This window comes from Carex rostrata, chromosome 17 (genome assembly GCF_964058835.1).
Source record: "Carex rostrata chromosome 17, lpCarRost1.2, whole genome shotgun sequence".
NCBI lineage: Eukaryota > Viridiplantae > Streptophyta > Magnoliopsida > Poales > Cyperaceae > Carex > Carex rostrata.
This window is the reverse complement of record NC_135934.1, coordinates 9,262,983-9,313,457: the sequence shown is the minus strand read 5'-3', so window position 1 is coordinate 9,313,457 and position 50,475 is coordinate 9,262,983. Positions and strand designations below refer to the sequence as shown.

The 50,475-nt window shown below is 36.9% G+C and overlaps 2 protein-coding genes and 1 long non-coding RNA gene across 4 annotated transcripts; 2 read left to right on the top strand and 1 right to left on the bottom strand.

The window, feature by feature from the left end:
- The first annotated feature begins 22,640 nt into the window (after positions 1–22,640).
- Positions 22,641–28,287, top strand: LOC144567979 (uncharacterized). Its single transcript, XM_078318187.1, has 3 exons — positions 22,641–24,418; positions 26,392–26,790; positions 26,908–28,287. The coding sequence occupies exons 1-3, from the start codon at positions 22,656–22,658 to the stop codon at positions 27,944–27,946; spliced, it is 3,201 nt and encodes a 1,066-aa protein (XP_078174313.1). The 5' UTR covers positions 22,641–22,655; the 3' UTR covers positions 27,947–28,287.
- A 156-nt stretch (positions 28,288–28,443) lies between these two features.
- EMB25 (DEAD/DEAH box helicase) lies at positions 28,444–37,896 on the bottom strand. 2 transcript variants are annotated; one of them, XM_078318185.1, is made up of 17 exons: positions 37,349–37,896; positions 36,667–36,842; positions 35,885–35,998; positions 35,579–35,687; positions 35,401–35,487; positions 35,116–35,234; positions 34,836–35,010; positions 34,066–34,312; positions 33,208–33,560; positions 32,601–32,879; positions 32,226–32,432; positions 31,695–32,018; positions 31,095–31,331; positions 30,617–30,837; positions 29,432–29,531; positions 29,187–29,333; positions 28,444–28,799 (listed from the first exon to the last, which is right to left on the bottom strand). In XM_078318185.1, the coding sequence occupies exons 1-17, from the start codon at positions 37,811–37,813 to the stop codon at positions 28,701–28,703; spliced, it is 3,459 nt and encodes a 1,152-aa protein (XP_078174311.1). In that variant the 5' UTR covers positions 37,814–37,896; the 3' UTR covers positions 28,444–28,700. The 2 variants fall into 2 exon arrangements, with proteins under 2 accessions (XP_078174311.1, XP_078174312.1); XM_078318186.1 differs by lacking the exon at positions 31,095–31,331.
- A 1,909-nt stretch (positions 37,897–39,805) lies between these two features.
- LOC144568606 (uncharacterized) lies at positions 39,806–41,392 on the top strand. The gene is made up of 2 exons (XR_013515690.1): positions 39,806–40,175; positions 40,712–41,392. It is a non-coding gene; the product is annotated as an uncharacterized LOC144568606 (long non-coding RNA).
- Positions 41,393–50,475: the final 9,083 nt, after the last annotated feature.

Below are 50,475 nucleotides of genomic sequence, written 5' to 3'. Positions count from 1 at the left end.
GTTTATTCAGTCCCCGAAAAGAGCAATTAATGACTTTTTCTAATATACTGGCATTGGAGCAATTAATGACCTAAGTTTAAAATTAGACATTTTAAATAGATAAAAAAATAAATATTAAATTCTCTTAGAATCAATCTCGATAGCAACTTCCTCACGTCAAGCCCTTAAATAATGGTTTTCTAATTACCAGATGATGTTTACAAAAAGAAAAAAAAAAAAAAATTTAGATGCTCTTGACGGACTCAATGTATCAACTATCAAGTCAACGCGCTTTTACATATGATACCAAAAATTTGTTTTCAGAGTAATTTTACCAACGAAAGGAACAAACACTGTTGTGTTAATCACTTGCTTTTAGGTATATAAGGTAACAAGAGAAGAAAGAATGTAAATAACTAAATAAGAAACAGAGCAGCCTCAGCCTGGTAATTAATCACTTGCTTTCCCTTTCCTTGTCTGACCAACATACTCAGACCTTAATTTGTTTCTTTCCCGGAATTCCACAAATTAAATTGATTAACGCAATTGAATACGTACATCAGTTGGACTTATTCCTTTGCTTTTGCTCTGAATAAAATAATGCATGCGCCCATTTACAACTTAACTATCAAACTAAAACTCCTGTTAATATATAGTCTATGTTATCTTTTATGTACATGTAGGTAGAATATTATTATACTTTCGTTTTATTTTAATTGACGTTAATTTAGAGCTTTTTTAAAATGTACGATATGCATAAGTGTTGATTTTCCGCATTATTTTTCTTGTCAAAACCAAATTGAAATATCACAATTCTTTATGTGTGTGTCATACAAAATACGTAGCATTTTAATTATTATATAACTTTTACAATTTTAATCAATGTTTTAAATAGCGATTATTGCATTATTACATAATGGTTAAATTTTTTTTATTACAAATAGTGTAGTTATAGTGAAAATTATTCTACACAGCGTTTAAATATATATATATATATATATATATATATATATATATATTTATAGAATATGCTACCATGCTATGCATAGCATAGAGCCCCTCCATGCAACGGCTCGGATTTCGAGTTTTCAAAATCCTAACGGTCGATCCGAACCGTTCATCTTGTTCTCTATATTAATGTGTTTGGAGACCAAATTTTACATTTTTTAGAATTTTTTTACTATTTCTTTAGATTTTTGAAAATCGCTGTTTTTTTATGGTCTAAAGTCTAATAGAGGAATAAGTAACACCAAATTGATTAAGAAATTATAATATTCATATTGAACTAGTGTAAAATTCAAATTTCTATTCAAAATATCTCTAGTAACATCATAAACTATTTATTTTTTTATTCAAAATAATCTAAACATCATTACATAATCTATTTTTTTCCTATTCAAAATAACTTAAGTATCATGTTATAAACTATCTATATTTTTCTATTTAGAAGCAAAAGTAATATGAACCTTAAAAAAGTTGGTCCTTAAAAGAGATTTTCAATTTGAATTTTGAAATAAAAGTTCATGTAACATAGCATGCGCTATTTGTGCTACACGATACGCGCTATAGCGGCCGTAGCTGATATAACATACTTTTATCTCATAACTTAGCAGTTAAGGTTCGAAAACGCTATAACAGTTCCTATTACCGCTATGACAGTCGTAGTTGAAATAACGTATTTTTATCCTATAACTTAGCGGTTAAGGTTTGAAGACGTTAAAGCGTGTTAATTAAAATACTAATTTTAAGGAATAAGGATTTAAAAATAACAGACATTTAATGATTTAAACCTTCCTTATCATGCTGCTTGGGGACGTTTTGTTTACTGTACATTTACATTTTTCTACTTGCAAACTTTGTGTTTGTAATTTGTAATACTTGACAATTGACATCTCTATTGTTTATTTAATTAATAAAATCTAGAGGCACGACCTCCATATTTTTTCTTATTAAAAAAAAAAACCTTCCTCATCGATTTATTTAGGATTTATTTGAATACCACAAAATTTTGCAGAATGTAGTCCTGCATAAACGAATTTTAGTGTGTAAAAAAAACGAAATTTCTTCGCAGGAATGCAATATACATAAACCCGCTTTAATAATAATCAATAGAATTATAATAAAAAACATAATTAATTTGAACTCATCTTAATACTCAATAGAGAGTCTGGCTACTATAACATCAATGTTATATTATTGTTTCAGCCGTGGTGACACCAACTCCAAAATCATCAAATAAGTTTCAAACTACGAATTCAAACTGTTCAAGTCAATCTACCTTACGTGTGATTGATAGATTTACATCCAATATTTTTAAAATTTGGAATTAATTTAGTATGAAGTCATGCAATAAAAAATGATGAAAATTGAATACATTAAAAATAACTCAAAAACTATTTTATTTTTTGGAGAGAAAATTTTCGGTGTACCCATCAAAACTTTCAAAATAGCTAATTTTTCCATAAAATATTCTTAATATCCAATTTACACATATAAATTTAGCATTATTTCCTCAATTCCATTTTAATAATTAAAATTCTTATTTAATTATTTTAAAAGCTAAATTCACAAATATACCCTTCCCCTTTCATTCATAGCTCCCATCTACTACATGGTGCCCTTTGATTTCGACGATTCTCTGATTTTCTTATATTTGTTCAGGTGCTCAAATGGAAAAGATGACGACCTCTTCGGGTAGTTTGAATATAATGCACGTGAATCATAAACCAAACTTTTATTGATGAGACTTATCTATACTATTAAAATTTCAATGAGAGAAATTTCGTTGATACCATGCCTAAATTTAATTAAGCTGCTGTCTTTCTATTTTGCGAATATATACTTTTGAATTTCTCTTAACACATAAAATATTAAAAGGATAATCAATCAGATAGCATCTTGGTGGTGAACTGAACCAAAGACCAGCTTCAATAGATTCTCTTCTATGGCCGAAGAGTAAGCAAAGAAACATAAAGAAGCGGGACCACTCGTTATATCCAAAGAGGTTTGTGCTCATGAGGTGCTTCATCAGATTAAAGTTAAAAAAAAATAAAAAGGAGTTCTTTTTAAGTTAGACTTTGAGAAAGCATTCGATCATGTTAACTGGGATTTTCTTTTTGAAATTTTAGAAACTAGGGGCTTTAGTCGAAAATTCATTACTTGGATTAAATTGATTTTAGAAGGCAGTAGAACTTGTGTGAATCTGAATGACAACTTAGGTCCTTATTTTTCTTGTAAAAGAGGAGTGCGACAAGGGGATCCCCTTTCCCCCTTTCCTTTTCATTCTTATTACTGATGCCTTAAATAATATTCTCACAAAGGCAATGAATGAAGGTCTTGTTGTAGTTTTAGGAAATTTTCCAAATTTGGGAAATATCCTTAATTTACATTTTGTTGATGATACTTTGTTATTTTTGAAAGCTGACCCTCAAGTCTTGCTACATATTAAGTGGCTGCTTGTTGGTTTCGAAAATCTGTCAGGTCTCAAAATTAATTTTGAGAAAAGTGAAATGTATCCCTTAAATATATTAGATGAGGAAAGTAATGCTTTGGCTTCAGTTTTAGGTTGTAAAGTTGTTTCTTTACCTCTTACTTAGGGGTACCAATTAATAATTCCAACTTATCTGCACTTGATTGGCAACTTCTCATTGATAAAATAGAAAAACGTTTACAAAGTTGGAATGGCTCCTTACTCTCTTTGGGAGGAAGAGTAACCCTTTTAAACTTTGTGCTCTCTGCTATACCCCTGTACTAGTTATCCATTTATAGGATGCCGACTAAAATTAGACATAAAATTGATAAGATTAGACGAAAATTCCTTTGGCATGGAGGCAACTCCACCAAAAGGAAATACTCCTTAGTGGCTTGGAAAATAGTGTGTAAAAGTAAAGATTAAGGTGGTTTGGGTATTCTTGATTTGAAATTGATGAACCAATTCTAGCTAAATGGTGGATTATATTTAATGATAATTCAGTTAAAGGTAGATGGAAGGATATTTTTTTAAGTAAATATGGAAGAAGGACTTCTCCTTCCATCTATTCACCTTTTTGGAAATCAATTATTAAAGATTATATGGTTATTAATTTGGGTCTGAATAAAGAGATAGGTAATGGACTTACTACTGCTTTTTGGTTAGACAGATAGCATTCAGAGCATGCGTTACAGCATCTCTTCCCGAATTTATTTTCTATTGTTTCAGACAGATTCATATATGTTGCTAAGGCTTTTGCCTCCTCTCATCTGTCTTTGTCTTTCAGGAGACAGTTGACCGGTATTTACTTGGAAGAATGGATAGCTTTGCAACATGTGTTCCAACACTTTACCCTTTCTTCTGACATAGAAGATAGGTTAATTTGGAGATGGTCTCAAAATGATTTGTTTACAGTTAATTCTTTTTACAAATAGTTAGAATTTGGAGGTTTTTCAAACTCTGAATATAAACATATATGGGCATCCCATATACCGCTGAAAATAAAGATTTTCTTATGGCTACTCAAAAGAGATAAACTTCTAACCAAAACTAATTTAAGGGAAAAGGGTTGGACCAGAGAGGTCTTTTGTGAATTCTGTTCTGCACCTAAAAGTGCAGACCATTTATTTGTAGAATGTCAATATGCTCAATGCATATGGAATTGGATTGCCTCTCATAATAATTTTACTTTTTATGGTCGAAGTTTAGTTGATCTTGTTGGGGTTTCACGGTGTTATAACCAAAACTCGTTTAGGCTTAAGTTGCGGAATGACCGTAGAACAAAAATTTCTACGGCCAACTTAAGCTCAGGATTAAACGGGGTATGTCAGGAAACTTTCCAAGGCGGTCCACCTTCAGTATTCCTTTGGCATCAAAATCCAATTTAATCCTTTTACAGATCTACTCCATGATTGATTTCTAAAACTTTAATCTACTTACCAATTAAATAGATTAATATAGCATATTTATACCTTGTTTCCAAATCACAGTTGGAATGCAGACCGAGCGAGTAGAGCCTCACCAGGGAAGGAATCGACTCGGAGTATCACACGTGTGATACCTCTATCGGTTATCCACCAGGACTAACCGGAGAGCGGTTTATTTCTTCTGCCAGAAATACCGTAAACCGCGGAATTATGCAAAAACACTATTCACGGGAAAAAGACGAAAACCCATAAACACAAATTTTCGGTTGCTCAGTTTCATCAATATGCAAAACTGACATACCGCGAAATTCGGTAAAACACTATTCATCGATCCCGTAAATATACCTCACAACAACTCGCAAGATTATACATCAACTACGTATAACTTTCTTTTCTCAACCGAAACACTATTTGGGAGAGAAACCGAGAAAGAGAAAAAATACCGATCCGTTTCGACACGAAACGGTATGAGTGAATTAGCAAATTTCTCTCTACCCCTCCACCCCTATTTATAGGGTTTAGGGTCGGTTGCCAAAAGACCAAAATGCCCTCCAAGTTCGGCCTATTTACAAGATATGCCATTGAATGGATAAGGATGACATGTCATGTGGATAAGATCGATGACGTGTCATCTGGATAGGATCGATGACATGTCATGCGGATAAGCACGAATCTGAAAAGACCCGAATGCCCTCAGCCCGAATACAAATAATATTTGTATAATTATTCTGAACAATTATATATATTTTTCTTGGGATTGTTGTTTCGGTAATTTATACAACGTGTCATGCACATTTATAAATTAACCGGTTAACTTTTATACAACGTGTCACACACGTTTATAAATTAACCAATGTTTTTGCTTGTTATTTTTACATAACATTTATAATTTAATTATAACACGTATAATTAATTATAACCATCTTACTATTGATCATAACCAATTTATAATCAATCACAATAAGATTCTCCGATTAACTCCTATATGGTGTGACCCAATAGGATCTGTGTTATGTTGGTAAATAGAGTTAAAACTGTTTTAACTTCTATAATCATGAGCGGCATCTGGCAACACATCATGACCATCCAATTACACAGATGATGCTGTACTGTACAATATCACGATCCAGTAAACAATTTACTTGTGTCTGTTCTTCTGTCTCATAGCTATCATATCAGTTTCAAGGTAGATGTGTGTCATCCTTGCTAACTGAATCTTTTCTTGATCTTGAGAAGATTATCAAATATAATTACTCTTGTAATTATACTGCTAGCAGATAATCTAACTCTACCAAGGGGCCCAGTGATGCTATAGCTCGTATAGAGATACGAGGGACAAATAGTATTCTTGGTAAACCATCACTACCTCAACTAAGCCATGTATACCGAAGAGCTACCGTTATAACTGCATTTTACCGACAGCGTTTGATAACAATCACACATATACATTTCTTAGTAGGAAAGATGAATACCTCATACTGTAGAACTTGACACTGAATGAAAACATAAATGACACGAACACAATTCTATTTAATGTTTCATTCGGGGTCTGTCAAATACCATGTTCCTAGAACATGTATCTATGTGATTAAAATGACATCTCGTGTCAGGTGGTTTGTAAAACTTAACCATCTTTTAATCCACATACTAACCTTATCGCGGTAATTAGTGTTCCTGCTAATTACCTTGGTCAGTGACCTTTTAAGAGTATATATTATCTATATTATGGAGTTTCACAATTTCAGTCATGAACTCGAAATGATCCATAAATTCAATAATACTCAAGGCAACAAAATGATATATAAATAAACATTTAATTCATGAACAAAGCTTTATGATAATTTATCGTATTATTGACTTCTAGATTATTACAAACTAATAGATATTTGGTTAATAGAGGCTTGTATACCTTTGAAAGATAGGAATACTGTAATTTTAATGCTTGCCTCTGTCCTTTGGACACTCTGGTTAGAGAGAAATAGAGTTTGTTTTACCAACTCTGAACCCTTGAATATTAAATCACTTTGTGCCAAAATTATTTCTTTAGCTCATTTATGGTGTACTTCTATACCTAAAAACTCTTTACTTAAATTAATTCTAATAATACCGTCTGATGTTAAGGACCTCCCAGATCAAGTTCAGGAGGAAGACACAGGCAGCCTGGACACTGCTTCCACAATGGACCTGTTGCTGTCCCTGGCAAGAGAGACCCCCACCAATTCACATCCGGATGGTGGCAATGGCAACCACCAAAGTCCAATGTCTGGAGACGAACAAAATGAAGATGATGGAGTGAATTGGGCAGCCTTAGAATAGTTTTTGTTTGGTTTAGTCGTTTCAGTTTAACTAGATTCATGTTTTTTGTTATGCTCTTTTGTTTTTGAATTAACAATGCTGGATCTGATGTATGACTCTTTTACTTCATGTTTTGGTATCCAATCTGGATATCATCATAAGAAGTATTTTGATTTCAATATGAAATCGGTGGCACACCCACTACTTTTCAAAAAAAATATTTAAATGAAAGAGAAGGATTTTCGATTCCCTTCTCTGTTTTTTCCCGTTACACTCGTCCTACACTGGTCTGGTTTTTGATCCTATCTCAAAATAGAATCCCAACGTGAATGTTGTGTAGTCAATGAGAGTTATTAATAAATAAGGAGTTCAGGTGGTTTACTCCTATGCCATTTGTGTTAGTTTGTAATAATCTAGAAGTCAATAATACGATAATTTATCATAAAGCTTTGTTCATGAATTGGATGATTAATATTATTTTGTTGCCTTGAGTATTATTGAATTTATGGATCATTTCGAGTTCATGACTGAAATTGTGAAACTCCATAATATAGATAATATATACTCTTAAAAGGTCACTGACCAAGGTAATTAGCAGGAACACTAATTACCGCGATAAGGTTAGTATGTGGATTAAAAGATGGTTAAGTTTTACAAACCACTTGACACGAGATGTCATTTTAATCACATAGATACATGTTCTAGAAACATGGTATTTGACAGACCCCGAATGAAACATTAAATAGAATTGTGTTCGTGTCATTTATGTTTTCATTCAGTGTCACGTTCTACAGTATGAGGTATTTATCGTTCCCACTGAGAAATATGTATGTGTGATTGTTATCCACCGCTGTCCGTAAAAAGCAGTCATAACGGTAGCTTTTCCATATGTATAGTTTAGCTGAGGAAGTGATAGTTTACCAAGAATACTATTTGTCCCTCGTATCTCTATACGAGCTATAGCATCACTGGGCCCCTTGATAGAGTAAGATTATCTGCTAGCGGTATAATTACAAGAGTAATTATATTTGATAATCTGCTCAAGATCAAGAAAAGATTAAGTTAGCAAGGATGACACACATCTACCTTGAAACTAATCTGATAGCTATGAGACAGAAGAACAGACACAAGTAAATTGTTTACTGGATCGTGATATTGTACAGTACAGCATCATCTGTGTAATTGGATGGTCATGATGTGTTGCCAGACGCCACCCATGATTATAGAAGTTAAAACAGTTTTAACTCTATTTACCAACATAACACAGATCCTATTGGGTCACACCATATAGGAGTTAATCGGAGAATCTTATTTTGATTGATTATAAATTGGTTATGATCAATGATAAGATGGTTATAATTAATTATACGTGTTATAATTAAATTATAAATGTTATGTAAAAATAACAAGCAAAAACATTGGTTAATTTATAAACGTGTATGACACGTTGTATAAAAGTTAACCGGTTAATTTATAAATGTGCAGGACACATTGTATAAATTATCGAAACAACAAATAACCGCAAGAAAAATATATATAATTATTCAGAATAATTATACGAATATTATTTGTGTTCGGGCCGAGGGCATTCGAGTCTTTTCAAATTCGTCCTTATCCGCATGACACGTCATCGATCCTATCCAGATGACACGTCATCGATACCGAAACAAATAACCGAAAGAAAAATATATATATAATTGTTCAGAATAATTATACGAATATTATTTGTGTTCGGGCCGAGGGCATTCGGGTCTTTTCAGATTCGTGCTTATCCGCATGACACGTCATTGATCCTATCCAGACGACATGTCATCAATCCTATCCACAAGGGCAAAATGGTCATTTCACACCTATGCCACCTTGCATGTGTAGAAGCATGGAGAAGAATGTGGAAGGGTGTGGAAGGGGTATTTTGGTCATTTCACATATAAAAGGATGAGGTGTCAATGGCATATCTTGTAAATAGGCCGAACTTGGAGGGCATTTTGGTCTTTTGCAACCGAATCTAAACACTATAAATAGGGGTGGAGGGGTAGAGAGAGAAAGATATATTCACATATATACATATGCACATTCATATGTATCTTTTCGTACAGAAACGAATCGGTATTTTCTCTCTTTCTCGGTTTCTCTCCCAAATAGTGTTTCGGTTGAGAAAAGAAAGTTATACGTAGTTGACGTATAATCTTGCGGGTTGTTGTGGAGAATATTTACGGGATCGATGAATAGTGTTTTACCGAATTTAGCGGTATGTCAGTTTTGCATATTGATGAAACTGAGCAACTGAAAATTCGTGTTTACGGGTTTTCATCTTTTTCCCCGTGAATAGTGTTTTTGCAGAATTCCGCGGTTTACGGTATTTCTGGCAGAAGAAACAAACCGCTCTCTGGTTAGTCCTGGTGGATAACCGATACAGGTATCACACGTGTGATACTCCGAGTCGATTCCTTCCCTGGTGAGGCTCTACTCGCTCGGTCTGCATTCCAACTGTGATTTGGAAACAAGGTATAAATATGTTATATTAATCTATTTAATTGGTAAGTAGATTAAAGTTTTAGAAATCAATCATGGAGTAGATCTGTAAAAGGATTAAATTGGGTTTTGATGCCGAAGGAATACTGAAGGTGGACCGCCTTGGAAAGTTTCCTGACATACCCCGTTTAATCCTGAGCTTAAGTTGGCTGTAGAAATTTTTGTTCTACGGTCATTCCGCAACTTAAGCCTAAACGGGTTTTTGGTTAGCACGCCGCAAAACCCAACAGTGGTATCAGAGCACAAGGCTCTCCCGCTGATTGATTTTCTAAAAGTTATAACTTATGCAAATTAGATGCATATACCGCATATCAGTTTAATTCTTACATTTGCAGCTTAAGTCCAAAACCGATTAGAAATGAGATTTTCTTGGATCGGTTCTACCGACTAAGAAAGTTAAATTAGATTTAAGCTTTCTTTATGCTTTCTTATGAAATGTAAACTTTTACATTTCTTGGATCGGTTTTCCGACCGAGAAAGATAAAATAGGATTTTATGCTTTCTTTATGTTTTCGTTTTCAAAACTTTTGATTGCGTTAAAGTTCATCTAAGAATGTGATGAAGCAATAAAGTACCTGAGTAAGAGCTGTTAATCTCCACCCGTAAAAGACAAGGTTAATGACAAGAAAAGTCTCGGCTTTTCGTCTAACCCTCTTTTACGTGTCCTGATAGCTGGCCCAAAGGGGACTTTGTCACGTTACCAAATTGCTTTAACGCTTTTGAAATGGTAAAATTTAGTGTAAGTTTTTCGCCTTTTCGAAAATCTTCGGATAAATAAAGTTCATCGAAGAATGTGATAAAGTACCTGAGTAAGAGCTGTCATTTCCACACAAGAAAGAGATGGTTCTGTCTAGGAAAGATTGAGTCTAAGCGGTCCTCGTGACCCCAATCTTTCCTGGGAGCCCCTTTCACGTGTCCTAATGACTGGCCCAAAAGGAACTTTGTCACGTTACCAAATTGCTTTATGGACCGAAAAGAATATCTGATTTTAAAACATATAAATTGTTTATGTGCTTTAAATGGTATAAATAAGAACCGAGCATAGCTGCAAAATAAAGAATTGGTAACTGATAGATTATATACCGACTTGGTCCCGTATATAAGTAAATTAGATTTACTGCTTTAAAATGAAAAATGAGTAAAATTAGATTTACCATCTTTCTAAGGAACCGTGAAAGAAAACTTTCTTTGAAGAAAAATATGAATGTGGGATCACATTTGACATTGTTTCTTTCTGACTTCCTTTCCACGACTGCTTGCTGAAGCATATGAAAGAGGTCTTTTAGGAAAATGTAAATGAGATCATATTCACTATTCTTTCTGTCTGACTTCCTTTCCACGACTGCTTACTGAAGCATATGAAAGAGGTCTTTGAGGAAGATAGGAAGTGGATCACAATCGGTATTTTTCTGACAAGCAACTTTCACGTGTCCGTAACGCTGACCAAGGTCAACATTACGAACTGAAAGAAATATACGTGACTCGATCACATATATAGGTAAATCAGATTTACTGCTATCATATAAAAACGTATAGATTAGATTTACCGTTTTTATAAGAAATCATATAAACTACCTCTACAAGATAGACGGTAGCTAAAGTCAGTTACAAGAACTGACTGCTTAACAAAGCTAAGCATATCAAAGAGGTACTGATAAGAACATAAACTAATGGAGATCACATTTCGTATTCAAGACTTCCTTTCCACGACTGCTTAATGAAGCATATGAAAGAGGTCGTTATAAAGATACGAATAGAATCACATTTAGTTATTCTTACATATGCTGAGAAAAGAAAGTAATGGGGATCACATTCGATATTCTAGACTTCCTTTCCACGACTGCTTAATGAAGCATATGAAAGAGGTCGCTATAAAGATACGAATAGAATCACATTAATCGTTCTTTCTAACATAAGATAAGAAAAGAAATGGAGATCACATTCAGTATTCAAGACTTCCTTTCCATAATTGCTTAATGAAGCATATGAAAGAAGTCGCTATAAAGATACGAATAGAATCACATTAGTCGTTCTTTCTCACATACCCCTTTGGATATTGCTAGCACTGTTAAGCATAAACACCAACCCATTAAATACTAAGTAGTATGCCCTTCCCACTCTATCCTCCTCAAACCATTGTTCATTGGTTGATGATTAAACTACTCAGTAGACATCGCCTTTTACCTTTGGTGGTCGAGGGTTATGTCCGACATATCAAACCAAATAGAGTGAGGTTACTTACCAATGATTTCCAAAACAGTTTTGGGCTTGGGGCAAAGTTTTCGTTAAATACACGTGATGTTTTAACGAAACCAAGAATCGCAAAGAGATGTGATTAGCAAGTTTGCTTACCTAAGATAACTGATAGCCAAGATATGCATACACTGCCTTGGTTGTTAGTGAAAATATGGATCTTGGTCCTACTGCAAACGGGAATAGAACAAATTTGCAGTGGGAGTTTTATTATTGGAATAAAACATTACATGAACAAAGCTAAAATATTTACATTAAACTTTGTAGAAATATGGCTAAATAAACGTCTTTCTCTTTACGCTCCTTACTCAAAAAGGTAGACATACATGAGAAAAGGGAATATATCCTAAATACACCGGTCCCTGCTTAAAAGTAGAGAGCAGCTCTGTCAGTACTCACACACTTCGTATGACAAGTGATGATGAGAAACTGGAGAAGCTTAACTGTCCGTTGAGCCACGAGTTGGCCACGGAAGTTATCCTGAACTTATTTCCTCCCAGCTATTCGGAGTTCATTGTGAACTCTCATAAAGCAAGGGTTGGATAAAAGCTTGCAGGAGCTCCAAGGGATGCTGAGGATCACTGATAAAGACATCGAGAATAGCTCTCATGTTCTCATGATCCAAGAAGGTGGGAGGAAGATCAAGAAAGCAAAAGGGAAAAATGGCTATAAAGTACAAAGGCAAAGGGAAGTTGGTTCCGGGAACGAACTCTCCCAAGATAAATGTTTCTGCTAACTCTGACTGCTATTTTAGCAATAGCAAAGGTCACTGGAAGAGAAACTGCCTGGAGTATCTTGGAGATATGAAGTTTGAGAATGTCTTAAAAGTCTCAGTCTCAAGTATTTATGTTATTGAAATTAATGTTGCAACCTCTCTTAATGATTGGGTACTGGATACCGGATCATGTGCTCATATTTGCACGAATATGCACGCACTAAGAGGAAGTTACGCAATAAGGAAGTACAACTCCGAGTTGGAAACGGAGCACAAGTTGCAGCCGTTACAGTCGGTATGATAGAATTGTACTTGCCTAGCGGGTTTATTCTGGAACTAGAAAATGTTTATTTTGTTCCTACCATTTCTAGAAATATCATATCAATCTCGTGTTTAGAGATGAATGGTTTCTCGTTTGTTATAAAGGACAATAGATGTTCTATTTATAAAAATGAGACATATTATGGATCATCTTACTTGTTAAATGATCTTTATATGCTAGAAATGGAAAACCACGTGTTTAACATCAATAACAAAAGACTCAAAACGTTTCATGAAAGTATTGACTTACATGAGACATAAGTCTGAATCCTTTGAAGAGTTCAAGGAATTTAAGACTAAAGTAGAAAATCAACTGAACAAAAGTATTAAGGCATTACGGTAGGACCGTGGAGGCGAATACTTGAGTTATGGTTTTCAAAACGTACTTAAAGGAATGTGAGATAGTCTCACAACTCACACCTCTAGGGACACCGCTATGTTACGGTGTTGCCAAGAAAATGAAACAAACCATGCTAGACATGATTCGTTCCATGATGAGTAACGCCACCCTTCCAAAATCATTTTGGGGACACGCACTAGATACTGCCGCACTAACAATAAATATGGTTCCATCCAAGTCAGTTGAAAAGACTCCATACGAGTTATGGTTTGGGAAATCCCAAATATGTCTTATCTTAAAAATAGGGTTGCTTAGTATTTGTCAAACGCCTGACGTCTGACAAACTTGGTCCCAAATCTGACAAGTGCTTTTTCGTAGAATATCCTAAGGAAACAAAAGGATATTACTTCTATTACCAGTCCGAGAACAAATTAGTTGTTGCTCGTCATGGTATACTTTTGAAGAACGAGTTTCTTGCAAAAGGAAGTAGTGGGAGTAATGTAATACTTGAAGAAATTCAAGATACATCACACAATACAATATCTGAACTAGATCAGATTAACCCACCTCTTGATTTTTTGGCTAATGAGCATCTGGAAGTACCAAGTCCACAAGTAGCTGTGGATGAGGTTCTAGTCTCGAGCTCAAGTGCTTCAACGCAAGTTGAAGAAGAACTAAATCCGCACACTGTTGTGGATCAAGTTTGACAGCCCGAAGAACAAGTGCTATGTAGGTCAACGAGAACAGTCCATGCACCCGAGAGGTACTTGGGACTGCACGAGGTCTCAGTTTTTGACACTGAAGATCCTCTGACCTATGCGGAAGCAATGGATAGGCCTGACTCTGATAAATGGCTGGAGGCCATGAGATCCGAAATACAGTCCATGTATGACAACACGGTCTGGAACCTAGTTGTACCACTTGATGGGGTGAAACCCGTAGCTAACAAGTGGGTTTTTCATAAAGAAAACAGACATGGATGATAATATGACTATTTACAAAGCACGGCTAGTAGCGAAGAGGTTTCAAACAAATTCTGGGAATTGATGAAACTTTTTCATCCGTGGCTATGTTTAAGTCAATTCGGATACTCCTAGCAATTGCCGCATTTCATGATGATGAAATATGGCAAATGGATGTCAAAACCACCTTCTTAAATGGAAATTTAAGAAGAGGATGTGTACATGACACAACCTACGTGTTTTGAAGATCCAGAGAATGCTGGGAAAGTATGCAAGCTTCTTGAATCCATTTATGGATTGAAGCATGCATCACGGAGTTGGAATCTTCGATTTGGCGAAGAAGTCAAAAAGCTTGACTTCGTCGGATGCGAAGAAGAATCTTATGTGTACATAAAAACTAGTGGGAGTGCCATCGCCCTTTCTTAATCTTATATGTAGATGACATACTCTTAATAGGAAACGATATTCCTCTATTGCAATTAGCCAAGTCTTCATGAAAGAAGAGTTTTCTCGATGAAGGACTTGGGCGAGGATGTCTATATACTAGGCATAAAGATCTACCGAGGTAGATCAAAGAGACTTATAGGATTAAGTCAAAGCACGTACATTGACAAAGTGCTGAATCGGTTCAGCATGCAGGATTCTAAGAGAGAATTCCTGCCAATGAATCATGGTGCACTGCTTAGCAAGACTCAGTGTCCTTCGACAACTGATGAGCAAAGCACTATGAGTAGAGTACCATACGCTTCGGCTATTGGCTCTATCATATGCGCCATGTTGTGCACTCGCCCAGATATCTCGTACGCTTTGAGTGTGACAAGTAGATATCAGGCTAATCCAGGCATAAAGCACTGGAATGCTGTAAAGAATATCCTTAAGTTCTTGAGGAGAACTAAGGATATGTTTCTCGTCTACAACGTTATCACCTAATACGAGAGATCGTAAACATCATAAGATGCTTATAATTAATTATAAAAGATATAATTAATATAAAGGTGATGTAAAGATAAGTAGAGTTGACACAGTCAGCAACACAGCTGATCCACTCACAAAATCTCTTCCTCAAGCCAAGCACGAGATGCTTAATGCTTCTATGGGTCTGGAACACATAGAAGATTGGCTGTGTGATTTTCTCAGGATCTACGAGATCTTAGAGAATAAAGAATTTTGTATATAAGTAGGGCCTACGATGATTGGCTCCTAGCTTAAGTGGGAGATTGTTAGTTTGTAATAATCTAGAAGTCAATAATACGATAATTTATCATAAAGCTTTGTTCATGAATTGGATGATTAATATTATTTTGTTGCCTTGAGTATTATTGAATTTATGGATCATTTCGAGTTCATGACTGAAATTGTGAAACTCCATAATATAGATAATATATACTCTTAAAAGGTCACTGACCAAGGTAATTAGCAGGAACACTAATTACCGCGATAAGGTTAGTATGTGGATTAAAAGATGGTTAAGTTTTACAAACCACCTGACACGAGATGTCATTTTAATCACATAGATACATGTTCTAGAAACATGGTATTTGACAGACCCCGAATGAAACATTAAATAGAATTGTGTTCGTGTCATTTATGTTTTCATTCAGTGTCACGTTCTACAGTATGAGGTATTTATCGTTCCCACTGAGAAATATGTATGTGTGATTGTTATCCACCGCTGTCCGTAAAAAGCAGTCATAACGGTAGCTTTTCCATATGTATAGTTTAGCTGAGGAAGTGATAGTTTACCAAGAATACTATTTGTCCCTCGTATCTCTATACGAGCTATAGCATCACTGGGCCCCTTGATAGAGTAAGATTATCTGCTAGCGGTATAATTACAAGAGTAATTATATTTGATAATCTGCTCAAGATCAAGAAAAGATTAAGTTAGCAAGGATGACACACATCTACCTTGAAACTAATCTGATAGCTATGAGACAGAAGAACAGACACAAGTAAATTGTTTACTGGATCGTGATATTGTACAGTACAGCATCATCTGTGTAATTGGATGGTCATGATGTGTTGCCAGACGCCACCCATGATTATAGAAGTTAAAACAGTTTTAACTCTATTTACCAACATAACACAGATCCTATTGGGTCACACCATATAGGAGTTAATCGGAGAATCTTATTTTGATTGATTATAAATTGGTTATGATCAATGATAAGATGGTTATAATTAATTATACGTGTTATAATTAAATTATAAATGTTATGTAAAAATAACAAGCAAAAACATTGGTTAATTTATAAACGTGTATGACACGTTGTATAAAAGTTAACCGGTTAATTTATAAATGTGCAGGACACATTGTATAAATTATCGAAACAACAAATAACCGCAAGAAAAATATATATAATTATTCAGAATAATTATACGAATATTATTTGTGTTCGGGCCGAGGGCATTCGAGTCTTTTCAGATTCGTCCTTATCCGCATGACACGTCATCGATCCTATCCAGATGACACGTCATCGATACCGAAACAAATAACCGAAAGAAAAATATATATATAATTGTTCAGAATAATTATACGAATATTATTTGTGTTCGGGCCGAGGGCATTCGGGTCTTTTCAGATTCGTGCTTATCCGCATGACACGTCATTGATCCTATCCAGACGACATGTCATCAATCCTATCCACAGGGGAAAAATGGTCATTTCACACCTATGCCACCTTGCATGTGTAGAAGCATGGAGAAGAATGTGGAAGGGTGTGGAAGGGGTATTTTGGTCATTTCACATATAAAAGGATGAGGTGTCAATGGCATATCTTGTAAATAGGCCGAACTTGGAGGGCATTTTGGTCTTTTGCAACCGAATCTAAACACTATAAATAGGGGTGGAGGGGTAGAGAGAGAAAGATATATTCACATATATACATATGCACATTCATATGTATCTTTTCGTACAGAAACGAATCGGTATTTTCTCTCTTTCTCGGTTTCTCTCCCAAATAGTGTTTCGGTTGAGAAAAGAAAGTTATACGTAGTTGACGTATAATCTTGCGGGTTGTTGTGGAGAATATTTACGGGATCGATGAATAGTGTTTTACCGAATTTAGCGGTATGTCAGTTTTGCATATTGATGAAACTGAGCAACCGAAAATTCGTGTTTACGGGTTTTCATCTTTTTCCCCATGAATAGTGTTTTTGCAGAATTCCGCGGTTTACGGTATTTCTGGCAGAAGAAACAAACCGCTCTCTGGTTAGTCCTGGTGGATAACCGATAGAGGTATCACACGTGTGATACTCCGAGTCGATTCCTTCCCTGGTGAGGCTCTACTCGCTCGGTCTGCATTCCAACTGTGATTTGGAAACAAGGTATAAATATGTTATATTAATCTATTTAATTGGTAAGTAGATTAAAGTTTTAGAAATCAATCATGGAGTAGATCTGTAAAAGGATTAAATTGGGTTTTGATGCCGAAGGAATACTGAAGGTGGACCGCCTTGGAAAGTTTCCTGACATACCCCGTTTAATCCTGAGCTTAAGTTGGCTGTAGAAATTTTTGTTCTACGGTCATTCCGCAACTTAAGCCTAAACGGGTTTTTGGTTAGCACGCCGCAAAACCCAACAATTTGATCCCATCTCAAGGCTGTTGTGTTGTACAATATGGAAGCATCGCGATGAACTTTGCTTTAATACTGGTAAGAAGAAAACAATCCGACAAATTATAGTACTTATTGTCTCTCTTGTGCATTACTAGACAGGTAAGGTGAAACAGATAGTGACTGACTCCACAGCCTTGTGGCTTCCAGTGGACATGAATGTCCTTCCACTTGCTAGCTGGCATCCATATGATGCAGCCGAAGAGCCCACTGATGTGGAAGAACTAGGGACTCAGATGGTGCAATATGAAGAAACAACAACTTAGAAGAAAGCTGATACCTTTCAAGGCCAATTTTGAAGTTATTACTACTACCCACAACCCCAATGAGAGGCTTAGTTTTTTACATAGTTGGACTTATATTTCTGTTATCTTGTTTCAGTTAGTAAGCATTTGGTTGCAATATTATGTTTGTCGCTGGTATGTTTCATAGTTTTCAGCCGAACTATGGCTGATGGTTTATGTGATATTCTGTCAAGGATTATTGCTATGCAAGTTTTAGGCCTTCTGAATTCTCGAGGTTGTAAGTTAATTGTATTCTTGAATGAAAATGGACTTCGGCCTTTTTATAAAAAATAAAAATTCAAATCTCTATGTTGATCTCGAATCCAAGACAAAGGATTTGTTGGTCCCAAAGACATCTAGAGGGGGGAAGAGGGGATAGGGTCTTTTTAAAATTTAATCTACATTAAATTATCTAACATGTCTAAATTAAATTTTAATCGAACATAACACTACTTATCATTGTTCAACTAAACAGTTTCTAAGCAACCATCCACACATATTACAAATCATTGTTCTTCATGAACAAAATACACAAATTCACAAATTCAGAGTTTATAACCAACCACCAAACATATTACTTACGAATCCTTTGATATTTATTTTGAGAATGAGACAAAGTCTAATCACTAGAATAAAACGTTCCCTCATTATAGCATCCTGTAAAAAATAAACAAAATTATGAATCGTAAAATAAATCAAGAATTTTGTAAATCTAATGCATGAATTTTGTAAACCTTAATCAAGAAATTATGTAAACATAATGCATGAATTCGATAAACCTAAGATGACCTCAAGAATTTAAAACCTAAAATAATAGGTCAAGAATTATGTAAACCTAAGTCACGAATTTAGTATATCTAATGCACGAATTCTGTAAACCTAAGATAAGGCAAAAGTAGTTGTAATATAAACACTAATATTTTCATCATAAAATCACCATTCAAATGAAACACACAATCATGAGATTTAATAGAGGCATGAATGGATAATGTGTAGTTCCACAACATATTCAATGAATAAAAATATATCATTGGGTTTTTTTTGGAAGGGGGATAGAGAGGATTAGCTTAAAAAATAAAGCATGAGTGAGGCCTAACTAAAGAAGTAATTGTTCGGGCATACCAGAACAATCTCATTTTTTTCTCGAAGAGTGCCAATTAGCAAAACAACACAAGTTGATGTGTACCATAAGTGTTTGTAAACTAACTGTCACGACTTGAAAAGTACTAGTCCCTCAAATATTTCGTAAATATTCTCCAAATGAACTGTCACGACTTGAAAAGTGTCTATAAACCTCTTTTCATAATTCTGTAAATTTCAATACTAAATTATGTAAACCAATTTGCCGAATTATGCAAAAACTGGTGACTTTTAATCTAGGTGTCTAATATATACCCATGCAATAGTTTAATCAAATTAGAACGACAACTTGGTGTGGCCTGATTTCCACTAGGAGATCATTATGGGGTTGCACAGTACCAGTATGCTTCTTTTGTGGTTTTGTTTGTGTTTGGTGCTGGTATAACCATGCATAAGAGTTAGTATGGTAATATATGAGCTGTGCATGAACAATACAAGATTTGGTCCAGTTCCAACTAAGTGCTAATACTTGAGGTAGTGTCATATATAAGGGGCTGATCTCAGGCATAGCCAAAGGTGATTAAGTCACACCTATGATTTTAAAATTTTAATTATACGTATAGGAATTTAATTGAATTTTATCTTTTTAAAACTTTTATAGTCTAGCCATCCTTAATAAATGACATATGTTTAGTGTTATGTATGTGGGCCTGATTCTAGGAGTATGTGGGGGGTGGCAGGGGGGCGGCAGCCCCCTGCGAGCGGTGTCTGAGGCTACGGAGAATTTTATTTTTAGAGAATTTTATTGCATGAAAATCCTTTAACTGACGGTCCAGATTAGTCAAATTACCCATTAAGATGTGCGGTCCAGATTAATCCGTTTTTCGCACCCTTTCAGTGGGTTTTGTATTTTATATATGCATTAAATTTCTCTGTAATTTGTTGTAACTAACTTTGAGAAATAGTGAATTTTGTTTGGCGAGCGGCCGTGAGTTTTCTTCCCCTAGAGGATTTCCCACGTAAAATCTGTGTGTTCTGTTTGTGATTTTTCTCAATTTTCTTTCTTTCTGTGTTGTATGATTGCTCTCTGGTACTCAAATTCTCAATATTTAGTTGTAGCATAGTTGTTAAAGCTTTATTTTATGGTTGAGAGGTCTTGAGTTCAAATCACACTCACTACAATTGTGCATTTTAATTTTTAGCCAACCCATATCAAAATTTTCTAGTTCCGCCCCTACATATATAGACGATAAATCTACTAAACTTAATTTACTTACGTGGAATTGATGAGAAGAAGATATGCTCATGAGAGGTCTGATTTGCAAGAAAAAAAAAGCAGCTTGGCCTAGATAACCTAAAAGCATGCAAGACATGACAAACTGTACAAATGTATGCTGCAATACAACACCAAAACTTATTAACACTTAAGTATATCAAATTATTTCTCATGACATTCCCCAATGAAAAAAAGATTAAAAAAAGAAGCTTTGTAAATCACTTGAATTGGTCTTACAGAGAAATGGCAAAGATTCACTGGAAAAAAACATTAATTAAAGCCTCACATTTGCTAATACATCATCTGATAGCTCAACCTGGAAATCAATTGATATGCTAAGACGCCCTATTTCATCTTTAGATTCAAAATCTAAACCAGTTGTACAAGAAATCATCTTCAGATTCAAAATTAGCTTTGTTCCAACCTCATTGCATCAGCACATGCTTCGGCCCTGATGTATTTGTTCAGGCGGGATGACAGGTCATAGATGAACTGTAATTTTGTAAAGAGCAGGATTTGATATAAGAGTCCGTAAATAGAGAAAGTTATTTTTGCAATGGATGCTAAGTAGAGATCATGCAATTTACTTATGCACTCTCCACCTCATCTCACTTCAGAACATCGGAGCTAATCGAAATATCCCTAGTTTTATGAAGCAGTTGGTATGTAGAGAGTTTTACACCTCCTCCATGGGTGGTAAGAGTACATATATATTAAAACCATTAATTACGACAAATTAGCAATATTAAATATCCAAGAGATGATATTTATCTTGTCTCTCGTTAGATATAGTTGAGTCTTCAAATCTGTCTTAGATGCTCTAGATGCTTCGTCTCATATTTGGATCTAATCGTTGGTGTTGTTCATGATTGAAGTCGTTGATTCGTTTACAACCGGTGCTGCTCTTGATTTGAATCCATGTCTTTTGTAATTTCTCGTCGCAAATTTCATCTTAATGGTAATAAGTTCGTTCTGATCTTGGAGTCCGACTCCCGTAAAAGATAGAATCATCCATTAGAAGAGATGAAAATCAGAGTTCATCAATTTTGAATAGGAGATCGTCAGATTTGGAAAGAATGGGGGAGAAAAATAGAAAACAACGGAAACTGAGAAACTTCGTTATATAAGAAAAGTGGAAGGAACAATTTGACCGTTAAAAACAGTTGAAGTGAAGCTTGAGAATAATTCGGGAATTGAAAGTAGTGGGATAATAACTTTTTCTCTATAATTAAAATAATTTAAAATATAAATCTAATAATTCAGAGATTAAAAAAATAATTTATAAAATATCTAATAAATAGTAAAAAAATTAAAAAAAAAGTGAAATTTAATCTTCAAATACATTTTAATATAGATATATGTTGAACAATTTTAGATGAACTGTTTAAATTTTAAAAATCACAAAACCGAATTCTTATTTAAAAGTCAACGTTATTTTTGTAGGCAGCAGCATTTTGCTGCGCACAGAACAAGTTGACCAAAACATGACCGAGTTCAGATCCAGCGCGGTACCTACCGGATAGAATAGGATGCGCATCAGCCGTTTTAATTATGCACGAATCTCAAAGCTGTTCCCTACAATCCAAATATGCACCGAAATTGATTAAGAGAAATAGCGAACGCATGCTAATATAGACTAGAAAATTTCTTACGAGAAGACAGAAATTTTCCATTTCCTACTCACGAGGTCCCAACACCCAAGTACCCAACGCGTAATATCCGAATAAATAAATAAATAAATAAACAAAAAAGTTACGAACACCAAACGCGACTGCGCTCCTTATAGTCGTTTACATGCGAGTATGCGACCGCGGACCCACTCATTTGGCCATTTCATTTTTTCATACTTTTTTCATTTCCTCTCAAGCGGGCAGCGACTCGACACATTGTAGCCACCTTCATCTCAAGTTTTATCAGAATGGACAATTCCAGTACATAATACCTCACTTGAAATATAGAGCTTGACGACTATAATCATCTTCGTAATGGAGAGGATAGATATTGTAAGGCAATATAATAGTTACAACTTAACTACTTTTATAATTAAAATAAAAAGGACGAAACAATTAACTAATATAAATTACCAAATTACAGTCGGAGACCAGGTATGAAATGGCAAATTGGCAATCCACCAAGACCTTCCTCGCTCTTTCTTTACTTTACTTCTTCTTCATTCTCTAATCTCAATTTTTACTTATCATTTCTCTCCTTTCTCACCTCCGACTCTGACCTCTTCTCTTCTTTAATTCTCTCTCTTTCTCTCCTCTTCTCCTCCGATTCATCCATGGTTCCCAAGCTCCAGTCAGTCCAGTTTCTTCTTCTTCTTTCTTGCATCTTCCTCTCTACCACCAGCGCACAACAAAACATCCTTACCCGCTTCCCTTCAATCCCCTCTCCTGCTTACGTCAACCCCCCGCCGCCTCCGCCACCGCCTCCTACCCCTCCATCGCCTCCACAACCCCCGTCAACTGATTCCACTTCCTCTTCGTCCCGCCACGATGTAATAGTCGCCGTTCTTTCCACGGCCTTCAGCAGCTTTGCCATCTCTGGTCTCTTGTTCTTCCTCTTCCTCCACTTATCCGCCAAGAAAAAGCAAATTCCAGCATCCGATTACACCACATCTGCAGAAACGAAGAACAATCGCTTGCAGCCGCTCCGAAAGGAGAAGATGAAGCACAACATAGTGGATGAATCGGGACTTGACGCCATCTATTGGAGGGAATTTGAAAAGGAAAATGGATACCGGCCACCATCTGAGAGAATGTCCAGGCAACCATCGGGCAGGAGCCAGGCCAGCTCTGGGCAGTCGCCGTCCCGGCCACCATCAGCTGAGGGGAGGTCAAATGCAAATGGACATGCAACTGGTGGTGGTGAAGAAGAAGCACAGAAGAAGCAAGGCTGGATCAGGCATAAGAAGAAGGATCATCGTGAGCCGTTGATCCCTCCCGGGTCGCTCGATTCGACCTCCTCAGTTTTCTATGACTCTGCGGACTCGTCTACTTCATTTGATACGTTTCCTCCGCAGACGGCTGCCTACGGATACGATATGTCGCCCTTGGGGCCACATTTCACGTCAGAAGAAGTGGTCAAGGATGTGCATACAGTGGGTACTTCGGGGGTAAGGCCGGGGAAAGGGCCATTGCGGCCACCACCGGGCAGGCATAGCCCCGCAGGCAAACCGCCTCTGCACCCGGCAGCAAGTTCTGGGTCCACAACTCATCTATTGCCTCCAAGCCTGTTACAACCGCAATTGCCGCTGCCTCCGAGCAGGACGAGTTCTGCATCTAAGCAGCCTCTGGAACCAGTTATACCTACAGAATCTGTTGAGTCGTCATCGAATCCGTTCTTACCACCGCCACCAGGGAGACAAACTAGCACAGCTACCCCTCAGCTGGAACCCTTAATTAGACTAGAATCAATCCCCGCACCCGATTCATCACCTCCACATGAGGGAGGGGAATCTCCTGGGCCATTGCCGGTCAAATTTACAACAGTGCCAGCACCACCAGCAGCACCTCAGCCACCTCGGGCAAGTAGTCCCTCGCCACCTCCACCGCCATCAAAAGGACCACCTCCTCCACCGCCACCAGGAGGTCGTGGTGGGCCGCCGCCTCCACCTCCTCCAGGAGGTCGTGGAGGACCGCCACCGCCTCCACCACCAGGTGGACGTGGTGGGCCTCCACCACCACCAGGTGGGCGTGGTGGACCACCGGGACCACCTTCAATGAGACCACCAGCATCACCGGGGCAGCCATCGGGGCCGACAGGGCCGAGAATGAAGCCCCTGCATTGGGATGTGCAGAGAAGGTTGGATAAAGGTCCGGGTCAATCAATGGTGTGGGACCGGTTCAAGGAAGGCGGCTCTTTCAGGTACTTATTCCCCTGGGCGTTATTCATGCTTTTGCGCTTAATGCACACATACTCCACAATTCATAACACATACATACTATCTCCTAAAATTAAATGCAATGCAAATATGAAATATGCAACTCATTAACAGATGTTATATTCCTATGTTATAATATACAGCATTAATGTAGAAACCATAGCAGCACTACCATGAAAAGGCAAATTCTCTCATTGTAGTTAGCACCTTGATATAGTAGACTCTTTCAAGTTTGGTCAATTCTCGTATGCAGATTAGTAGTAGGGTGTTACTAAGCTCATCATGGGATGTGGTTAGTGTGGGAAAAATGGCACTGAGAAGTCAGCTCCGTCACGAAACGGCACGGCTACAACACGGAACGGCTCGACATGTGTTACTGATCCGTGCCGTGACTCGTGTGTCGCGTGCTGTAACTACCTCTTAACATTTTGGTCACGGCACGACACGCGAAAGATCCGCTCACGGCACGGCACGTAATCACACGAGTCACGTGTAATTAGGACCGTTAGGTCTTAATCAAATAGTGAATATTAAAGAAAATAACTTAAATTATGAAAAAAAATAGTTAAACGTGAGAAACGTGACTCGTGTGCCGTGATCACCCCTTAACATTTTGGTCACGGCATGAGTTACTATTCACTTGATCACGGCACGACACGTTTTTTTCACTCTAGATGTGGTGAGCTTAATTTCAAAATATATATTTTTTTAAAATGAAAGCGCGTAGGCAATTTCAACATCAATTGAATTAACTTGAGACAAATCTGAACTGATAAAACTTACATGGGGCCCAATAGACAGTTGGCTCCCCACAATGCGCCTAAATTTCTCCTTCTCCCTTTGTTAGTTTTCTTGGAAGATCTGTTTTGATATTTTATAATGCAAAGCAACAGCTAAGGATTTCCAATTTCAGCTCCTACAACAAGTATCTTTTTCAACAGAGAAGCACATGTTTTGAATAAATAAATAAGTGTTTCTGTACGCTTCTTAGTTCCAACTCAAATACATCAGCAAAAGGAATTTCACAAAATGAGGTGGGTTCCAATGTCTCATGTCTTTCATACCTTATTATACCTCATATTTTATATCTTCGTTTCTAAAGTCTAAATTGTCAATCCGAACTGTTCAACATGATATCCATACTCAAATATAGTTGAAGATGAAATTTTATAATTTTTGAAATTTTTTATTTTATTTTTTAAGATGGGTTGAAAATCACTTTTTTTTTAACGGTCCAAAAACAACAATTTTGTATCTATCTTAAAAAATAATAAAAAATTTCCAAAATTTTTAAATTTCATCCTTAGACATATTTTAACATACATATCATGTTGAGCTGTTTGAATCAACAATTTAGACTTTAAAAATGAAGATATAACGAGACATGAAAAAACCCTCAATCACATGTCTGCTTAACATTAGCGGCAATCGTTGTCGGACCTGCTCTCATCTCATCAAATGAAAATGAAAAGGAAAAATCCTATACTTCGGTTTTTCTCTAAATGGGTAACTGCCTAACTGGTTCGTATGGTGAATTGAAAAACAACAAACCAGGCCAATTAAATAAGAGAATGATTTATTGACGAACCAATGTCAAGAAAACTATATATTCTATTTTATTCCTTAGATAAAATAAGTATAACATTTGGTACAATTTCAATATCCTTCACAGCCAATCAAAAACCAATAAGTTCAACGTTAATTTTATAATACCTCAAAAAAATTATAAATGAATTTCAAGTTGTTCAAAATTTGATACATGAATCTATCTGAGAGATGGGAAACCAGTATTTCGTTGAGGCTGTCAATGTAACCTACAACACCATCCAATACATTTTTACTCTCTGTTTTATCCCTATGTAACGAAGTAATGTAGATTTGTTTTAAGTGATGGAAGCAATATTTGCAAAACCAGTGATTCGTTATTAAGCTGCATACTTCTATGTTAATGTCTCAGAATCGATGAGGAATCAATGGAGGCCCTTTTTGGTGCTACAGCAGCACCTAGCCGGTTGAAACCTACTGAAACAACAGACTCAAATACCTCCGCTACACCTGCTGCACTGCCACAGATTATCCTCCTCGATCCACGAAAATCACAAAACCTTGCTATTGTGCTGCGGTCACTATCATCCACCAGGCAAGACATCCTTGATGCTCTGCTTGAGGGCCTCGGTGAGCTAAACATCGACACCCTTGAGAAGCTAAGTAAACTAGGCCTTGCGAAAGAAGAGCAAGAACTTATACGTGGTTTTGATGGTGACCCGTCAAGGCTGGCTGATGCTGAGTCGTTCCTCTTTGACCTTCTTCGCTCCGTGCCCAATGCATTTGAACGTGTAGAGGCCATGCTATTCAGGTTCTTTTTAAACTATACTCTTTGTTCGATCAATCTAATCCACAAATGTTTAATTATTGAAATTGACCAAATGATTAGATAGTTCTAGCTGTTAAGTAATTCAAATTCTATATACAGGTCAACTTATAGCCATGAGGTGGCAAATGTGCAGCAATCATTGCAAATACTAGAGCATGCTTGCAAAGAGCTACGTAATAGTGCTCTATTCTTCAAGCTACTAGAAGCGGTGCTGAAGGCCGGGAACCGAATGAATGCCGGGACAGCACGTGGCAATGCACAAGCATTCAACCTGGCATCGTTAAACAAACTATCTGATGTGAAGAGCACAGATGGCAGCACCACATTGCTCCACTTCATAGTAGAGACAGTAATACGTGCCGAAGGCAAGCGATGTGCAATCAATAGCAGTTTTGGCCTTCGACGAACACCCAGTATCGCCAGCAATGCTAGCAACAGGAGTGGAGAGGACAGCAGTACTGCTGCAGCTGCACGGGAAGAGAGGCACCTGGAGTATATGCAACTGGGTCTGCCAGTTGTTGGTAGGATCTCATCTGAGATGGCAAGTGTTAAAAGGGTAGCAGGGATAGATTATGATGCATTGGTTGCAGTATGCCCTTTACTAGAGGGCCGGCTTACTAAAATCAAGAGATTTTTGAATAGCACTGTAGGAGATGCTTTTGCAAGGGAGATGCAAGGATTTGTTGATGTGGCAGAACAGGAGATATCATCTGTCAAAGTAGAGCAAGACCGAGTGCTAGAGCTTGTGAAGAGAACCACAGAATACTACCATCCTGGTGCCTCCAAGAACAGGAGTGCTGCCCCATTACAGCTATTTGGTATAGTGAAGGATTGCTTGGCTATGGTAGATAAGGCATGTATGGATATTACAAAAAGGCAACAGCAGCAGCAGCACCAACTACAGAAGAAGCTAGCAGCCGTTGTGGGAACATCAGCAGAGGGTGGAGGCGGCGGGAGCAGGAGTGGTAGAAAGGACAGTTTAGATAGCAGTGTTAAAAAGGATGACGCAGAGAGGAGTGGAAGACGGGGAGATGGAACTGATGGAGACGGAAGAAGGATTATGCCGAGATTTCCCAACCTTCCACCAAATTTTATGTCAGAGAATCGTGAATCTGATTCTAGTAGTGATGAAGATTAACCAACAGGTATGGTGCATGAGGCACAAGTAAAAGAAAAAAGTCTGATTTGCACATAGACAGATCTCCAATTTGGATCTAAGATTGAGACATGCTAAACTTGGGAGTTTCTTGGGTGAGCTGAACAGTGGAGCAGTTGCTCTAAAACTGGGCAGAAATTGAACTCGGAAGGTTATGGGAGTGGCTATTGTTTGATTATTTTTTTCTTAAGTTGTGAAGTAGGTATAGGAAGTGTACATACCATGAATTTGATTTGTTTTCCTCGAGTGGGTTGGAATTTCTTTTTAATGCACTGATGAAGATGCACTGGCATGAGAATTTTATAGTGTTGGTGTACACTGTATAGAACCTGCCTTACAGGTCGAAATCAAAAGATGTAGTTACAGATACATCAGCTACATGTGCGCATTAAGTTTCAAGCTTCCATTTCTTTCAAAAAAAAAGTTTCAAGCTTCCCTACTAAAGTTCTCTGTTCTAAACATTTCAAAGGAACTCAAACTTATTAAAAATACAATTGTTTATTTCTCTTTCAGTCTTATAATAAATACTTTTAAAGAGTCCATTATTTGTCACAAACGAAAGCCATCTTACTATTTACTTCGCATTCCTCGGTTAATTTTCAGATTTACTAAACAAAGTTAATAGTTTTTCTCCATGTAAATTGATCAATTTATAAACAGATGATGAGATAACATATCAAGATATCCTAGCTAAAGCAAAAATGGGATACCCAACTTTCATATTTAATTGATAGATTCAGCCAACTAGCTCACTTATAGGGGAGCGGTCCATGACATTGGATGCAAGTTGTGCATTTTGTTGGAGTGTTGAGTCAATATCTGGCAATTTTGGTATCTGAAAAATATTGTTTAAAAACAGCGATCAGTTCCTGAATTCCAATTATAAAGGTCTAGAGCCTAACTTGTGTGGCATTATCAGATCGGACCTGTATGGCACTGGAACCAGTATGATAATTTTTGGTCTATAAAAAAGAGCCCTTTTCTGGATTAATGAATTAATCTATATAAATAAGTGACAATATTTATTGAGCTTAAATACTAAATAAAGACTGTCAAAAAAAGTTAACTTTTACTTCATTGTTAATAGCAATTTGCCACTCAACAAGTGCCTACCCCCTTATTGGGTCTGCCCCTGGCTATGATGCAGAACAACTAGGGTCCAGTACACTTAGAAAATGGTTGATACTAATACAAAACAAGGATCCTTGGTTTAGAAATGTACCTGAGCCAACAAGTCAATTGTGCGCCTTAAGAGTCGCGCTAAATCTCCGTCATCCATAGCACAATCCATCATTATTTCCCTCCAAGTCAAACCTGCAGCCCAGGCTTCAACCATTCCTGAAAACTGGCCATCAAGCGCACAAGGTATCTACATAGAAACAAACATAACAGAGAGATTAGTACTTCCAGCATTAATTACAAATTGACCATGAGGGGTTTAGCGGAGCAAACCAAGCATTGACTTACCTCAACCCCATATTTCTCTTGAATTTGAATGAGTGAATTTCTATGCTCATCAAGATAGTTTATAACTTCAAGCACGGTGGACGATGGTTCATACACATAGCTGCAAGTATGAAATATACATGTTACATAATTATTTTCAGAAAGGTGATGTGCAAGTATCATACCTCATAGATGGGTACAGCCAACTAATGAAGACATTTGCAAGCAAAACAAAACATATACTTCTCTACCTTTCTCACACTGCCCGGATGACAGTGCCAACACAGTTTTTTATGTGACAACTACGGTATAGACATCAGCGCACCGCATCAAATCAAGTTAATTAATTTAAAAACAAAAAAAGTAACACGTTTGGATGCGCAAGATCCGGCCCAGAAAAATAAAAAGGGGAAAATATCATTAGTTGCGACATCATCATATTTTACAAATTTTCAGTATCAACTGTTATGCAGTCAAAAGTTTAGCAGGTCCAAAAGGTTTAATGATGAAATTAAAAGCCAACACAGATGGATGCACAGACTTCATGACCGACAGCCCATCAAGCATGAGAAAAGGCTGAGAACGTGCACGAATTCCCTTTTTTTTTTGGTTTTCATCATGTCATAAACCCGGACCACACTTTAATTCTATGAACCGAGTAACTGTATGTGGCCTTATCGCTCCGTACTATGGATCCATATCTCTATTTTGAAGTTCAAACAGTCAATCCGAACCACTCAACATGATCTCCATATAAAAATGGACTCGCATGCCAAAATTTACATTTTTCAGAATTTTTTTACCATTTTTTTAGAAAGGTAGAAAATCACTTGACATAAAGATTCTAGACCATCTGAAAGTAGTGATTTTCTACCTATCTAAAAAAATGGTAAAGATATAGATCCATAATATGGAACAATGTGCGCTATGCATAACTCGTACTTCCATATAACACCAATGATATGTTACAATGATGGAATTTGGTGAATTTTGACAGATTTTCTCCTAGCCTCTAATGAGCCTTTTTCCTCAGACCAGACTCAACTAATCTCTTAGATACATTTGAGGGATGAGGTCTTTAATTACACTTCAACTTGTCTTAACTCTTAAGGCCCCCAACCTTTTGTTAACAACAGAATGTTGTTTATGAATGACACCAAAATAATTGTTTTTTTTAAGCAAACCCTTTTCACAAAATATTGGTACCTTTCACTTTTCGTAGGCCTAAGCTTGATCCCTTCCGAGACGAGACTTCCACAAACAGCTGCAAGTTGTGATGGCTTTAGGTTCCTCAGAACCTTATTCCTGAGCACCATTGCAACCCAGAGTTCGTTTTCTCCCCTTATGGCCGCCGCTGTTTTTCCCAGTGGATAGATCAGCTGCTTGCTTATGTCCATTGCCCTGGTTTCTTGTATTACTCTGCTGATCTGCGAAATCAATAAAAAGGATTATATGCTAGATATGCTAAATTGCTAATTGATAAGCAGCATAACAAATTGTAACAATAAAAACAAAAGAATGCCTACAAGCTAGAAACAAAAAGATAGAAAAATCAAACTAAAATACGTAATTGAAAACTGTAACAAATACTCCAGTGAAATTGAGGACAGCATTTGAATACTTAACTATACATATCCCCAACTACACAAGACGCCAAAGGCATATGTAAGATGGAAGTGTATACCTGGAGAAATTCTTTCCAACCAGTTGGCTCAATTTGACTAATACGTCTAGCTAGCCTACGTGACCTGGTCTCCAAGCGGCCAATCTTGTCGATAGTAAACTTTCTTGCATCAACTATTTGTTTGAATACTAGAAAACCCTTGGTGCCTTTTACCATTTTTTTCTGATTTGAGACCTTGCGCCTCTGCTCCCTGTAATTCTCTACAGCATCTAGGTATTCTTGGGATAAAATTTGTACCTAAAAATGTCCAATTTAAGCACTGTTTTTATGAATTGATCATAGTCATTTATTTTCTCAAGTACAGACGGAATTGGAATTGTATGGAATATTGCAGGCATGAAAATTGAAGATGTATGATACATATATATTTTTAAGATATGATACGGATCATGCCCCTAACTTAGAAAATTGAACATGCATATTATTAACCAAATCTCACATATTTGTATGCAGTTTAAAACTAAAAAATTGACAATTAAATTCTCAGGCTATACTCTTCAAACATGTAAAATAAGTACTATATAAATAAAATAACATCAAAATATCAAAAGAATTCTATAGTACTTCCAATAAAATTCATCTATAGGGCCAGAGATGTACCTCATCATCTACTGATAGGCTGCTCAAGACTGGTACATTTAAGCTCCACGACCATGTATCTAACGACCCTTCCATGCAAAACAGAGGCCCAAATTCAGAATCAGCAAGCTTGTCCCATTGCATCTCTTCCTTCAATAGGAATTGCTTGAGAGTTGCTCTCGCCAATGGGCCCCCCTCAACAGGAGAAGCACCTGAAAGGCCAGTCTTATACACCATCTTTATCCACTTTTCTGTGAATATGTACCATGTATTGTCTGAACTTAAAGCCACGTAGTAACTCGGTTCTATTTCTCCAATATTTGATGCTTGTTTTTCTCTGTTGACCTGAAAAGGTTCAGTTTAAAAGATAAACCTTCTGTTTTCCTTAAAAGGATATAGGGAGCACAAGCTGTAAATATATTTCAGTAAGTATTTACTATAAAAAGCTGACTATCAGTAAATGTAATATTATTGCTTAGAGTTATGCCTAAAGAGAAAACTAACCAGCATTTTCACCCAAAAAAAAAAATCTCAACAATCTTTGATACTTACCATGTCCATGATACCTGGAGAAGAAAGCGAGGCAAGCTTTCCAATAAAAACAGCAGGAACTACGTGCTCAACCAAATCATTATCTTTATACTGTAAACACATGAAAGGAAGGTCATCGTCTTGACATTCTTCCAACAATTGCTTCCACGCCGTCATTCGCTTAAGTTCCATTTGCTTCCTGAGCTCCCTTTTCACCTTCTTCTCTTGCTGATGAAATTCGGACAGATGATAATTCAGACATAAACTAGGTGTATTTATAGACATGATCCCCAGAGATTCAAAGGTTATGAATTAGGGAAATAATTGTGAAAAGGTGCACCGAACACAGATTTTTACATTCTCTATTGTTGCATTTTAGAATTGAAAAAAGAATACCCTCAGTTGCTCTTGAAGAACAGATATTTCGGCATATTCTTCCTCTGTCAACTGCTCCTGACATTTCCGATCAATCGCCTCATCTGTGATCTCCGAAGAGAGCTGCTCAATGTCTTGCTTTATCTTCTTGAGCTCCTCTTCAGCCGCAACAACCACATTGCTACCAACATAGTTTCCAAAACTCTGCTCCACCAATTTTCGAGCTTCTTCCAGTGTCCTTCCCGGATGTGATGTCTCTGTTCCTTCTAATTCTTTCCCTTTATTTGTGAGTTTTGACCCCTGAAAAATGAACATAGATAAATGTAAGAACAGAAAACCTTTTAATGTGAACTTAACCAAATATCACATACCACATTTTGACTAACATCCAAACTTTCTTACACTTGCAATAATAACAGCCAACCATTGTATTAGTATAAATGGAACTGATATGTGCCCCTTTTTAGAGTAAGCCCAAGGGGCAAACTAGACATATTTTGCTCGACTCAATTTTGGTTCGATGCAGTAAAACAACCAAATAGATGTTAAATCTTAATAGGAAATGTGAGATATGTATGCAAAAGTCCTCATTTAACAGCGGCTTTGAATATAAAAGAAAAGTACTCACAGCAAGGAGGTTCAAAACCATTCCATAGGACGCAGTAAACTGTGAGACAAGGGGCACAATCCCGGCAAACAAAACATCACAACATTCCTCAGGTCCTTCGTATGGCGTTTGAAGGAGCACCACATGGCCAGCCTTGTCAATGCCTCTGCGACCTGCACGACCTGCCATCTGTAAGAGTTCATTCGGGGTCAACATCGTCCGTCCAGCACCCGTCCTTTTTATCAGGGATGAAATAACAGTTGTACGTGCCGGCATGTTTATCCCAGCTGCTAGAGTTTCCGTTGCAAATACCACTTTTACCAGCCCGCGTTGGAATAATTCTTCGATGAATGATTTCCACAAGGGGAGGCAACCTGTAATATCAAGCAGCATTACACTTTTTAAGTTGGGAATGATAAACGAGTAGAACTAGGGTATTCTTAAGTTCTCCAAGGCCTTTGTTAGCTTAACTCTAAAACCTATCGGACCGACTTCAAACCACAAATCCAAACTGTTGAAACCGATCTACTTTACATGTGATGTGTATACCTGAAAAATTTATAAATTTTCAAATTAATTTAGTATAAAGTCGAGCAGTCAAAAAATGATGAAAAATGAATGCATTAAAATTAACTTATAAACAATCTATTTTTGACCGCTTGATTTTATACTAAATTAAGTCGAAAATTTATAAATTTGGCATATAACACATCACTTATGAAGTAGATCGGTTTCAACAGTTTTGATTTGTTGTTTGAAGTCATTTAAATAGGATTTGAAATTAAGCTCACCAATGGACTTGATGAGCTTAAGAACACCCTAGTTCTACTCATGATAAATTGTCAGGTCAATTTAGTACCAGATTTTGTTGAAACATACCTGCGTGATGAGCTGCAACTCCACGTAAGAGGCCTTTCATCGCAACTTCTCTAACAGCATCTGGATACTGTGATTTGAACCGTTGAAGTTCGAGTTCCACCTCGCTAGCTTCGCACTCATTTAACAGCATGCATTGTTCAACATACTGTACAGCCGCATCACAGCCTCTGCGGCTGAAAACAAACCAGATAGCAGGAAGCATGTCCTTTCTCTGTAGCTGTGACAAGGTGTCTCTTATCTGAGGAACCTGAAATCAGTTATATTTTATATTCAAGAACAGTTACAATTTAGAAATTTCGGAAGGCGGATAATTGCACTAAGATTGTGTTAAGTAATTGAACTGGTATATACCATAGCAAATGCCAAAATAACCCCAATCAGGCAACTAACCTATGGTCAACTAATTCAATACCCCTTTTGGGTTTCAAAATAAATAACTTATGATGGCTCAATCCGAGCAGCACCCTTCCTACTTTCCTGCTTCGATTTGAATATTTCAGTTTTCTGATTTACTTAGTTGTGTCAATTATACAAACATTTTTGCAATGAAATTTTGAACTCAGCCTAGCTTATTGTCGGGTTTAATTGACTAAAACGGAAGCCTACAAAAAAAAGAGAAAAAAGGACTGAAAGGCTGTTTGAACAATAATATTCCGACTGATATTTCTCTGTCCATGTCAGTACTGGGTATGACCAATCCAGTATGGAAATCTGAAATAGTAGTCTTCGATTAAAAGCATATAAAAAGAGGAAAATAAATAGGATCTGACCTGTGAGCGTCGCAAATTGTTGATGTCGTTCTTTGTTACTGGCGCCTGCTGTGTTATTCTTCCAGTGCCATTATTCCGCTGGCCAGACCTACCAGATCTATATTGTCTTTTTCCTCTCTCATCATATGAGTCTTTTCTTGAAGAGCTTAGTAGCAAATATTCACGTGATAATTTCCTGTTATTAGAAATACAATGACAATAAACAAAGTTAAGATAAGCAACAGATAGAGAGAGAGAGAGAGAGAAAAAAAAATTTAAACACAAGGATGGTTACTTAGACCTGTTCATTTTTTTCCCATTTTCATCTAAAAGCCGTAATAGGCCATCTTTCCTAGAGAAATGCCAAGTAAGTGGGACCGGCCGTTTGCTTGACGTTATCAGCTCTGTTGTGCCATGGATCTGGAATAGGTTCAAATAATGCATACAGAAAAGCATGAGAAAATTCATCATTGGCTACCACTGTAATTTATGTATATATCTCTAAAAATGTAAAGATGGGGCAAGCTCTTCACGTATTAAGCCATCGCTAAAAGAAAACTTATAAAAATGAGGGGCATGATATTACCTGTCCTATCCAACCTGCCAGCTCATCGGAATTTGCGACAGTTGCTGACAGACAAATAAGCTGTACTTCTTTTGGACAATATATTACCTGAACAATTAATTGTACAACAAATAGAATTGAGACAGGTTACAGTCAACTATTCATGAAACCTAAGCATATAAAAAGTAGTAGAACATACAATTTCTTCCCAAACAGTACCACGGGATATGTCGCTGAGATAATGGACTTCATCCAGGACTATTGCATCCACATGAAATAGTCTCCCATCAGAAGAAGTCACTCCAACACTGCATTTAAATAAAATAAATTAACAGCTTATTCAAAATTACATGGAGTCACAGTCTACTAATCAAAAGTAACCACGGGGGACAATATGTACCAGTATCAATATTCTGGTACTGGTAACTATAGTTACAGTCACATAATGTACATAGATTACCATTTATAAATCAAACATTGAAGTGAAATTATCTTTCAAATCTACCTCTGGTAAAGCATGTTGCGCAAGATCTCAGTTGTCATTATTAAAATTGGAGCCTCTATATTGATGGCACAATCTCCAGTCACAAGCCCAACATTATGATCGCCGAATGTCCTCCTAAAATATATGTATCCGAGGGAACATAGAGTCAATACCTAATTATTCATAATACAAAATTTTCCGGGGACAAACTTACATATAGATATTTTTTTTGGATAAATTTTTGCATGAAGTGACTCAACCTTAACCACTGTCTGTTTCTGTCATTGAACTTTGATTAATCTGATTTGTCTCTTAACTTTATATTCATCCAAATTGAGTCAATCACCATCTCAAATTCAAATTGCACAAGGATAGTAAACTTTTATTTTATTTCAAATAATTAGCTTCTTAACTGAACATTAGTAATAGTAAAAAAAAACCATCCAAAACCGTGGTTTTCTACTTATCTAAAAAATAGTAAAAAAAATCTAAAAAATGTAAAATTTGGTCTGCAAGTACATTTTCATATGGATATCATGTTTAACGGTTTGGATCAACTGTTTGAACTTTGAAAATAGAGATATGGATTCATAGCACGGGTCAATCCGTAATATGCATATTACCATAGCCTCACTCTGGTTGAAGTTCTAGTTCCATGACTAAACTACATAAACCAAAGTTTAATCATAACCAGATTAAGGGTAAAGTGATTTCATGTAAAAATTTACCCACTTCTTTTTTAAGGAAAGAACAAAAAGAAAAAGAAAAAAATGAAGAATGGAACTGGTATGGTATACAATCACCGAAAATCACGAAGTTTCTGATTTGACAAAGCCTTCAATGGCGTAGTGTAGAAAAGACGTCTGCCTCTCGCAAGTGTTGCTAGTGCCGAGGCTTCTGCTATCAGTGTTTTACCACTGCTTGTGGGTGCTGATACTATAACTGACGACCCTCTTAAAAAGGCCTGTATTGCTAGCCTCTACATCAAATAAATAAATAGATAAAATTTTAGGGAAAAATGTCAAACTCTAAGAAACACATGATTTGGAGAATAACTATATATAGTTCATGACTTGAAATATTATTGCAATTTGTAAGGTCTTATTAGCCCTGATTACATCTTCAAAAATCCAATAAACAAACGTAATAGTAATACTTGGGAATAATTATAGATAAATTGGCCAGTCAGTATTAATGAGTAGCCTAATAGTAATACTTGGGAATTATTATAGATAAATTGGCCAGTCAGTATTAATGCTCTACTCTTACTGTACCAGATCAGATCAGACTACAATATCACAGTCCAGTATGGCTAGTTAGCAATCCATTGCAGACATTATGCGGAGTAACGTACTAGTTCATACTACATATTAAATTTTAAGCACATTATTCATATCCAATTGAATTTAAATATGTTTGAAAAGATATGAGATGTATAAATAAAAGAAATATTCCACTAAATTATAGGGATTGAAGAAAATAAACCTGGAATCTATCAATTGGAAAATCGTAAATTGCTGCAACCTCCTGATAATCAATAATCTCTGCTCCAAACTCCCTCACTTGTTCAAGCAGTTTATTTACCCTATCCGCCTTATCCTCTTCAGACTGACGAAAGGAGGCCACGGTGTCAGAATCACTCCATCCCTCTTCGTCCCCTTCCTCCTCTTCAGAGGCATCAGAATCTATGCTGTACTCGTCAGCGGCGATGTCATCGTCTTCGTACTCGTCAAACTCATCGTCTTCTTCATCTTCTTCGTCTTCACCTCCGGATTCAAGTTCGAATTCGTTGTGGGGAAGGGAGAGCTGCTCTTTGGAGGATTTACGAGAGCGTATTGGGGTTATTCGAAGAGGCACTTTGGGATTGAACTGGAGGAACCCGAGAGATCGAAAATGGAGAGACGAAAAAGGGAAGATAGGGGTAAGAGAAGAAGAGCAGAGAGAGTGCATGGCGGGAGGGAGGAACCGAGGAAGGATAGAGCAGTGAGCACTGGTGAGTAGTGAGGTTTGATTCCGGAAAGAAAAAAGAAAAAAACAAATAGGCGGCGCTTCTGACGGATATTTATGCGTTCAAGTCCCTCGAATATTCTTGGAATTTATATCACCTCTGTTTAGATCAGAATCTGCCAGCGGATTAAGCCGGATTCTGATCGAACAGCCCGGATTTAAATTAAAATATTCTGTTACCTCAGATGATATGGACCCCTGAGTTTAGGGGTGTAAACGATCGGATACAGATCGGATAGTGGTCTTACCGTATCTGCTATAATTTTTCGGATACGGATATAGATACAGATATGGATAGTCTCGGATACGGATATGAATCGGATATTAAATGTTCCGGATACGGTTCGGATATCGGACATATACAGATATTTTTCATAATTAGTTTATTAGTTACAAAACATCTATCGTATTATTAAAATATTAGTCACTAATTATGTCATAGTGTTATATTGTTCATCAAAATATATATCCATATGCAATTTAATAAATTATTAGTACAATATGCAATTTAATAAATTAATTTAAGAACATATAGCGCGTTTGTTATGGTTTAAAAGTGTAAACGGTCGGATACGGATAGTTAAAAGTCTTACCGTTCCTTATAATTTTTCGGATATGGATACAGATACGGATCGGATAATTTAAGTAATTTTTTGAATTCGGATCCGGATAAAATCGGATAATACATCCGCCGATCCGTTTACACCCCCCTGACTATATGTAAATATTAAGTGCATTGGCGGCATGATTTTTTTTTTTTTTACATAAGCCTGTCACACAATCTAACTTCTACTATCCAGGATCGAATCTAGAAACTCTCACATAGAGACATATGCTTCAGCCACTGTGCTATATATAGTGCTTGACCATTGGTGACATAATTATAAACATCAGTCCTGAAAGTATAAACATCCAGTTCTAAGCTGTATGTTATTGTTATCATTTTAGTCTATATAATATTAATTATAAAATTATTAAAACTGTTGAAACCGATCTACTTTATTAGTTATGTATTTACATATAAAATTTATAATTTTTCGAATTTATTCAGTATCAAGTCAAGTGGGATAAATGTGAGAGTTCTAAAGTTAATTTTAATGTATTTATTTTTCAATATTTTTTACCTTGATTTGGTACTAAAATAACTCCAAAAAAATATAAATTTTATGTATAAACGCATCACTCGTCCAATAAATCAGTTTGAACGATATAAATTCGTCGTTTAAAATCTATCCAAATAATTTTAAAATTGATGTCATATGACATTGATATTATACTAACCGAACTCTATTTAAATATCCAAACAAAATATAAACATTTAACGATACATGTAATGTAATTACATTATGACATGACATAAATACATAACAATCAAGGTGTACAATTAAGTATAGATAAATATGTTAGACACAATAGACCGAAATTTTTATTAATAGGAAATATATTAATTAAATATCGAAATTAAAGAACGCTTTTGCGTTTTATCGAGAAATAGGAAAAACGTGATAGTTAATCACGTCCTCTGGCCGTTGTAAACTATCACGACCAGGATTAGCGTAAATCTCCGCACTTACACTATTAATTAACTAAAAAAAAATCCTGATCGTTATAGACTATCACAGCCAGGAATTTTTTTTTAATGAAATTACTGGCCGTGATAGTCTATAATGGCCAGGAATTTTTTTTTAGTTAATTAATAAGTGTAAGTGCGGAGATTTACGTTAATCCTGGTCGTGAAAGTCTATAACGGTCAGAGGACGTGATTAACTATCACGTTTTTCCTATTTCTTGATAAAACGCAAAAGCGTTCTCTAATCTCGATATTTAATTAATATATTTTCTATTAATAAAAATTTCGGCACAATAGATGCAGATTGAGATCATGTTCGGCGAAATACTGTTTATGTGGAAAAAGAAAAAGTGTTAGAACGTGTTCGGATGACAAAAATTTGATGGGAATCGATGGGATCGGGACAATATTTCAACAATATTTCCCAGCAGCGTTCGGAGGTCCCATTTTCTTCCCATTCGTTCTCACGGTTTCTCCCCAAGTCGTTCCCACCGTAGTGTAAAATGATGGGAAAATGAAAATGAAGTCGGAGTAAATTTTTTTTTTCCCGCGGCGTGTGCGTCGTTCTCTCTTCTCCTCTTCTCTTCTCTCAGTTCTTTGCCTCTACTTCTTCTTCGGCGATAAAAAAAATGGTAGCGCGAGAAGCTTTAGCAGAAAATGAACCCCTTCTTAGCCAAGGAAAAGACGAAAAGATTTTGCAAACGCAAAAGAAGACGAAGAACTTCTCCAGCGAAGGTAAACACAAGAAATTGATTTCACTATCCAGTTGAGCCACCTTGCACGCCTTATGGCATTTTATTGAACAAATTTCTCAATCTCCCAATTTCATTCAAAATTAGATGCTAATTTTACTCTTTTGCTTTGTGGCATTTCATCGAATATCTTGAATGCCTACCTAGTTGGCATTTTATCATTTATTTGTGTATAGGATAACATTGTGGCTTTTATTGTAATTTGTAAATAAAAAATTTCATGTCACCTCTGAAAAATATGAAAGTACCACAAACGGCTCTCAAAATGAGAAATAACATCATACATACCAGCACTAGATATATTACAAGGAAGGTATATTCTTTATGAGGTATTTAGTTATTTACATTTTAGATAGGCATAGGTGATTTTTTTTGTAGTGGAATGATATTTCCTTTTGTTGCTGGACAAATACTTGATATTATTGTTATCACGGTCAATGTCTCCAGTGAAGAGTAAAAACATGAATTGTTTATAGTAAAGAAAACTGGAGTGCTGATGAATCTGAATTAATAAGTCAGGGACCAACAAATGAAATTGCACAGATTGAGTAAATATTGGTACATTGCCTTCAGGAAGAGATCAACGGAGAGTTTCATAATCCTGAAGGAGAAGAAGAGATGTTGGTAAGGATTAGTATATAGAGATCTTCATACTAGTTCCATTCATGCTTTTAATGATGCCACTCTACTACGAATGATGCTCACGAACCTTTCAGGACGTAACCAAGACACCGACCAATCTCTTAGATGAGGTACTGGCACAACTGCAGCTCCTAAAGAAGGCCTGAACTGAACCAAGAAGACTATAGTTACGCGAACTGACAGAAGGTACAGGGCAAACCAGGGAAGGATCTGTGCCAAGACAATTTAATTGGTACCGTCTGAAATGTGGTACCAGAAAGAATTGTTTTCGTGTGTGTGAAAATGATAATATGTTATATTTTAACTTGTATTGGAGTAAAATGATACAATTATGTTATATTTCACCATTGTGTTTTATTGTATTGGAGTAAAAGGTCAATTTGTTGATTACTAGTTCATCTTTTATTCAAGAAAGTGTACGAATACAGTACCAGCACACTTCGAGCTTCTGGTGCTGGTACTCTCTACCCCTACCCTCAAAAACTACTTTAGAATTCATTTGCATATTTTTAAAATAATTAAATCAACATGTGGTATATTAATATTTTTAATTCCTCATCTACTCTGTAATTTTACAAAATAAACATTTGTAGGTACTTAGATGCATATTCCCTTTTTGTCAGAGCCTCATTTTTGTCAGAGGATCATCTAATCCTTTGAATGTTGTATTTTTATTTTTGAACTGCTGACTTTGAATGCTGTAATTATTATTGTTAATTAGATTTACTATTGAAAAATGTTAAATAAGATGAAGAGTTGAAGAATTAATTGATTGAGAAATGTAGAAACACTCTTATCAAAAAATTTAAATGCATACATTTCACATATTTATTGTTTATAATTATTTTCTGTAATTATTGTTTATAAATAACTAAACTAAGCTAAAACAAATAAATATACATATTTTAAAATAAATAAAGATTTCCCACAATTAATCATGTGATACAAACGAACACTCATTTTCTCATATTCCCGTAATTAATCCCGTGCATTCCTATCCGTGGGTTCCTACTTTTTCAAAAGTGAATTCCTATTCCTATTCTCATTCCCATTCCGTAATCCCGTGACATCCGAACACGCCCTTATTAAATTTTTTTTTCCCACGTAAACAGTAAAATACAGTTAAAAAAGCAAGTTAAACCATTCCTATTCCTACCGATACACCGAACAAGCCCCGAGTGTTTGGACCCCACGTGAGGCGTGGGAGCTCACATTTAATTTCCATTTTTGTAGTCCTCGTTATACAACTACTGTAAATTACGTAATTGTGATTTGTGAGACGTATAAACAATTAAACACTTCATATTATAAATATTTGTATTCTTATGTGTGTAGATTTTTTTTCATCTATTAATGATTCTGATTAAAAAATAAATTTTTGAATTGAATATTAGTTTTTTGATCAAATATTCGAATCATATGTACTTTTTTTATGTGTTTTTACATGTAGAAGTTTAAATTTATTTAGACACGTACTCAATACATGCAAATTGTGTCATTTTTCTAATTGGTCATGATTCATTTTTATTTTAAAATGTCATTTAAGAAACTTTTGAATTGATTGATACTTAATCGGTCATGTCTTCCTTTCTTTCTATTTATTTAATATCATTTAAAGAATGTTATTTATTATTTAATATATCATTTTGTATGAGATTTTTTTTATGAAATATGTCAAAAATATTAAAAAATGTGTCATTAAATATGTCATTTAAAAATGTTATTTGTCATTTAGTTTAATTTTTTTATGAAAATATGTAATTTTGTATGACATTTATTTTTTCTCTTCTAATATATCTCTGTTATAACACACGGGCATGATACTAGTAATATTCTTAACGGTAAATACTCAAGTAAGCGCTTCACACTAGAAGCTGAGCATCGGTGTAAATTGAACATGTGAACTCTCACGCACATTGGCAGATCCACGTAGGGATTGGAGTAGGCAAGTGCCTACTTCTGGATTTGATTTTTTTTACTAATTGTTCAATGTGTCTACTCCTGGTCCGATGTAATGCCTATCCCTTGTCTGAGTTAGTCTGATTCTTGTATCGATTCCTTCTGAGCTTGGGTCGATTCTGCGTATTTTTTTTTCGAATATGCGATACTCTATTTTGCAAATAGAATGAAGGAGAACAAGAGAACAAGAAAGTTTTGACGGTGGGATCTATCATTACAATTCTAAGGAAATGGTCCAGCCGAACTTTTTGGGCCTTTTATTCAATACTTATAATTCGTTTAAATTTTATGCAAATTTTGACTTCAATTTGTTATTGGCTAAGAACAATTCCACTTTGAACTGTGCCAAACAAATTTTTAATTAGCTTAGGAAAAATATTTAAATTTTGTGTCAATCAATTTTTATAAGTATGATATTTTTTATAATAAAAATAATTATAAAGACTGAGTTGTACTTGTGTATCCGATAAATTAATGAATAATCATTTATGTACCCGCACAGTACCCGCGCTACAGTACCCATGCTACAGTACCCGCATTTAGAGGAATAATGTATTATGGTCCCCACTAATTATTATTCTTAAAAGATATTATATAGTCTCAACTAATTATTATTCTAAAATTCCAGATTCCAGCAGCACCCTTTCAAAGTCTCGGCACTAATTTCACGTCAATATTTCTCTAACAAAAATAGTTGACCTCATAAAAATAAATACTTCAGTGCATAGATATAAATACTTTCAATACTTAGATATTAATATTTTCAGTGTCATATATAAAAAGAGGAGGGATCTAATTACAACATTATGGAAGTTTAGGTCCTCACAGGCAGTTATGTAAAAATTACAACATTGTTTACTATATAGATATAAATACTTATGTTCTTTGAACTATATACTTCAAGATTTGACTATTAATATTAAAAAAAATGTTATAGATCTAGAACGATTGCGGTCCCCACAAGCAATTATGGCAGTTTAGGTGCGGGTACGACGTCAGAAATTTCAAAAAAAGGTGCGGGTACGATTATTTAAAAATAATTAATTTATCATTTACATTGTTTATTATATAGATATAAATACTTGTGTTCTTTGAACTATATACTTCAAGATTTGACTATTAATAATTTAAAATAAAGTTACGGATCTGGAACAGTTGCAGTCCCCATAAGTAATTATGGCAGTTTAGGTGCGGGTACGATTATCTAAAAATAATTAATTTATCATTTACATTTTTACTATATAGATATAAATAATTGTGTTTTTTGGACTACATACTTCAAGATTTAACTATTAATATTAAAAAAAAAGTTACAGATCTGAAGTGCAGTTATGGCAGTTTGGTCCCCACAAACAGTTATGGTAGTTTAGGTGCGGGTACTGTAGCGCGGAAAAAAATCGAATGATTAAATTAAATTAGCATGATTTTTAATTAATCCTCGAATGATAAAACAATAATAAAAGGTTAAAAAAAAAAATCGAATGTTACTTTCTTGAGCTCCTACCAGGTAAATAATAGGATGAAATAAAAATGTAGGAGAAAGAAGTTGCAATTTTTTATATTGTCTTATTTGATTTGTATATTTATCCTGGTCACATGTCAATTTGGAAACTAACAAATATGAGTTTTAAGGAAAGTCGACGACATCTGGATTTCACGAAGCTTCGAAGTTGAGACGCCATGGATGGAGAATGGCAGCTAGTAACCCGCCACAAAACTAAAACCCAAACTGTCCCTGGAAAACCCTACTTAAACATCTACACCCCATTCCACAACAAACCTCTCTTCTCCAACATTCTAAAATCCAAACCAAATCAAACTCATCCTACTACACGCCCCTCCCAGCTGCCAACAGCACCTCCTTCCATGGCTACACCATCATCTCCTACATCCCCTCCATCTTCACCCCCACCAAACCAAGCAACCTACTACTTCTCACCTCATAGCCCCACCCAATTAAGGTTCCCTCCCTCTTCCCACTTCACCGAATGGCGTGGCCGTTGCTTCCGTTGCTGCCGGACGGGTCACACTTCAGCTGCCTGCCGTAACCCGATGAGATGCGGGAAATGTTGGGGTGAGGGCCACATGGGCGCACGCTGCACGGCTAAGGTTCTGAACCCGGCGGCCATGCCTTATTGGTCGCAGAAAGCCAACCACCACCATGCTCCTGCCCCAAAAGCCTCCCCTTTTGAAGAGTTGCTCAAGTCATGCCCTCAAGCTACACCAGCTCTCCCAGCAAATCGCCCAAAATGCCTTGAATACCACTGCATCAGAGACCCCTCAACCTTGGCTGAACTTGAAAAGTTGAAGTCAGGAGTGGTGTTCAACACACATGGGAATGATCTTGGGTTCAGCCTTGAAGATGTCCTGGGGTTTGCAACTCGCACGAAGAAAGTTCAAGCCCAAGAAGTGGCGATTGCTAGGCTTAGCAAGGAGAAATTTCTCATCATTCTACCACACGGGCTTGCCCCGGAAACTTTCATAAATGCTACGGGACCTGAGCTGTGGGATGCCGGGTTCTCTTTCCAGCCTTGGTCTCCTCTCGATGGTGCTCACATGGTTTTGCCAGAATATAAGGCCCTCCTAGATCTTCATGACATTCCTCCACATCTATTCAAAGAGTCTGAAATTCAAAAGGCAGTAGCTACCTTTGGAACCTTCGTGGGCTCTATTCCTACGCAGGACCCGGCTGATCTATCAAAGTGGTCTCTGGTGGTGGCTGTGAGTAGCCTAGAAAAGATACCAGATGAGTTATCCATGCACGACCTTGGTTCTGAACACATTGTCCCTATCAAGGTGAAGAATTGGCTGCGCAGCCCTTTGTACAAGGCGGCTGACCTACCCCGCATTCTGCCAAAGTTCTCAAAACCACCTCGCCAACCGGCATCATCGGAGCCAGACCATATACATGTCTCCAGGAAAGCTTTGTTTCAAATCTGCAAAGGGCTTGACCCTAGGGAGCTACCCCCGGAGGTGCTGGCCATACTGTCGTCTTCGGCGAACCCCCCCGTTCTCACCATCTCTCAAACAGAACGGCTTGTTTCAGGCCCAAAACTAACCCAGGATATTAACCATGTAGCGGGTCAGGAAACCTCAAACCAAGACCCGTTATACTCTACCGCACCACCTGTGCCGCAACAACAGACGCCAACATTGGTTAACACGGTGGTTCCTCCTGAAGCGGGTCATGAACAAACCCTCAACCCGGTACCCAACGCACAAAGTTACACACGGCCTGCCCCTCAAAATCCTAAGCCAAATTTTCAAATTTTGAGGCGTAATGATCACCCTTCTGCAATTTCTCCCAGGCCAAGGACCTGCAACTCAGAGGGAGAAGGTTCCATTCTGAATTCCTGCGCTGATGTCAGTGGACAAAAGAGAGGTAGAGACAAATCACTGAAATCAAGGGTGTGGACACGTGTTGAGGCAGAAGCTCGCAAGGAAAAAGAGGCACGTGTTGGTACAGCTCAAATCCAAAAGGATAAGGGGAAAAAAATCACCCAATCCATTGTTGGGCCTACTCAGAAGCCCAAAAAAGGCAATCCAATTCTAATACCGCCGAAGCCTCTTCTTTTCAAGAAAGTGGCACAGCAGCAGTTTACAGGCCGATCCAAGCCCAAGAAACAAGTCCAAAAATTGGCTGAAGTGAACCTGGGTCCAGAAGGATTCTATGAAGTCTCAGTCCAGTATGGTCATAAGGAGGATTTAGCACAAGGTTGTGGACTGCAGACTAGCATGGTCAATGACGCATTAATTGAAGACAATCTCCACCGTCGGACTCATCAGCCACCTGGGCCTTCTGAAAAGAACATGGAAGTGGACTCTGAGGGGTTAGATTTGAGCTTCGACTCGGATGAGGAACTAGGGTCTGATGATGACCTCCAGGGATGAATGGTTCTGGTTGTTTGCAGTGTGTTTTAAATTGTTTTTTAATGTTACAAAAAAAATTTAGTTTGCTTTCTTGGAATGTAAGAGGGTTAGGAAATGATGAGAAATGCCTTATAGTGAGAAATGTTATTAAAAACTCAAGATGTGATATTTGTGCTTTTCAAGAAACTAAAGGCAATAGAGTGGATTTCTCTTATGTTTCCCGCTTTTTACCTTCCTTTTTTAATTATGAGGTGGCGTTTAATTTGGCGGCTAACTCGGCTGGAGGCACTATAATCGCTTGGAGGCGTTCATTCTCACTCCTATCGGCATGGTCTACCAAGCATACCATAACTGTGCTTCTACAACACCAATCCTCTCAATGTCAGGTGCTGGTTACTAATGCATATGGGCCAACGGATGACCTGCTCAAACCTTCATTCATTCAAGAGCTCACATACCTAGCAACTCTAGCACCAGCAAATTGGCTTCTAGCCGGGGATTTCAATTTAGCAAGATGGCTAACCGATAGGTCAGGGAATCAGCGAAGCTTTCGGCTAATGGAACTCTACAATGATTTTGTTAGAATGGCGGGTATTATTGATGTACCATTACAGAATCGGGTCTATACATGGTGCAGCAATAGACCCCAACCGGTCTTCTCAAAAATAGATAGAGTATTCATGACAACAGATTGGTCTGGCCACTATCCGGTAATCACTTTGCAAGCACTTGAGGTCATTGTTTCTGACCACGTACCCCTGCTTCTTAGCTGTAAAGGTCTACCTCAGTCAAAGAGGCGATTTCAACTTGAACTCTACTGGTTTAAGTATCTTAGACCTAGATTAATGGTGCAGAACCTTTGGCAGCAAGAACCAGGTTCGGTTGAGGATCCAATCTACTCCTTCCATTATAAAACTAAGGTTCTACATAGAGCTTTAAAAATATGGCATAAGGAGGAATTCGGGGTTATGGAGAAACAACTCGAAAATTGCAAAAATTCAATTCTTCAATTGGATAAATTGCATGAAACAAGACAGCTAACCATGGATGAGTTCACAAGGCGCCAAGGGCTAAAAGAAAAGGCTTTTGAACTAGCTTCCAACATAGAAGCTAAATGGAAACAAAGAGCGAGGTGTATTTGGCTCTCTCAGGGCGATCGAAACACTAGGTATTTTCATGCTATTGCTTCATCAAGGATGAGAAGGAATTTGGTTTTATCTATACAGGATAATGAGCAGACAGTCACTGACCCAAATAGGATAAGAGAAATTTTCTTTACCTCCATGAAGGGCTTGTTGGGCACTTCTACTATGGTTCAATCATTTAATGCAGCCACTTTATATCAATCCCAACCTGAGGTGGATTTGGATTCCTTGCAACACCAATTCACCTTGGCCGAAATTCAAATGGCAGTAAAGCAATTGGCAAACGGCAAGGCTTCGGGCCCGGACGGTTTGCCGAACGAATTCCTTAAAATCTATTGGCCGGAGTTACAACATCAGATCTTGTCGATTTTCGACAAATTTTATCACAACAACCTTGATTTAATCCCCTTCAATGAGGCAAAGATTGTCATGATTCCAAAATCAGACTCACCTACCTCGGTCAATGAATTCCGCCCTATCAGTGTGATTAATCTAATCCCAAAATTGATTTCAAAAGTTCTTGCAAATAGGCTTAGAACAGTATTGCCTGACCTAATTTCGGGTAAACAAACGGCTTTTATTCATGGGAGACAGATTTCAGAGAATTTCGTGGCGACTAGGGAACTTCTTCATCATATTTCAATGGGTGGTAAACCGGCGATCTTTGCTAAAATCGACTTCAAAAAAGCCTTCGATACTGTCGAATGGGCCTTTTTAACCAATGTGTTGGCGGCAAGAAGGTTCCCTAACAGATGGATTGAGTGGCTGTCTTCTTTATGGCACTCCTCTTCTTCAAGAATCTACATGAATGGAGAGTTCTCAGAGTCATTCCCTCATAAGAGGGGCCTTCGACAAGGAGACCCCCTCTCGCCGCTATTGTTCAACATCGCAGCAGATGTGTTTCAACAGATGATTCAAGTTGCAAACTCACTTCTAGACGTGCCTATGTCTAACAGAGTCCATGACTCTCTGCTAGCACTTCAATACGCGGATGATACTGCCATCTTAGCAAGTGCTGATATCTCCTCGTTGATCTCCTTCAAATTGATTGTTAGGCTGTTTTCATCTATTTCAGGCCTACAAGTCAACTACACCAAGAGTTGCTTCATCCCCATAAATGTTGCCTTTACCGACTTACCGTGGATAAGGTCGGTTATGGGATGCCCACAAACTGATTTTCCATTGGTTTATCTTGGTATGCCTCTGACCATTAGGAAGCCGAACAAAGAACAATTTTTACCTTTGATTGAAAGGGTTGAGCAAAGACTGCAAAGTTGGCAGTCAAGGCTGTTGAGTAGAGGTGGTAGACTATTGCTGGTTCAAACGGTTCTATCAGCAATTCCCACCTATCACATGATTTGTTTCATCCTCCCAAAGTGGGTCATAAGTCGGATTGATAAGGCAAGAAGGGCATTTCTATGGGGCAAGCCTGTGACAAGAAATAGGCACATCTCACTTTGCAATTGGAATCTGGTTTGCATTCCTAAAGAATGGGGAGGGTTGGGCCTTCCAGATCTAAATCTTAGAAATATTTCGCTCATTCTTCGCTGGTGGTGGAAATGTTATGATGAACCGGATTCCCTGTGGTCTGCAACAATGGCTAGGATCAGAACACAACAGATTCACACAATTGGGCCTATTATTTGGTCAAAGCGGGGTTCTTTCTTTTGGATACAACTGGTTGGTCTTAGGAATTTGTTTGATAGGGTGACCGAATGGAAGGTGGGGAATGGAGTCAGGATTTCCTTCTGGTATGATAGCTGGGCCTCCTCTCCTCTGGTTGAATTGGGTTCGAGGCAAACCAACCACTCAATTTCAATTAGGGAAGCAATTCATGAATACTCAATCCAGGACCTTCCCCAATCGCACCACCTTCCAGCTCTAACTGATGGAGTTGATGAGCTCAAATGGAGATTATCTGCAAATGGTATGTACAGCGCAAAATCTATGTACCAGGTTATGGCTACCTCGGGACTAATTGGCTGGCGCTTCATATCCATCTGGTCCTATGCGATTCCACCTTCTGTTAAAGTATTCCTCTTTCTTCTTCTTTGGGATAAGCTTCTGACAAGGGAGGTAATGGCTAAGAGGCAATTCAATTGTCAACTTGATTGCCCTTTATGTGATACTGGTAAGTTAGAATCAGCTATGCATCTGTTTTTTGAGTGCGATTTCGCCAAACTAATTTGGGAAGGGGTATGCAATTATCTGGGGTGCCCCGGTATTCAACCCGCTCAATCGGTACAGCAGCTTTGGTACAAAGAAGGCTACCGGTACAGGGGAAATGAGAGGGCAAAGAAGAGATGGCAGGTATATCTCTCAGCTAGTTGCTGGGCTATTTGGAGGCGTCGAAATGCTCAGATTTTCGAAGAAGGAGGGACAACGGTTAATGTTCTTATTCAGTGGATAATCCGGGAAGCTACACTGTGGGAGAAACACAGTTGAGTGTTTGGTTGGTAGACCTTGCAGTGAAAGAGCTCAACCTTACTGTAATTGAGATATGTTATTTCTTTTTGTTGGTTAATTTGTGATGTGTGCTTGTAACGTGGTTTTTATGATAATATAAATCCCCTGGCAGCCTCTGCCCGGCATTCAAAAAAAAAACAAATATGAGTTTTAAGAGATTAATGAATTTAAAAAAAAATGCCTCCCATTAAATATCCAACA

Bases quoted from the DNA above. Each gene is read 5' to 3' on its own strand.
- EMB25 (XM_078318185.1), bottom strand. From the start codon at position 37,813: ATGCACTCTCTCTGCTCTTCTTCTCTTACCCCTATCTTCCCTTTTTCG. The intron at 35,999-36,666 runs GTGATTGTATAC...CATATATTTTAG, and splicing joins CAGAAACTTCGTGATTTTCG to GAGGACATTCGGCGATCATA. The intron at 35,488-35,578 runs GTATGTTCTACT...TTAATTGTTCAG, and splicing joins GTACTGTTTGGGAAGAAATT to GTAATATATTGTCCAAAAGA.
- LOC144567979 (XM_078318187.1), top strand. From the start codon at position 22,656: ATGAAATGGCAAATTGGCAATCCACCAAGACCTTCCTCGCTCTTTCTT. The intron at 24,419-26,391 runs GTACTTATTCCC...TTAATGTCTCAG, and splicing joins AAGGAAGGCGGCTCTTTCAG to AATCGATGAGGAATCAATGG. The intron at 26,791-26,907 runs GTTCTTTTTAAA...TTCTATATACAG, and splicing joins GTAGAGGCCATGCTATTCAG to GTCAACTTATAGCCATGAGG.